At 35.3% G+C, this 72,089-nt stretch overlaps 2 protein-coding genes and 1 pseudogene across 3 annotated transcripts; 1 reads left to right on the forward strand and 2 right to left on the reverse strand.

The window, feature by feature from the left end:
* The first annotated feature begins 17,686 nt into the window (after positions 1-17,686).
* LOC141665761 (uncharacterized) lies at positions 17,687-21,786 on the forward strand. 2 transcript variants are annotated; one of them, XM_074471742.1, is made up of 4 exons: positions 17,687-18,158; positions 18,754-19,568; positions 19,698-19,796; positions 21,345-21,786. In XM_074471742.1, the coding sequence occupies exons 1-3, from the start codon at positions 18,086-18,088 to the stop codon at positions 19,788-19,790; spliced, it is 981 nt and encodes a 326-aa protein (XP_074327843.1). In that variant the 5' UTR covers positions 17,687-18,085; the 3' UTR covers positions 19,791-19,796; positions 21,345-21,786. The 2 variants fall into 2 exon arrangements, with proteins under 2 accessions (XP_074327843.1, XP_074327842.1); XM_074471741.1 differs by having other exon boundaries at positions 17,689-18,158; positions 21,389-21,786.
* Positions 21,787-21,947: 161 nt separating this feature from the next.
* Positions 21,948-23,107, reverse strand: LOC141665763 (membrane protein PM19L-like; annotated as a pseudogene).
* Positions 23,108-29,233: 6,126 nt separating this feature from the next.
* On the reverse strand, positions 29,234-30,568 carry LOC141665011 (protein FAR1-RELATED SEQUENCE 5-like). The gene is made up of 2 exons (XM_074470969.1): positions 29,616-30,568; positions 29,234-29,267 (listed from the first exon to the last, which is right to left on the reverse strand). The coding sequence occupies exons 1-2, from the start codon at positions 30,566-30,568 to the stop codon at positions 29,234-29,236; spliced, it is 987 nt and encodes a 328-aa protein (XP_074327070.1).
* Between the last annotated feature and the right edge of the window lie 41,521 nt (positions 30,569-72,089).

Here is a 72,089-nt window from a genome sequence, read left to right on the forward strand (position 1 = left end):
ACCTCTGCAGCTATAGCAGCTATGATATCAACGGGAAGACGCGGGACGCTTCCCACGCTCTTGCGCTGGGTCTGCTTGAGTCTGGCCATCTGTCCTAACTGTTGTTGTGTTATGAAGAAATAAAGCAAGAGTGAGCATTACAGCTGGCAAGATAATATAGAGTGTAGTCAATAATGCAAGTATCTAAATGGATAACTTACTGGAAATTTTTATCAAGTGTAAGATAATTACTTACTGGATATAAGCTTAAAGGGAGATGAAGTTACCAATTACTTCACTATACTTATATCATTTTAGAAAACTACTTGAACTATTATTGTTCAAAGTATAATAAGTTTTCAAAGGTTCATCAAATAAATGGGACTTCAACATAAGACTTGAATAGATTCAATCTTTGAAATTTTATTTGAATGAAATGAAGTTACGAGATACTTCATTAAGTCCCGATATATATATATATATATATATATATATATATATATATATATATATATATATATATATATATATATATATATATATATATATATATATATATATATATATCTCACACATTCCCTGAAAACCTCTGTCATGAAAAGTATAAACAGAGTTGTAATATTCAATGAATTTGGAACGAAGAGAATTTTGGCATAAACCCGATATCTTGCTGATCAGGCAAAGATACCAATAAGTAACATTTTCTACTGTAGATGGATGAATTCCTCGCCGGTCATCACCCTAGCCGCATTAGGACCTCGCGCTAGACCGTTACCCGGCCACTCACGCATGGATGGACTGTCACCCAGCCTCTTACACCTTCATAGACCGTACCCCGGTCTGTCGCTTATGCCGACTCAATTAGATGGACTTACTTCCCGAACATTGGACAAGTAATCAAATTGTTTTCTCAAAACAGTAACCTCGTTGCTAATATAAAATACACCACAGAGCCGGATCCCTCAGATTTTTGAGCGAGTATTCAAGTCCCCTTCGAAAGGAAGATCTTAAATTTGAAAATGAGTTTTGGGATCCACTCTAACTTTTAAAATCATTTTGAAGACTCGAAAACATTTTTAAAGAATGTTTAGAGTAATGATGATTTAATAAAATAAATCAGTCCCGCTATATTAGAAAATATCTGAATATTATTGTTTAAATAATATTCCCATAAAGGATAATTATTTATAAAAATAATTGAAGTAGAAGTTTTCAAACTCATACTTGAAACGAATAATAAATAACAAAAGATATACTTATACGAAAGTACGATCCTTATTTGAATAATCGAAAATAAGTTTTATTGTTATTCAAAACCATTGAATATACCTTATTTGATTACTAGTTATCGAAAACTATATATATATATATAAATATACATATATTATACTCGGGAACATCGACTCCCGGTTTAGAAAATGTTCACCTTTTGGTCCCCTATACTAAGGGTATACGCAACTACTGTTTATCTCTAGCATATGTATTATGCAGTTTATAAACAATTGAATAGATAACAAGATATCAAGATTACGAAACATGCATGCATATATATATATATATATATCAACATGCTCCACTATATCGCAAGATTTTCTAATAACAATCATGCACTTATCACAAGATAATGCATATACATATATACATCACAACAATAGTTATACGGGTAGAAAACTTGCCTGAGCGACTGGGGGTGGTAAAAGGCCTGGGACGAGTCTGATAATCTATAAACAACATATAAGTTGGAATTAAACCACGGTCGCTTAAGAAACTAGACTTTAACCAATTAGACTCTAATGTTCGCTTTTGCGCTTAACGATTCACACAAGTCGCTTGAGTACCCTCGGCTCCACCATTTTTAATAAATTAACCGTTATGAATTTTAAGGCGACTCTTTCGCGAATACTCTACCAACTGACCTATTAACCTTAAATAATTGTTTCATACTCCAAGTAGTAATTAAAGGACCTTAACCAAGATTTCAAAATAAGGCAAGGGAAAATGGTTCATTCACGAAACGTCGTTACTTAAAACAGTTGTTTCTCCTAAACCGTACATCGGATTTAAGTGAACCACATATCAAAACGAAGCTTACGATATAATCTAGCTAAACATGGAAAAGTCACATATTCAACAGTTAGATATCTGTCCCGAACACTAAGAACAAGTAGTTGTATTAAAACAGGCGTTACGACGGCTATGTTTACGCGATTACCAAGTTTTAAACCACTCCAAACAACCATAATTCAACTCACAATCAACAATACAACCAACCCTCATCCAAACCTTACTACATCAGTTCCAAATATCAAGATGTTCCAATTCATTCAACCCTAAACATGAACTACTAACTATACTTAAGTTTCATTAACTATAAACAAGATTCCAACATCCAAATCACTACAAATCCAATCCAAACTTTAAACACACAAGCATCATGCTTCTCATTTACTATAAAAATCAAAACCAAACCTAATACTCAAAGTAAAGTTAGGGTTTGGAGGTGTTATACCTTCCTTGGAGTGATTAGAGTAGCTAGGAAGCCTTAAGAAGCCTTGAGATAGCTTAGGAATGCTTAGATCTTAAAGGATAAACAAAGGAAACAAAGTTAGTAACTTGAAAACACTATTCATCATCTTCTTCCTTGATTTATTGCAAGAGATTCATGAAGAATTGGAGGCTTAAACTTCTAGGATAGCCATAACTAATCATAAGGGACCTTGGATAATTACCCTGTAATTTAACAAAGCTTGAATCTTGATTTTTGGAATTTTTCTTCTTGAAAAATGAAGAAGGCCGAGAGATTCTTCTTCTTGGGAGGGGTTTTGCTTTTCTAAATGTGTTTGTGGTGGAAAATATAAGTGAATGGGATATTTGGGTGATAAATGGGTTGATTAAAGTGAGTGGAGTGTGACTAAGCATGACATCACCTTGGTGACTTCATCATTTGCCACTTGTCATCACTTGGTGGTGGAAGCATCTTTTTATGCTAATACTTGCTTAATTGCTTGATTATCATCCTTAATCCTTGCATTAATCTCTCTTGCAATTACTTGTTGTTTAATTATTTTACGACTCGTTTATCGTTCGTTCTTACTAATCGTTTGAGGGATCATATCCGAGATCTTATTACTCTGGTTCCCTTACCCTTTCTCAATATATTATATTCCTTTTATGATCCTCTTTTATAATCCTTGAATTTAAATCCTTTTAATCATGTTACCTTATACTCAATTCTTTCGGTATCTGGTGGATTTTCGGGAAAAATCAAAGTGTTCGAATTTGGATTCTTGCGATCTTTACATATACTTATATACCATATAGAGTACTAATAAGATCTCAGAATATCAATAAAAGAACTGCTACATAGTGTGGCATGAAAAGTTTTCTTAATCAGCATAATCAGCAAAATCACTATTCATAAGGGTTACAAAAAGTCCAAAATTTTTGGGTTTATTAGAGTCTCCCCTCCTTAAAAGGATTCCGTCCCAGAATCAGATAGAAAACAAATGGGGGTACTTTTCTAGCATTACACTTTCTAGTTCCTAAGTTGACTCCTCCACATTATGATTCTGCCATAGCACTCTGACTAGCTTGATCACTTTGTTCCGAAGCACCTGCTCCTTTTTATCCATAATATTCACTGGCTTCTCCACGTAAGTCAGGTCTAGTTGCATGTCCACCTGCTCGTATTCCACTATGTGTCTGGAATCCCGATGATACTTCCTTAGCATTGACACATGGAACACATTATGAACTTGTTATAGGTTCGGGGGTAAGGCTAGCTCGTAAGCTAACTTCCCAATTCGTCTTAGTATCTCAAAAGGTCCAATGTATCTTGGGCTTAGTTTCCCTTTCTTACCGAACCTCATTAATCCTTTCCAAGGGGATACCTTTAGCAGTACTAAGTCCCCTACTTCATAATCTTTGTCTTTTCGGGCTAGGTCTGCATACTTCTTCTATCGGTCTTGGGCTGCTAAAAGCCGTCCTCTGATGAGATCCACCATGTCTTTGGTCCTTTGGACCACTTCGGGTCCGAGCATCTTTCGCTCTCCCACTTCATCCCAGTATAAGGGAGATCGACACCTTCTTCCGTACAGGGCCTCGTAAGGCGGCATTCCGATGCTGGCATGAAAGCTATTGTTATAAAAAAACTCGATCAACGGCAAGTGATCATCCCAACTTCCTTTAAAGTCTATTGCACAGACTCTCAACATATCCTCTAGTGACTGGATGGTCCTTTCACTTTGCCCGTCCGTTTGGGGATGGTAAGCGGTACTCATGTTTAATTTGGTTCCCGCACATTCTTGAAAGCTCCTCCAAAATTTGGAGTTGAATATGGGGTCTCGGTCTGAGATAATAAACGCTGGGACTCCATGTCGCGTCACTATTTCCTTAAGGTAAATGTCCACCAATCTATCGACTGTGTATCTCTCATTAATAGGAATGAAGTGAGCTGACTTTGTCAATCGGTCTATAATTACCCATATGGCATCATGATTGGCTTTCGTTCTTGGTAAGCCTACAACAAAATCCATAGCTATCTGTTCACATTTTCATTCGGGAATCTCCAGGGTTCGTAAGAGTCCACTGGGTCTCGGGTGCTCTGCCTTTACTCTTTGGCAAGTCAAACATTTGCTTACCCATTCTGCTACGTCCCTCTTCATGTTGGGCCACCAGTAATACTCCTTTAAATCCCTATACATCTTGGTGCTCCCCGGGTGAATGGAATACCTTGAATTATGGATTTCATCCAAAATCTCGTCTTTAAGCTCTTGAACATTCGGAACCCAAATCCTGTAGGAATACCTCATTATCCCCTTATCATCTCTCTCAGTATGGATCTCTTCTCCATTCATTGACTCTCTGCCTTCATTCATTACTTTTTCTTGGCAAAATATAATCTTTTCCAATAACTCTGGCTGCATCGAGATCTCAAACAGCTTTTCAGTTCCGGTTCCGGTTATCTTTACTTCTATTTCTATTTTCTCGAAATCCCTTATCAATTCCTCTGAAGTCATTATCATTTTGAGTCTTTCCTTCCTACTAAGGGTGTCAGCCACCACATTGGCTTTCCCTAGATGATAGAGAATCTCACAATCATAGTCCTTGACTAGTTCTAACCATCTTCTCTGACGCATGTTGAGCTCTTTCTGCGTGAATATGTACTTGAGGCTCTTATGGTCTGTGAAAATCTCGCAATTCTCTACATACAAGTAGTGCCTCCAAATTTTTAAGGCAAAAACTATTGCCGCGAGCTCAAGATAATGAGTAGGATATCTAATCTCGTATTCCTTCAGTTGTCTTGACGTATACGCGATCACCTTACCGTGCTGCATAAGCACGCACCCTAATCCTTTGTGCGACGCGTCACTATATATCACAAAATCTCCTTTTTCGTCTAGCAATGCCAACACAGGGGCCGTTATCAATCTTTTCTTCAATTCTTGAAAACTGTTCTCGCATTTTTCTGTCCATTCAAACTTCTCTGTCTTACGAGTAAGTCGTGTTAAAGGGGCTGCGATTTTCTTAAAATCCTGTACAAATCTACGATAGTAGCCGACCAATCCTATGAAACTCCTTACCTCAATGGGTGTGGTTGGCCTTTCCCAATTTGAGACCGCCTCTATCTTGGAGGGGTCGACCAATACTACTTCATTATTGATCTCATGTCCTAAAAAAATGTACTTCATTCCGCCAGAATTCACACTTCAAGAATTTGGCAAACAACTGTTCCTCTCTGAGTATTCCTAGAGCTATCCTTAAATGCTCTGCATGTTCTGCCTCGGTCCTTGAGTAGATTAAAATATCATCGATAAAAACTATTACACACTTGTCCAAGTACTTCTTGAATACTCTGTTCATTAAATCCATGAAAGCCGTTGGGGCGTTGGTTAATCCAAAGGACATTACCAAGAACTCATAATGCACATACCTGGTTCGGAACGCAGTCTTTGGAATATCTTCGTGTTTAATCTTTAGTTGGTGATATCCAGTTCTCAGGTCAATTTTGGAAAAGTAGACAGAATCCTTTAGCTGGTCGAATAGATCGTCTATTCTGGGTAACGGGTACCTGTTCTTTATGGTTAGCTTGTTCAACTCTCGGTAGTCGATGCACAGCCTCATGCTGCCATCTTTCTTCTTAACAAATAATACCGGTGCTCCCCACGGAGACACACGGGGTCTTATCATACCCTTATCCAAAAGTTCTTGTAACTGGGTAGCCAGTTCCTTCATTTCTAATGGGGCTAACCGGTATGGTGCCTTTGAAACCGGCGCCGTCCCTGGGGCCAACTCAATAGCAAATTCAATCACTCTATCAGGTGGTAGTCCCGAAAGGTCTTGTGGGAATACATTTTCAAATTCGTTGACTACCGGAATGTCTTGCAAGTGGGGCACCTCCTTCTGCATGTCCACCACATAGGCTAGAAAAGCCTCATTTCCTTTTCGTAGCATCTTATTGGCCTGGGCCATGGTCAAAAATTTACGCGTCTGCCTCTTCCCTCTAAATATGACTCCTTTCTTCCCTGGGATATTCAACTTAACTTTCTTTCCCTTACAGTCTATCTGAGCATCATTGCTAGATAGCCAGTCCATTCCCAAAATTACATCAAATTCCCCTACTTTAAAAGGAATTAGATCAACACTAAATGATTGTTCCCCTATGCCTAACTCACAGGCGGGGTGAATCTGGTTAACAGGAATAACTCCATGGTTGGCTATTTCTACTTGTAAGGGTTCTATCAAGGGTTCATCCTTAAGTCTTAATTTAAGCATAAAGTCCCTCGATATAAAAGATTTAGTTGCTCCCGAATCAAATAAAACATTTGCACTGATTGAATTTAGAGAAAGGGTACCTGCTATCATATCTGAGTCTTTCATAGCATCGTGAACTGTCATGTTGAAAGTCCTCGCAGTAGGTGGTTTATTAGAAGCAGCTCTGCTTGCTCCTGAGGCTGCTGGTTTGTTTCTTGGGCACTCCCTCCTCATGTGGCCTGGTCTTCCACACTGATAACAGATGGTGGTCGGGCTGACATTAGGGGGTTGCGAAGTACACTTGTTAGAATAGTGACCCTCTCGACCACACTTAAAGCAGGTTACTGGCTTTCCTTTACAGTCCCCTGAATGCATCCTTCCACAAGTGTTACAGGCTGGCAATGGGGGTCGAGACTGGTTGGAATAGGACATTCCAGACTTCTGGCCGCTTTGGCTCACATTCACACTTACGGGCCGCTTAAACCCAGTACTCCTTCCCGGTAGGGACACTGCTCCTCGATTAAATCTAGTTGGGAAGCTCCCTCCTGCAGAACCTCCGCCCATGCTCATACTTTTCCTCTTTATTCCTTTCTTCTCTCTTTCCTTCTGCATCTGTTCACTTCTGGCTTCTGCAATAGTTGCCTTTTGTACCAGAGTGGCATAATCTGTAAGCTCAAGGATTGCCACCCTATTCTGTATCCATGGTTTCAGTCCCTGCTGAAACCTCCTAGTTTTCTTTTTCTCGGTATTCACAAACTCTGGCACAAACCTTGATAACTCAGTAAATTTTTCTTCGTACTCTGCTATAGATAAGTTATTCTGCTTTAGCTCCAAGAACTTAAGCTCCATCTGGTTCTCCATAAACCTCGGGAAATATTTTCCCAAAAATAACTGACTGAACCTCTCCCAGGTTATGATAGCATATGTCCCCATGTTTTTCTTGGCCTCCCACAAGTAGTTGGCCTCTCCCTTTAGAAGGTAGGTAGCAAATACAGTCTTCGGTGTCTTATCGGTACTCAGAATCTCAAAGGATTTCTCCATTTCCTTTAGCCATGCCCTTGCCTCAACTGGGTCAGTTGATCCGTGGAACTCAGGGGGTTTAAGGGACTTGAAAGCCCTGAAAGAGTTTGCCACAGTATTGTTATTTACTTGAGGGGGTGGGTTGGGTTGACGTTCCAAGTTCTGCCTTAGTAGTTGTATGAACTGCCCCATAGGATCCATGTCTGGGTTTGGTACTTATTGCTCAACCTCAGCTTCTCCTTCTTCAGCCTCTATCTCAAATCCTTCAACATCAAATATTTCCTCCTCCTCTTCATACTGGGAGTCATCCTATTCAACATAATCTTCATCTTCCTCTTCACTGTGTTCTTGATTCCTACTATCTTGGTTATGGCTTCCCTGGTCCTCAAACCCAGGGTTCGCCCTAGTTCCAATCCTTCTTGGCGGCATGATACTGATAAATTTTGGAAAATTCAACGTTAGGTCACAATCATACATAAGATTGTGCCTTGCATAATTTCTATTATGGGGAGAACGTATCTCACAATTCTATTATATTATGACAGTTTTAATAAGAAGTGCAGTAATAATAATGATAAAGACAGTGATCTCGTCACTAAGGAACTGAATTAAAGGAAATAAATATATACATAATTCGAGAAATATATAGTTCGATCTGGTCAAAAGTACAACAGTGCTACAGTCATCTGCCCAAAAGTGAAATACATGAGTCAATCTGTCTAGTCAGAGAAAGGGATACTATATACAAGTCAACTATCCCAGAAAATTAGCTTTTACTATGGCCTCGACTAACTAGACGACTAGACTACCACATCACTTGTCCTGAATCAATCACCGGAGCGGGTCAACTCCCACACTCTCTCCATCGCACGACGGAAAATGTAATCAGCCTGCCTCCTGGATATCCTGCCATGTCTGTCTCCCTGAAGTGATCGGAGTCTCGTACGGGCCATAAGCTATCCCAATCAGCTCTCTTCTCAGAGATCGGGGTATGGTAGCTCTAGCCTCATGAGCTCGTGCACGCCTACCAACTCTTTCTACATCCAACTCTCTCCTGATCTCATCCAGCCGGGCCTTAGCAACAGTCACTCGAGTCCTCATAACATCCTGAACATAGTCGTGAGTTAACAAAGACTGCCTATGGGCAGGGTCTAGAGGTGGTGAATCCGGAGCCGCTGGAGGTGCCTCCTCGGTCTGCCTAGGCTCGGGAGTATGGGTCTCAGAGCTGTCATCATAGGGGCTCCAAGATAGTGGTGGAGGGGTAGGAGCTCTGACCACGGGGGGTGAGGGTAGAGGGGTACCAGTATACTCCACTATAGCTCCGACATGCTCTTCAGCTACTGGGACCTCATCCGGGTCCTCCTCATCTGAAATCGCAATAACCTCTGTCTCTGACTCCTCTGAGGGGTCCTCCTCATCCATATCCTCCTCCTCAGGCTCCTCCTAATCCTCGGCATCTAGCAGTGCCTCATAATGCTCACGCTCGAACATCTTTGGGTCCTTTATCTCATGCGCCTACACATTAAACGAGCTAAGTTACTATCATGATACTTATAAGGGTTCCCGTAAGGGTTTTAACTTTCAGTGCTACTTTAAGTAGTCCGACCATGAACTTGACAAGAGTTCTTATTATCTTTGTGAGTTTATTATTATATCGTCGCATCATCTCTGAGGTTTATAACGCTTAGCTCTGATACCATTTCTGTAACACCCCCAGATCCGGGGTCGGGGATCCGGGTCGTCACGGTCTTTCTTTCCATAAATATCACTTAACTTAATTAAAAATAAATAACCTCATGTTGTGACCCCATAATAACACACACCACAACCCGTTATAGTCTCAGAGATGAAATTGAAATAAGTACAAATCCTTGAATCCACAATTTAAAAGTTATTACAACCCAAAATGATTACTTAATAAGTTTATAGTTAATTGCCATTATCTGCCACAAGTTATATTTATACATAATTGATACTCAAAAGTAGAATGCCTGATCTATAGATAGATCTACCTCTGCAGCTATAGCAGCTATGATATCAACGGGAAGACACGGGACGCTTCCCACGCTCTTGCGCTGGGTCTGCTTGAGTCTGACCATCTTTCCTAACTGTTGTTGTGTTATGATGAAATGAAGCAAGAGTGAGCATTACAGCTGGCAAGACAATATAGAGTGTAGTCAATAATGCAAGTATCTAAATGGATAACTTACTGGAAATTTTTATCAAGTGTAAGATAATTACTTACTGGATATAAGCTTAAAGGGAGATGAAGTTACCAATTACTTCACTATACTTATATCATTTTAGAAAACTACTTGAACTATTATTGTTCAAAGTATAATAAGTTTTCAAAGGTTCATCACATAAATGGGACTTCAACATAAGACTTGAATAGATTCAATCTTTGAAATATTATTTGAATGAAATGAAGTTACGAGATACTTCATTAAGTCCCAATATATATATACCTATATGTATATCTCTCACACATTCCATGAAAACCTCTGTCATGAAAAGTATAAACAGAGTTGTAATATCCAATGAATTTGGAATGAAAAGAATTTTGGCATAAACCCGATATCTTGCTGATCAGGCAAAGATACCAATAAGTAACCTTTTCTAGTGTAGATGGATGAATTCCTCGCCGGTCATCACCCGGGCCGCATTAGGACCTCGCGCTAGACCGTTACCCGGCCACTCACGCGTGGATGGACTGTCACCCAGCCTCTTACACCTTCATAGACCGTACCCCGGTCTATCGCTTATGCCGACTCAATTAGATGGACTTACTTCCCGAACATTGGGCAAGTAATCAAATTATTTTCTCAAAACAGCAACCTCGTTGCTAATATAAAATACACCACAGAGCCGGATCCCTCAGATTTTTGAGCGAGTATTCAAGTCCCCTTCGATAGGAAGATCTTAAATTTGAAAATGAGTTTTAGGATCCGCTCTAACTTGTAAAATTATTTTGAAGACTCGAAAATATTTTTAAAGAATGTTTAGAGTACTGATGATTTAATAAAATAAATCAGTCCCGATATATTAGAAAATATCTTAATATTATTATTTAAATAATATTCCCATAAAGGATAATTATTTATAAAAATAATTGAAGTAGAAGTTTTCAAACTCATACTTGAAACGAATAATAAATAACAAAAGATATACTTATACGAAAGTACGATCCTTATTTGAATAATCGAAAATAAGTTTGATTATTATTCAAAACCATTGAATATACCTTATTTAATTACTAGTTATCGAAAACTATATATATAAATATACATATATTATACTCGGGAACATCGACTCCTGGTTTAGAAAATGTTCACCTTTGGGTCCCCTATACTAAGGATATACGCAACTACTGCTTATCTCTAGCATAGGTAATATGCAGTTTATAAACAATTGAATCGATAAAAGAGATAGAGATAGAAGCTGAATAGACACCATGCTACCAGATATCCACAAAAGAGATAGATGCTGAATAGACACCAATTATATTGAGACCCTATATATCTATAGAATTTGAAAACATAACGGTTTAACGCACAAGTTATCTATCATGATTATATAGGGTAAGTAAGATGGTAAAAATTATCTACGAATCATGCATATCAACTACATGAACCTATGATAGCATTGCAAGTTCTAGACCTCTAAATTCACTTTCACTTCAGTAGAGATTAACACGCTATCTTATAAGTCTGTGATGCTCATAAGATGAATAAGCACAACCAATACTAGGCTATCATAAAATCACCACAAATTAAGGCATCGAAACAATTTAACTAAAGAAATCCATAAGTAAATCCGTTAGAACCCCACGATAATGATTAGCCCATAATTGAACTCATCATCAACGTGGGTTCCAATGAAAGCATGGTATAATAAACGTAGTCTTTATACTGAATAAATAATAAAACCAAGTACGAAATAAGAGTATAGGTTCACAAATAAGAAAACTAGCATCCAAAGTTACTACTTAAAATAAAGAATCACAAGAATAAACTAGATCATCTTTTCCTTGGTTGAATTGTGCTATACGGTCTTCTTACACCTTCTCCTTAAGCTCTGGTACGTCTTGTTATCAAAAACGATCATAAGTTATGTTTATATAGCAACTCATGCATATTAGAAGTCCAACTGATCAAAATTAGAGTAGAATCAGGATTCTGTGATTCCGACCTGGTGCGGGCGTGCGCTTCACCAGCACGGGCGCGCTGCAAATCTGCATCTCGGCGCGGGCGCGCTGACCTTCTGGAAAAAACTTCTTTTTTTTATTTTCTTAGCTGGTTTGAGTTGGCGATCCACGAGCTTTTATTCAAGACACCATCCTAACACCAATTTAGCATAAAAACAATGCCAAATCACCTGAATCCCTGATATAAGCCTGAAATGCAAAAACACTACAAAACACATCAAACACACAAATAACTTGAGTACAAAATGTCAATTCAAGCCTTTATAGAGCATTCTAACTGCCACTTAATAATATCATATTAAGAAAAGTAGATGTTAATAAATTATCGACTATAATATGTGAATTAAATTTATCAGCCAACCGTACTCAGTATATACTGCATAAAGTAGTGTATGTGGAGGGTATAATGTACACAACTTTACCCTTATTCAAAAGAATGAAGAGGTTATTTTCAAAAAAGATCCTCGAATTGTGTGTGCACAGATATATGTTTTCTAGGTAAAATATAATATTAAATAATATGTAAAAGTACGTAAAAACTCAACATAAAAAAAATTAATTATATAATCTAAAAAGTAAGTGTGACAATATTTTGACCCATAATTTTCTTCATATGGGACTTACCTATGTCATGAAAAACTTCATTTATTAGATTAGTTAAGCCATTCTCGTCCGACCTGTTTATCGTTGAAGTTTTTAAACGCACATTCCATCCTTTATAGCCCCAAGACGACAATCGAAGATCCCGATAATAATCCTTGAACAGATCAATCAAGGTGGAAACATCGCTTGCTTTCTTTGTGAATCCAGGAGGTGGATACGGAACGCACCGAGATATGATTATTATTACAGTAATTATCAACCAGTTACATGATTTGATTAAAGAGGAAGATATGAGATTCAATTCTTAGGATTAGGGTTTCATAGCGGAGCAGGACCAAACATCGTCACAAATTCCTGAATTTCCAATCGATGTTTCTACCTCTTGACCTTCAGAGTTTAGTCTTTTCGAGATATCGGTGAGGCCAATGGCGTTTTGTCCTGAGCGACATCGAAAGGCTCACCGACAAATACACTATCTTCTTCATTCTCCGAGTGTTGAGGCCTCCAAACTCAATTCGCTATCGGTAACTCCACCGACTCTTCATTAATCTTCGGCGCCTTATCCTCCGTTTCGCTGATTTGTAACATGAACACTTCTTTTGTGTCTTCTCCTTCAATCTCTTCTAGGATCAAGATTGTTCGGATGCGTTGCGATCGAATTTCGGTGCGGTTCGCTACGAGGCACAACGAGACAAGGAGAAAGTGAGAGATGTGAAAAAGTAGAGAGTTGATTTTAAAAATATAAATTTACACTGAATAAGTGGGCAACTATATTCAAACAAATTTTAATTTTAAAAGTGGACATGTGGTGTGAAAAAAATTATATCAAAAAAAAATTATAATTAAATTTATGATTTTATGAATAGGGTGATGTTGATGTAATGGTTGGACCGAATAAATAAGAGTTTGACGCGATTGAGGTGGGAGGTTCCAAATCCCCAAGACAGTTGATTAATATTTTTATAAGCGCCAAAAAGGTAAATACGTTTTCATGTAATATAAGATGTCATTTTCTTGAAATTAATTTTTTTGGCCATTTTACTCGCATAAATGGTCGTCTGACTTTTCTGTTAGGAGCAGAGTATACGTGATTTAGAGCTAATCATCATAATTGACTATCCCTAATCATGTATTATACACTCATTTGTCTTCTTTCTTTCTTTTTTTTTTAAAAAGTAATCATCTTATGAGTGTATTCACAAATTTAAAATGAAAAGAAATAAGAAACAAGAAAATCATATCAAAATCTATTTCTCACGTATTTAGTAAGTACGTGACATATTCTTTGTTTTGGTATTATTTGCCCAAAATGTCATTTGACGAAACTTTTCTCAAAATGCTCATTAAATACGCATGTTAGACATGCGTAGTCAATGTGTAATTTGAGTGAACTGTCGTGTCAACTTACATTATGGGTCACTTGAAAAGTAATGTGTTTTGTGTATTCATTCTAAATACGTGATACGTGTCGTAGTTTTTTCTTATGTAAATTCATAATTTGAATTCAAAAACTCATACTAGTATCTATATTTTAATACTTCAGACTCAGATATTCCGAAACATATTTTTAGAAAGTTTGACTAAATAGTTAATATATTATTTTTAAAAATTCTTATTTTTGAATATGTATTAATTTGATATTTTAACTTTAAAAGTAACTTTTACTAATAATATAATCAAACCTTCTAATACATGTGTCAAAATTTACTGAATAGTAAACGGTGAAAGTTTTTTAGAATGATTTTGACCATGTTTGGAAGTTAGCTTTTATGGTAGAAAATTAATTTTTTGAAAAAAATTAGAGGTTTGACTAAATGAAATTTATAATATTAATATTTGGTAATTAACGAATTGAAATAGCGATTTGATTCCAAAAAAAATATTTTTAAAAAGTTTATAGGAGGTTTTCCAATTAAGTATTTGTTCATGTGTTAAGAAAAACTAGCATCTAGAGTTTTTTTATGCATCGTGCAATTATAATGTTCGTAGAGTAACTCCAACACTATCCTTATATAGACTATTGAGTCAAATTTTGAAGAAATGGGGATATTTATCTCCAACAATCTCCATGTCTCCCTATATAACATTAGGAGTTTCGAATGCTTACGAGGAGTAAATACCCCCTCATCAACTATTATTATGTTATATTTTTTTACTCGTCTATTTAACACAAATGACTTTAATGAGTAAAAAGATAGATAAAGAGTGAGTTTAAGGAGAATTGTTGAAGAAACTGTTTGATTTTTGCTTCTAAATAATTAGGAACTCATTTATTTATATTATTTGTAGTGAAAATGGAAGGAGGTTGTTGGAGTTGCTTTTAGTTGTTTTCTTATTTGTAAATGTTGTATAATGTCTAACGTGTATCAAATAAAAATTGATTGTTTATCAATGTGTATTATTTTCATACAAGATATTACCAAATTACACAACGTTTCTAATATAGCTCATTAAGCAAAATATATATATTCTTGTTTGTGTTGTATAATTTGTGTTTAATGAATGAATATAAACAAGGTAGTAAGTGTACGTTTAAAACGATGATTAAACTTAATCTGTAGAATGTCGTTAGTATGTTTACAAATAAAAAGCTCAAAATTAACATATATGTTGAATACAGAGTTGACCAAAAATTTTGAATTTTATTTAATTAAACTATATGTACTCGTCTATATTATTATTGAGTTTACTTCTAACTTACAATTAACTTACTTAATTTACAAAGATAAAAATGCATAATTGAAGTGAGAATGACTTCCAATCATAATATGCAATAATGTAAAATTTACATTATTGTTAATATTAAAATTGATTTTAATGAAATATTTTAGTTTTTGAAATTTAACGTATGTATGTATGGGAAGATATTAGTTTTTTTATTTACTCTATTGTTAACAAAGTAAGATTAAGTTATATGTATGTGTGTGTGTGTTGGCATGTAAATTATTGTATGTTACATTTATTAGTAAATTATGATGGTTTCAATTATTTATATGCTAAATATCTGATTTATATACATGTATAATCATTATTAACATCTACTGAGATAATTGATTACTTAAATAACATGCTTTTATAATTATTCAAAAATTAAGATTATATAATAAATAAATTGCTATAATTTATATATGATATTCATATTATCACTGACAAACAATCCATATTTATTTTTTACGCAACCGAGTATCAATCATGGTTGTAACATAAAAATAAATTATATATTTTTAAGACTTATTATTGATAATCATGATTTTTTTCAAGAATTCGAAGGAAAAATTGTAATTATATCGTTATTTAAACCGTTTTTAAATTTCTTTTATTACGACTCTAATATTTCTTCATATAATAATTTGATAACATTGTATACTATTCTCTTAAAATTAACAATTTTCAGTTCGATAAAGTTTTATATATATCAGTTGAACTGGTTAAATCCTTCAAATTATTGAACAAAATATATTTTTTTCCTTAAATAATATAAAATGCAATGAATCAAATGCTACAATATAGTATAGATATAACTTTTATTTGAATAATTCAAAATATTAAAATAATTCAAAATATTTGTACAATATTATCTTGATCAATGAATATTGCTTATCTAAAAGAATTCTTTTTGAAAAGCTAGTTTTTTTTAAAGTAAAAAATCATAAATAAATCGATTTAATATATAATCGTAAATTTAACAAATCTCGTGAGATCTCATATCAAATTTTGAATATTCTTAAAACCGGGATAAATCCCAAAAATAATAATGTGTTACTAGTGAAGTTAGTAATTTTTATATAAATAATCAATTGACTTGATTCTATAAACACCTTAAACACATTAATTTATATTAACATAAGATATTAAAAAAATTCACATTATTGGTAAGATATTCTCGCTGAACTTGTAATTTAAATTTACTAAACGTCGAATGTGACGATATTTTTCGGCCGGGTCATGTAGTTAAATTTTGAGTATTTTTTGAACAATGGGTCAAGTTCTAAAATGCATTGACTCATTATAATTCGAACTTACCTAAATATGTAATACTAATATAGATTATTTATATATAGGCGATTCTATTTTCAATATTTTTAAAAAAAATTATATATGTACATTTTAATTACTTTTTATGATAAAAAATATGTTAAAAATATGAGATATATTTTCAAACTAAAAAATGATTAATAAATAAGATAATAATCCATTTATGTACTATGTCTAACTTTACATATGAAATTCAATTCCTTAAAATTAACTATACAAATATTCAACTAACTATCATTTTTTTGTGGAATTCAAGTAACTATCTTTAAAATTAAATAAAATATTCATTTAGCACATTTACATATTATGTGTAGGATAAAAAATACATGTGACAATATAGTGTAGTGGTAATAGGTTGTCTAGGTGAATAAAATATCTTGAGTTCGGTTCACATAAACAACATCTTTTATATAAATACTCCCTCCATCTCATATTTGTCACATTTCCTTTTATAAAAGTCAAATTGAGCAACTTTTGACCAACGATTAAACATTACTCGTATATTATTTTAAAAAACTAAAAATTATATATTAAAGTAGATTAAATCTACTTTCCGGTGATGTAATTTTTTTATTTTGTTCAATTATAAATTATTAATAAATTTCGGTCAAACTTAAGTAAATTTGACCGGCACAAATTTAAAGAAGACACATAATATGAGATGGAGGGGTAGTTTAGTCTTTTTAATGAGATTTTTTTTTAATCTAATGAATATTATCCCCTTGTTCTCTTGAGAATACAAAAAATTAAGCTAAACATTAATTTATCGAACATTATTATTCAAAATAGTTAAATTCGATCCACTAATCAAAACAACTTACTTAATCGTCGAGTCAAAACGGCTAATTTAACCCGTTACAACTAACAATTATTCAAAATAAATGACTTAATAGATAATTAAAATGACTAATTTAATCCGTTATAACTAATAACTAACTGTTAATTGCCGAGCAATGCCGTTAAAAATTGTTTAACATCTTACCCTTTAGCTCAGATATAAAATGACTGCGACTGGGCATAGAAAAGAACATAAGAAATGGAGCAAATGAAATATAGAAATTTGTTTTAAAAATTTAAGGAATAAAATTGGAGGAGGAGGAGAAAAATAGAAAATGAAAGGCGCGGAAGGACGATGGGAGATGCTAGTGGTAGTAAAATAATGAGTTAATTACATACACTCACTCACTCTCAAGTCTCACCAGTCACCACACACCAATCTCCTGCCTCTGCCTGTCCTTGTCTCTTTCTTTTTCTAACTGTAATAAGCACCGCTCTATTACCTTCAAATTCCACCCCCCCCCTCTCTCTCAAACTCCACACCATCTCTCTCTCTCCTCTCCCTCTCTTTAAATTCCCAGAGAGAGAAAGTTGTGTCTTTCCTCGATTTGCAGACCACCCCACCATCCAACTACCCCCTTATAAATTGTCATCCTTTTTTTATTAATCTTTCAACTAATCATCAAATAATCAAGCTCCAAATAAAAAGCCATGCCTTCAGGTGCTAAAAAGAGAAAAGCTGCTAAGAAGAAAAAGGTCCAACAATCTTCTTCTCTATCTCAAGGTACCCCCCCTCCTTTACATCTTTTTTGTCACTACTAGTTTTGTAACATACATACATGATACAACACACCCAGCTCTCTTTTCATCAAGCTTCTTGGTGTTTTAGTCTTTATTTGACTTGTATCTATAATTGGTTTCATGGGTTTGCTGCCTTCAGGGTTCTTGTTTTTTTTTTTGACTTAATCTTAGTTGTAAGTTATGGGTTTATGCTATTTTTCTGTTAATTATCTGAATACGGGTTGTTATGTGAAGTGGTTGAGTTGCTATGTGTTGTTTATTAGATTTTTCAAAAAATTACTTTTACCCATCTCTATCTTAGCTGTTGTTGTTTGTGTGTATCTGTCTATTATGTTTGTGGTATATGCTATTTTTGTCTGACTCTGTGTTTGTATTTGTCAAGTGGTTGTTTGGTATGTCTTTTTTGTTTTTTAATTATTTATTTTTATAATCAGCTTGTGGATTAGTTCTGCCAAACCCATTAATTTTGTTGTTTGATTAGATGAATAGCGTGTATGTTTGGATTTCTTTGATGGGTATAAATGTTCTTTTGGTTTGATTTTGTATTGAATTCTTTTCAATGGATGAAACCGTGGTAGGAAATGACGATGGACAACATTATGATGACAAAAAGAGTGATGGTGGTTCAACTTCGTCAAAGGATCAACATAGCTCTGAGCACTCATTTCCTGAGGGAGATGGGAAAGAGGTGGAGAAAAGAGAAGGAAATTCATCTGGTCAGTCGGTTGTCGGAGGAGTTACTTCCGGAGAGAATGTGAAGACGGAAGGTGGTATTGTTCAGATTGAATGGGAGTTGAAGTCCGAGGAAGATTATGGAAGCAAGGAGGAAAGTATTAAATCTAAGGAAGTTCACACTGGAGGTTCATCAGGGAGCTCTAGCTCTAGCAGCAGTAGTAATAGTAGCCGTAGCAGTTCAGATGACGAGTCTAATGTCGAGAAGAAAACGGAAATCATTGAAGCTAGACAGCCTGTTGATTCTTCGTCTAAAGCGGCAAGTCAAGTTGTTACCGATATGCTAGCTGGGGAAAACGTCTCTGAGGTAACTCCAGGTAAGGCTTCGTTGACCGAGGAGGTAGTTCAAGTAAATGGAAGTGCTTCGAGTGGTCATCCTATGACTTCCAATGGGGGTTATAAAGGAAAAATTCAAGAAAATTCTAATGAAGGGTTACCCAGATCTGACAATACTGTAATTCCATCAGTTCCGATGGATTTGGGATCAAGCAAAAAGGAGGATAAAATAGTTTCAACATCAGAGGAAAATCCACCCCAGGATTCCGCTACTGAAGAAAAAGATGATAAACTTTTGTTGTCCTTCAATGCTCCAAGTGTCCATACGAGTAATGGTGCAGATCACATTAGAGAATCTGAAAGTCCTGAATGTTCTGATAGCCAGGTAATGACTTTTGGGTTCTTGTAAGAGAGTACTTGAATGTGTTTGATAAGATTTTTTTTTAGATTTTGAATCAAGATCTGAGAAGACAAAGATTCAGAAATCGAGTTAACTTATTTGAATATTTTGCAGCCTCTTGTAGTCTCAGCACCACAAGTTGTGCAGAAAGCGTCCTTCAAGAGTTGTTGTGGAATCTTTGACTTCTTTACAAGCTCTGACAGATGATTTCAGGTGGGCATTTTAAATGTTTATGTACATCTGTGACAGAACTTTGCACATGCATTGCTATTTGCTAGAATTTCTATTTCCAATTTTCAGAATAAATTGTTACCTGCATATAGCATCTCACCTGCTGGTTTAATATCAAGTAAAATTTGTTTACAAGATATTATATATTTCTTGAAATGGTATTTGGTTAAATATTCCTTACGATAATAAATCCAAATATCGATGAATAGTTTTAACGTGTAGTAATTCATCGCCGGAGACATGTTCTTCTAAAATTCTAGATGCTGTCATTTTCTTTTCCCTTCGCATCTCTTTTTGGTACTCCCCCTTTGTCTTCAAATAGTCGTATATATGCTATTTCAGAACTGTGGAATGCTGTTTGTAGAAATGTCTTGAAATATACAATATCAGTGTAAAAGAAAACAATTTTTTAGCTTTGATTGGTATCAATAATTTGACCATTTAAGACTAAGATATTGACCAAGTAAATGTTGAAATGTTATATATCTGATCCAGATCACTTAAATGAGTTCGAAGACGTGTGAAAGTGTTAGATGAAAAGTTTCTCTTTTCTTTTGGGATGAATGAGAAATTCTCCGTTCTATTTCTTAGTTCTTGATATGAAGAGGAATTTCTTGATAGAAAAAGGGGGGAGGGGTCTCGTTGTTCAGTGCAAGTCTTAGCGAGAGGGGGGGGGGTTCTCATTGTTCAGTTTAAGTTCTCCTAGTGCACAGTAAGAACTACAATGTGAGAAAAAGAGTATTGATATGATAGATAAGGTATTTTGTAGGTTCCTGCACTGATGTAATAAGGCCTTGTGCTATTATTTTGTCAATTTTGATACAAGCGGCGAGCTTTACAGAAGGCAGATTCTAATTGGCAACAATTATGTCGTTCGCCTGCTGAAAAGATTTAAACATAAGCAAAATATGTTGATAAACTTCTGCACTCAATGATGTTCTTGGTAGCAGCCTCATCCATGACTATCATTACTTTTGTCGAACAGTTGTGGGCATCTAGAAGTTTCCCTTATAGTCGAGGGTTCTTTTGTATGTTTTTCTCTAATCACTTTACACACAATTTTTTTTCACAGTCTGCGGTGTTGCTATTTTAAACATGCTATGCTTCTTTTGTAAGGAGGAAAAAAAGTTTGTGGCCTCCTCAAAACATAAGGCATCAGACATGACACAACCCTATCACTTAGGAGAAGTGCATCGATGCACACCATACAATAAATAACTGGTCTTATCCTTCCCTCTATATTCCTTCCTATAGAAAGAATTTGTTTTCCTCCCCCTGGTGTTTAAGTTTTTTTGTTTGGTGTTGAAGTGTTTTTGTTTTGTTTTTTGCTATCTTTACAAGTGGGGTCTTACATGCCAAAACACAAAGGTAGGGTCTTTCCCAGCTGTCTTTCTATATTATGTTTTTCTTCATATTAGAAATTATGAGAAGAATGCTCATGGATTTGTTATATTGTTTATTCATTATTGACTTTTGTCTTAATATGTTGTCTTTATTTTACATGTCATTATGAAATGTTATAATGTAAAGTTTATTAAAAGAGAAAAGCTTATAAGCCTTGGACTTTTCAAGAGAAACATTGCATAGAGGAGCTTGACCGGGGCAATGAAGCATGTGATGGAAACTAGCAGAGGATCTAGCGGTATGTGCACTTTGTTCTAGTCGTCTATATAAGTACCCTCCAAAGATTATCGGCAAGAGCCTTGCACTGATGAAACTAGTTAGGTTCTCAGTTATCGTAGTGCTATACGGGGAGGCGGTCTCAAATACCTGTTTAGTTGTACTGCTTTCTTGTTGATTTTTTCCTTGCAGTTTTTGTGTTTTCCCCCCTTCTATTTTTTCTCTTATAAACTTTGTATATGATCTTGTTGTATTTCTCTGTTGATGTTATTCGTTAGTGAGAATAGATAACTCCTGGCACATACTTCATCTAAAATATCTACAATAATGGAACTGGGTATATGTTTGCATCGATTCTTGTCAACTGTAAAGTTATCAAATTGTTATGGTTGTGGCTGATCTGATGCATAATGTCCTCGAAAGGAAGAGGAAACTGCGGAGACCTGAAAATCTCTTGGCATAGTATTTCAGTTGTGGGGATAATATTCATTTATCTTCAGGGAATGCCTGAAATGTAGTGGACATGTTAGCCCTTTGCTAAAAGCATTTCTTGCAAGGCATTGATAAATATAGGCTCATGCTTACGATGCTCTTCATATTATTCTTTGAATTACAAATTTAGCTCCTTGTGCAGAAGTAGTAAGCAATATAATCTAAATACCAAATTTTCAGGCCAGCCTAATTTATTTTTTTCCGAGTATAGGCAAGCCTGATTTGTTCAACCATACAAAATTCCAAACCCACCGAAACCATTGCCATAATAAAAATGAAGTGTTGTATTGTGTTTTCTAGTCTATTTTCTTACACCGTGAATGGCAAATATGTATATAGATTGAGTGGTCGAAAGGATAATGATGAATGCTTCCATTGTTCTCTACAAATAGTAGTCAATTTGTAAGTTTTAAGACTCAAATATAGATCACCTATTGGGTTGATAAATGAATGAAGAGCAAGTTTGTACTCACCAGTCTACCATTCTTGATATGCAATTCAATTTCTTTGGTTGCAAAGCTACACACATACATACATAGCATTCACCCAAAGTATATCAAATATCGTGAGTACATGTATAAGTCTAGTTTATAAAAAAGATAAATAGGTATAGGCGAGGTGGCGAGGAGTTATAATATTACCCCATGGCGAGAATGGTGAGAGCCCAGGCAGTGGTGGCAGCAGAAGCAGCTGCTGGCAACGTATCGTTACTCCATAAGCAAACATGGTTGAAATCAGAGAACAGTGATGCAACACCAACGCCACCAGCTATTAAAGCAAATACTACAAAGAATCCAGTTGAGGCATTTCCCATCGGAAAATATATAGGCGTCGAATATTGAGAAGGAAGCTCAAATTCTTGACCTGTGTGTCAGAGCCATTCCAACCAAACATCGGTATTAATAAGCATAATCAAAATGTGTATGTGTATGTGTTTGTGTTACTTGAACAAAAACAGAAGAAGACGTACATACCGATGACGAATCCCTGACTGATAGATTTATTCATCTCCCAGCAAACCAATTCCAATGATTGTAACATACATGAAGAAGTTCAGGACTAGAAGAAGTGATGCAACCAGTTTCATTTTTATGAAACAAAGATTGTAGATAGTGTGTGATGTGGGGGGTCTCTTAAAAGGGTCAGTCCACATGATCTTCTTGGTTCTTTTCTTGCCAGGGATTTTTGGTTCAGCTCTGCAAGACCATTCCATAGGCTAGCTTTTAAACTTCAAGAGGGGATTTTATCACGTTAAAACAAATAAAATCCATTGTTTTCTTACCACATTACACTTGAATGTCCAATTCGGAACCAACTATTCTGACACATCTATTATGGCCCCTATCCACGACCATAGTTGATAGGAACCTCTTACAACCAACAAATCAGGACCGAAGCGGTAAACGAAAGGTTGGGATCCGCTACTGCCGCTATGTTTCATTGCGGTCCGCTACTGCCGCTATGTTTCATTGCGGAGGCCGCAATGAAACATTGCGGCAGTGACCCACATACACAATTTCCCTTTTTACCCTTTTTTTTATATTAATTCATTTATCAATGCTTTTTTTATCTGCATAAATATTAATTTAATAAGATATTATTCTTAATATTTCTGATTAAAGATTGTATATTAAAAAATACTATAAAATATTTTTATAATATTATTAAATAATTAAATATTATATTTAATATTTAATATTTAATATTTTAAAAGTATTGAAACATTAAAATGAAATTAATATATTCAAATATTTAATAATAAATATTAAAATAATAAATGAAAATATTTTGATATTTAAATATTTTAATTATTCAATATTTTTAATAATAAATAAAAATATTTGAATATTTGAAAATATTAATAATGTTAAATATTAATAAAAATGAATATACCACCGTAATGTTTCATTGCGGCATCCGCACATTACGGTAGTCGTTTTCCTTTACCTAGAAAACAACCTAAAACTCAAAAACACATATATACAAACGATTTGAGGCGATTTCAGACGATTGAGACGATTTCAATCAGCGATATTGAGGCGGTTTGAGACGATTTCAATCACAACCACTCCACTGATCTTCTTGTCCATCAGGTATACAGACGATTTATAGCTATACACACACTTATACACACGATTACACCAACACACACAATTATACAATGGGTTTGAGTTTGAGTGCGATTATACACACGATTACAACACTTCATCCGGTTTTATTTTGAACGCACTGGATTTTGTGCGATTTTGTTGGATTACTATTCGAATTTTTAATATGAACGTGATATTTGTTCGAAATTGTGTTGATTATGTGATAATTAGGGTTCAAATTAGGGGTAAATTAGTTAATAATTAGGTTAAATTAGGGTAATATTTGTTTCGACACCTGTTCTTTGTTTGTTGGTTGTTTCGAGGGGAATAAGTTAATTGGTGGGAGTAGTGGTAGTAGTGGTCATTTCGAGGGCTTGGGAATGCAACAGTGGAAAAACACAATTGGCATGGTTATACGTATGAAATATTTAGTTGGTTTTTCTGCAGTTTATCCTGATCTGACCACTAGTGCCAGTGAGTGGGCTAAGATTTCCCATTTTAACCATAGCGTTGGCAAAGTCGGTCAAGAAGGTGGCTTGGTTTGTACTGTAAGCTCTAACCTAAGCATCAAGGGAAACAGACGTTGCTGAGGGCTCAACCGCAGCAGTAGTGAACAGTGATAACTACTGCCAAACAAAACCTAGTTAAAATCCCTTGGATTCATACAACTAAATCTTTTAAAAAACTTTTAAAAAGTAACAAAATACGACACCGATCATTAATTCCCCTGTGAATTATCATTAATTCCCTAAAACTACTTGTAAATGGATTAAAAATGAAAATAAGGACTTATTTAGGTTAATTTCCTGTGAATTATCATTAATTCCCTATAACTACTTGTAAATAGATTAAAAATAAAAACAAGGGCTCATTTAGGTTAATTTCCCGTGAATTATCATTAATACCCTATAACTACTTGTAAATTGATTAAAAATGAAAATAAGGACTTATTTAGGTTAATTTCCCGTGAATTATCATTAATTCCCTATAACTACTTGTAAATGGATTAAAAATAAAAATAAGGATTTATTTAGGTTAATTTTCTGTGAATTATCATCAATTCCCTATAACTACTTGTAAATGGATTAAAATGAAAATAAGGACTTATTTAGGTTAATTTCCCGTGAATTATCATTAATTCCCTATAACTACTTGTAAATGGATTAAAAATGAAAATAAAGACTTATTTAGGTTAATTTCCCGTGAATTATCATTAATTCCCTATAACTACTAGTAAATGGATTAAAAATGAAAATAATGACTTATTTAGGTTAATTTCCCGTGAGTTATCATTAATTCCCTATAACTACTTGTAAATGGATTAAAAATGAAAATATTCATTTATTTAGGTTAATTTCCCGTGAATTATCATCAATTCCCTATAACTACTTGTAAATGGATTAAAAATGAAAATAAGGACTTATTTAGGTTAATTTCCCCTAAATTATCATTAATTCCCTATAACTACTTGTAAAATAGATTAAAAATAAAAATAAGGACTTATTTTGGTTAATTTCTCGTGAATTATCATCAATTCCCTATAAGTACTTGTAAATGAATTAAAAATGAAAATAAGGACTTATTTAGGTTAATTTCCCGTGAATTATCATTAATTCCCTATAACTACTTGTAAATGGATTAAAAACGAAAATATTCATTTATTTAGGTTAATTTCCCGTGAATTATCATCAATTCCCTATAACTACTTGTAAATGGATTAAAAATGAAAATAAGGACTTATTTAGGTTAATTTCCCCTGAATTATCATTAATTCCCTATAACTACTTGTAAAATGGATTAAAAATAAAAATAAGGACTTACTTTGGTTAATTTCCTGTGAATTATCATCAATTCCCTATAAGTACTTGTAAATAGATTAAAAATGAAAATAAGGACATATTTAGGTTAATTTCCCCTGAATTATCATTAATTCCCTATAACTACTTGTAAAATGGATAAAAAATGAAAATAAGGACTTATTTACAGTTTTTACTTGTTTATTTATTTGTAGTTAGAGAGTGCTATGAAGATGACATACATGATCCACATGCGCGGCCCTCCTAGCGGGTTCTATGATGTCATTCCCGATTTTCTCGCATATTATGATTGGGTAATGACTGAGTAAAAGGGTCTTGGATACAGTAGGCCCGCTTTCATCAGACCGAAAGATATTCAGCAGCCTCCTGTTGAGCGTCAACCTCCTGTTGGAGATGCACGTGAGGTAGACATTCATGATAGAGCTCCTAGTACCTCGCAACAAACAGCGCCCCCTATCTCTTAGAAGTGTCCTCGTGAGGTACTAATAACTACCATTCACGAACTTGTGATCTTTTAAATTTCGTCTATTGAATATGTAAATGACCTGTGTGTCTTTAATTTACATTAATGGCAGGATGAGACTGGTGGTCCTGAGGAGGATACCGCACTACTTGTCCCCCTAAACGTCCACGTGAGGTATAAATTTCTAACAAAAGCTTTCATTTCATGCATCGTAGAACTTCAATTAATATGTCTGTGTCGGCTGTAATTGCAGGAGGTTCAGTCTACTGGTGATGTTCCAGCCACCCATGCTCCTACACATGTATCTATTCCCCCTCAGGTACAAATATTTTATAAATATTATCCTCCTGTGCACTTACACATTTTCAGCTTCCTGTGTTGAATAATGTTTATGTATTGGCTTGTAATTGCAGGTTGAGGTTCAGTCTACTGGTGATGTTCCACCCGCCACTTCTCCTACGCCTGTATCCATTGCCTCTCAGGTACAAATCTTTGACAAATATTGTCCTCTTATGCACTTATACATTTTTAGCTTTGTGTGTTGAATATGTTTATGTATCGGCTTCTAATTGCAGGTTGAGGTTCAGTCTCCTGCTGATGTTCCAGCCACCACTGCTCGGACACCTGTATCCATTCCCCCTCAGGTACAAATCTTTAACAAATATTGTCATTCTATGCACCTACACATTTTTAGCTTCATGTGTTGAATATGTTTATGTATCGGCTTCTAATTGTAGGTTGAGGTTCAGTCTGTTGATGTTGTTCCAGCCACCCCTACTCCCACAGCTGTATCCATTCCCCTCAGGTATAAATCTTTAACAAATATTGTCATTCTATGCACCTAGACATTTTTAGCTTCGTGTGTTGAATATTGTTTATGTATCGGCTTCTAATTACAGGTTGAGGTTCAGTCTGCTGATGCTGTTCCAGCCACCCCTGCACCCACAGCTATATCCATTCCCCCTCAGGTACAAATCTTTAACAAATATTGTCATTCTATGCACCTAAAATATTTTAGCTTCGTGTGTTGAATATATTTATGTATCGGCTTCCAATTGCAGGTTAATTATACTACTCCAGTACCGTTCCACAGATCTATGACATTTCAACCTATTCCACTAAAGGTATTATTTGTTCCCTACTATGTCAACTAGATGGTATTAAAATGGATTAATTCCCTACAACTAGTTATAAATGGATTAAAAGTGAAAATAATGACATTTTTAGGCTAATTTCCTGTGAAATATCATCAATTTCATACAACTAGTTTTAAAATGGACTAATAATGAAAATAATGACTTATTTAGGTTCATTTCCCGTGAATTATCATATAATTCCCTACAACTAGTTATAAATGGATTAAAAGTGAAAATAATGACATTTTTAGGTTAATTTCCCATGAAATATCATCAATTTCATACAACTAGTTTTAAAATGGACTAATAATGAAAATAATAACTTATTTAGGTTCATTTCCCGTGAATTATCATATAATTCCCTACAACTAGTTATAAATGGATTAAAAGTGAAAATAATGACATTTTTAGGTTAATTTCTCGTGAAATATCATCAATTTCATACAACTAGTTTTAAAATGGACTAATAATTAAAATAATGACTTATTTAGGTCCATTTTCCGTGAACTATCATATAATTCCCTACAACTAGTTATAAATGGATTAAACTAAGTGTTAAATGTGTACATAATTTATTATTTAATTGCAGATGCCTATTACTCCAGAATCTTTAGAGATCTCTTCCTCCCTTGTCACTCCATTTGTACATTTGGGCATGGGGGAGTCTTCTGTTCCTAGTGAGCTACAGGAATGTTTGATGTAATAACTCTTAACTCTTTTTTAAAGTAAATGGCCTTAGATTAACTAGTTCCAAATGTGCTAATTGTGTTTTTATTTATTTTGTAGATGGACTCAGTTGAAGATTTTGCGGAGGATGCGGCGAAATGAGGTGGTCCTGAGCGGCGTGGTGATATGACAGGGCCACTAAAAAATTGGAAAGTGAGGTGGTTGTATCGGCATTTCTGGAGTTTAGAGGTTGATTACATTTGGCGTGATCACAGTGAGCGGGGCGTTACTTATCCTCTTACACATAGCCAGGTAAAAACTTTGTGACCAGAGTATTGGGTGGATGATGATGTTCTCAATGCCTATGGTGAGCTCTTGAGACTTAGAGAGGATAAACTCTGGGAAAAATGGAGAAAAATTCCCATAACTGAAAGTTTCAAGCCCAGGCAGTATTTCATTGCTCCTAGCATTTCATGGCGATGGCACTTGAGCATTGTCCTAACTTGAAGGTACTCTATAAACAAATACCAATGCTCCTACCTACTTTTCTATAAACATATATCAATTCTGCTGTATAAATGTTAACCTATTTTTGACTTGTAATTGTAGGCTTCTCCGAGTACCCTAAAAGATGATGCCAAGAAGTCAATGGAGAAGTTCTTTAGAGATTATGCTGACAAGGGGGGTAGCTTGCCTCTTCAGTTTTGTGACTTTGCATTTTTCCCCACGTGTGATAACTCTCATTGGTTCTTGTTTGTTATTAATCTCAACAAAATGAGAGTGCTAAACATTGATCCTATTAGGGACGACAAAGACACATCAGGGAACATCGCTCACCCCTTCCAGTATTACATTATGATAATTATATCATTCTTTAATTCCCTACCACTAGTTTTAAATAGATTAATAATGAAATAATGACTTGTTAGGTTCATTTCCCGTTATTTTTATCTAAATATGTGTAAAATTTTGCAGGAAAACTTGATCCCATATATTCTCAATTATTTACATCCATCTCGATTTCCATTGAAATATATGGGGGTTCATGGTCTTGATGCTCGACCCAAGCAAGATGGTGGCATTGATTGTGGTGTATATGTCTCTAAGTACATGGACGCTATGCTCAACGGGATTATTAATAATGCCAACAAGTACTAACATTAACAACACTGAACATATTGAATTAAAATTTATTAATATTTCAAAGTACATGATAAGAAATTATAATCATTTTTTTTCCTTTTTTTCCTAATAATCTCGAGGGACAATTTCTTCTATCATGGCCTTCTTCCCTCGCCCCACAAAAACTGTACTTTCGAAATTGTTTATTTGAACTTGACGTCTCGATACCACTTTTGAATCTACCCGCTTTTGGACGTCCTTTTGTTTGTGACCTTGGGGGATCTAATAACGGATCATCTTCTTCATCATCTTCTTCATCTTCACTTTCATAGTCCTCATTTATTTTTTTTTTCTCTCTCTCTCTCTCTTCTCCCGGAAAAGACTTAATCACATACTCCTTTTCTCTCTCGATCACGCTCATCAAGTAATTGTACCGCGGAACGGAGCAACTACTAACAACGGACAAACCTTGAAAAGCTTTACACAATCCACTATATCTTGCCGTTTGAGATTCTACAACATTACCAAGCATCAGAGGGGTACACGGTAGAGGTCTCGCAAATTTATTTCCGTTTATTGTCCACCTCATTGTGACAAGATCTGGCGGTATCATCGCCTTTTGTTTCTTGTTAAGGTAACGGATCATGTGTCTACAAATCATCCCGGAATGTTCAAATTTTTTACATGTACAAGAATAACTCCCGTCGATGGAAACCTTCAAGAAAAAATTCCTTCTATAAATCTCCGGCAAGTTGGACTTTTCTACCAAATACATCTTTGAAAGATAATCTCCATAACCTTTCATGCTTTTCACAACAAAAGATTGACTTTTTTGAAGCTCTTTTTGAAATCGCTTAAACATCTCTTTTGTGTATATCTTTGAGGCATGTATCTCCATTGACGAGTTAGACAATAGTCTCATTTCCTTGTACTCGGTGTCAAAATCGGCTTGAACCTCCCGTAAATATTGTGACTCCAAAGCTTTTTGTAAATTCTCAATGAATTCTTTCAAACCGGTCAACGCTTTCACATACTCATCAAAAAATGAATTCATAGACTCGCTCCTTGAGGTGGTAGTCATACCGACGACAAAATGTTGTTTCGTGTAAGCAAAAACCCATTGTCGTCTAATTGCATACATATCATTTAGCCAATTGTGATTTTCAAGATCATATTTCTCTTTCAAATCCTCCCACCTACCTTCAAATTTCGTTGGTGACAATGACTTGTAGATACATGCATTAAAATCCGTCTTGAACTCCGAGTATTGAGTATACAAAGTAGATAGTTTCTCGGGAAACTTGCTACTAATATGCCACGTACAATATGTATGGTTGGTGTTAGGCATAACCTCGACAATGGCATTACTTAAAGCGATGTCTTGATCCGTAATAATGGTAATAGGTGGCTTTTTATCGACGGCTTCCAACCAAGTCTTCAAAATCCATCTATAAGAAGTCTCTTTCTCGTCCCTTATTTTGCAAATCCAAACAAAATATTTTGGTAATGGTGATTCACTCCCGTAATTGGAATAAAAGGCATGTCATACCTATTAGTCCGATATGATGAGTCAAAAGTTACCACATCTCCAAAATTCTTGTACGCGTTAAGCGAACAAGGATCAACCCACACCAAACCCCTAACCCGATTCTCCTCATCTACATCCACTCGGTAGAAAAAATTTCCATCACTTTATTTTTGCAAGTCTCGTAACAAAACCAATCCACACTCCGCATCACCGGAATCAAAAACCCGTCTTCGAATGTCACGTATTACATTTCGTACGTCTTGAGCGGAAAAACCAACTTTTTCAATACCACCACACGTCTCACTAAGTAAATTCATCACTTCCAGGGTCTCGATACCCGATTTGTTGAATAACTCAATCAAAGATCGGGTAAACGGATCTATGTTGCGTGATCTTTGCATGAATTTTACCTTATCCGATGTAACCATAACATGACTGTGCTCTAGGTTAACCTTGGTTACTTCTCATTTGTTTGAGCTTACTTTGTGAGCAACACGCATACGAGCACGACGACAAGTTCGAGGAATGACATCTCGAGGTTATTTCCCTTTAACCCTATCTTCAACTTCCAAGGGTTTTGGGCCCAATCTTCCACCCTTTCGACATATATAAAAATGTGACGATATACCACTATTTCTTGAATGCCTATGACTATTTCAAATAATTATCTCGAACCCTATACTTCGACCATAACCTCGATAAAAACTTTCCGCTTCATCCAACGAATCAAATATCATACCAACACAACATTCATATTTCCAATAAAATTTTCATCATTAATTTTATCATCATTATCGCCATTAAAAGTATCATTACTATCATCGGAATCACCGTGAACATCGTGATTCTTCCAACCGAAACCATCATCATCATCACTATGCGTTTTTCCCTTCCCCAGATCATTAACTTTATCTTCAATACTATCAACATCTCATTAAAGATTTTACGATAAATCCTCTTTTTTGTGGGGGGTAACATAATTAAAATCGTTATGATCACTAGATGAACTTGAATAATCAAATAAATAAGAATTCATAAATTTTGAATGATAATCTTGATTTTCAGAAGAATAAATTTGAGCAGAATGTTAAGCAGCAGCATAAGATCAAAGGTACAGACAAATTAAGGTAGGTGTGTGCATTTAATGCACGGCCGCAATATTTCATTGCGGCACATTTAATGCACGGCCGCAATGTTTCATTGCGGCAGCTGCAATGAAACATTGCGGCACTGTAAAAGCCCACAAAGCAACAGCTGTAAGTATTTACAGTTTTTTAAAAACTGTACAACACACCCCCGCAATGTTTCATTGCGGTGGATACTACCACCCGCAATGAATCATTGCGTTTGGGTTGTTTATTTTTGTTCTTTTCTTTAAAATTAGAAAATTAATCAAAAAAATATTAAAAAATAGTTTCTAGACTTATTATATTTCATTTAATATGTTAAATTTTAATTTCAAAATATTAATGTTTATAAGAGTAACTTAATTATAATATGCAACTATTTTACATAGTTTTGTGAATATTTGACACAATAGTTGTGTCAGATGATATTTCTTGACATATAAGTTATAAAATATTAATTTCAAATATCCAATTATACGGATGTTAAAATATAATTATATATTTAATATGTTAAATTTTATTTTTAAAATATAAATATTTATAAGAGTAACTTAATTATAATATGCAACTATTTTACATAGTTTTGTTAATATTTGGCATAATAGTTGTGTTAGATGATATTTCTTGACATATAAGTTATAAATTATTAATTTCAAATATCGAATTATACGGATGTTAAAATATAATTATATATTTAATATGTTAAATTTTATTTTCAAAATATAAATGTTTATAAGAGTAACTTAATTATAATATGCAACTATTTTACATAGTTTTGTTAATATTTGGCACAATAGTTGTGTCAGATGATATTTCTTGACATATAAGTTATAAAATACAAATTTTGACGATCCAACTGTACGGATGTTAAAATATAATGATTATAATCATATCAAAAAATTATGATAATAATACATATTAAAGACACCGCTCTTAAAATATATAAATAATATTAAAGTTTTATTAATATATGTTAGTATTAAATTATTAATATTAATAACTATTTAATAATTTAAATATTTTTTTCATTTTTTTCCTACAACATTGTTTCATTGCACCTTCTGCAATGAAACAATGAAGCAGTGATTTAATTTCTTAAATAACAAAAAATCATATGTTAATGAATTAATTTATTTCCGATAATAACGTAGTTAAAAAGTATATAATTATTTTTTTATAGGTAACGAAAATTCGATAAAATTTCATTTTTTTAGTTTTTCACATTTTCAAATTTTAGCATTATATTTGTTTATTAAAATTTAAAATTGATAAAATAAATTGGACAAGTACAAGAAAAATAAAATATTAAATAATTTATTTCATTCAAATATAAATGGAGTACATTCAAATATTTTTTTTAAATAAAATACATAATAACTTCAATATTTTATTCCGACGAGAATGATCAAGCTTTAACGGTGTTGGAAGAACCGCTTTTATCACTCTTATCGTCGTCTTTCTTTTTCTTCAACTTTTCCGCCTACATTTTCGCCTCATTTTCCTTTTTTCGCTCAAGCGCCATTTGAATACGGCGGAGAGCTATTGTCATGTCTTCTTCTCCTTCGGGCCCGTCGTAAGCCACATCATCGATAATTACCTTGTTATTGTCCAAATCATAGTAGAAAACCATTTTTCAGAAAATAGAGAAGAGAATGTTGAGGAGAAAATGTAGAATGAAAATAAAGAGGAGAATGTTGAAAAGAAATGAGATTACAAGAGCTATTTATAGGCTGAAAATCTGAATTTTATAATCCAAAAATTAAATTTAGGCACAGAAAAAAATATTGCGGAAGCTGAGGGAAGGACTGTTGAATAAATTACCGCAATGAAACATTGCGGCAGGAACAACTGCCGCAATGAAACAATGCGGTGGGTCGGTCAACCTTCTCAACTTTTGACCAGTCAATTCTTATTAATATTGGCACATAAATTGGGAGAAACCAGTCAATTCTCAACTTTTGCACAAAAAATAAGTTTGAATTCACAAAAAAATATAAAATTAATAATATTATTTTTTAAACTAAATTAACTCATAGGATAATTTAAAGAAAAATTACAGAAAAAATAAAATTGATAAATTTTATTATTAAAATTGATAATATTTTAAAATATTACTTTTACTTATATTTAATGTTAACATATTTTAAAAAATTAATTACTGTTGAATATTAATATTATTTTTATACTTTTAATAAATAAGTGGAATATTAATATTAGTTATATAAATAGGAAATTATATTTAATTAAAAAAAATGACATATAATGCTAAAGGGCATTAAAAGCTAAAGAGAGAGGTAGTTGGGGCATTAATGTGACGGCCTCAACCCCGGGGTCAGGAGTTGACGACACCAAACACAATAACCAAAATATAAACAACAAGATAATTATTAAAATATAGTAACTTGACCCCAAACCAAGATCCGATCCAGGTTCAAGTATAATTCAGATTCACACTATTACAGCCCATTTATTTAACATCTAACACACTCTAACTTTATTCAGCAACTCATCAGACCTCATGGCCTGATACACACTACCTCAAAGGAGCCGGGTCCAGTAGGGGCAGGAACATGGGTCTGTCTGACTGGTCTTCTAGGCATCTGCGAGATATACATAACAGTTTGCAAGGGTGAGCGTAATCGCTAAGCAGCACCAACATATGAATAACAGATTAAAAACAGTAACGTAACAATAATAGGAACAAAGCTGTAATCATGATATCAACATTTTATAATGAAAATCAGAGATAACTGGATATCATTAACTAGCATGCTTTATCAAAACAACATAGTAGTGTGTTGTGTAAATACCAGAGTCCAATTTTAGCATGCTAATCACTTTTATGAAACCGTTGTATCAACTACTCATGCTCTTATGTAAATCACAAATCCCAATCAGATACATAGCGGATATGTGAAGACAGCTGATCAGGCTATCAATACCAAACGGCTCTAACTGCCATCTCATTAACCTGTTCCAGAACTCAGAGACTAGCTAGGTCTCTGACCTGCTGGACTAATCGGTTTAAGAGTGCGCGCAACCGAATTAGCCTCTTACGCCACCTCAATAGGCCTACTCTTGCCCCAATGTATCCCATATCTGACCATTTTATCCAGTTTTCGAAACACTTGTACCTATCTCATTTTCAAAATTATTTATTTAACCAGCACACATATAAAATCCAGTTCGCAAATCATTTCATTCGAGATAGGTACCTTTCGAAGTTACTTCTCCCCAAAACAATTTGAAAACAATGATTTATAACTATGGGGATACGCAACTTAAAACGTTTCTGTTCCATTACGAAAGTAAAACAATTAGCTATTCATATGCACTGAACCATAAAAGAATGGTCAGGGGTACTTGCCTTGCAACGCTTTACAAAATCCTAAGTAGCTTTCACGCTGACTTTGATCCTGGAAAAACTCGACTAGGATCTACAATACAGAGTACCCTAATTAGTTATACCGACATGCTTGATATCCTCAAATCCTAATTACTCAATCCGATAACCCGACTCGTATAATCATTATACACATAATCACATAATCACGTAGTCAGAACACTATAAGGGGTAACACGTAGAACATAATTATGTACATTTATAATATATTTTTAGAAAATTTTGGCAGCATCTTATTTGTTTATAAGACTACCCGTCGATTACAGTCGACGTCAATAATCCACAACAATCCACAATATCACTTCATTATTTTATAAAACATGCATCCCAACATTATTCGAAATTAATTATTTAGGTCCGAAAATACTTTACGTAATTACTTTATTTATCTATAGAATTTAGGACTCAGAACATCGTTATCACCGTCCACCGTCGACTCACCAAAGTTCATCGTCAACGGCGGCACAATTTATTGGCGCCCGGTATAATACGGGTTCCCAAATAAATTATACCGATTAATATTATTTCCCGCAACGAAAGTTTTAATTTCACGAATAATAATCATTTATTTTTCTGCAGAAAAAGAGAATAGGAATTAAAATTATAACAGTTAGCCCACTGCAAAGCCCAGCCCAACAGTCAACCCAACTGTAAGGCCCAACAAAGAAACCCAACAACAGAACCAAGCCCAACAACCATGAACACAGCTGCACACACTGCACAACCATCTTCCACCGCACACACGGCCTCACGGCTATCACAAGACACACACACAACACAATTACACACACACACCATTACACAGGGCACACACATATATACCAATATATATATACATGCATAAACCAACTGAGCAACAGAGTCACCAAGCTCACCGGAATAAAAGCACGGCGGCGGTGAAACCGGGGTAACAGGGGAAGCCGGAGAAGAATGCCGGAAAATAGAGAAAGAACGGGGAAAAAGAAACAGGAAGGGAGAGATACAGAGGGAGAGAGATAACGAGAGATAAGAGAAGAGAGATTAGAGATTTCGAGAGAGAGAGAGAGACAACAGGCCGAGTAACACAGTGAAAGGGGAAACCCCCTTTAATTTTTTTTATTATTTTTTCCTTTCTCCTGCTTACAACACGTGGCAATGCAAATACTGAGAAGCTGACACGTTGTTTTTGTGATAATTATAAAGATTTAAAGACCTGCTTTGCCCCGGGATTCAAAATTAACGGGTTGAGGTGCACGAAAAACAATTCCCGAAAATTACAAAAATAATATCAAAATATCATAAATAACCCGAAGTTTACAAAGACATAATTTTTAAAACACTTTTTAAGGTGCTCTTCGTATCCGCTTTTAAACAAATAAAGAAATGACGCGCGGTGAAACGATTCCCGAAAATTTCCAAAATAATTTTAAAATTCTCAGAATAATGCAAACTTAATAAAATATAAGTTCCATGATTTTTAAGGAATTCCTGAATTAAATATGGATTTTACAAGTAAACACACTCAGAAAATCATTTAAAAGTAAATAATTAATAAAATATTGATTTCTAAATTTTATAAAGTCCTAAAAATAATTATTGAAATAATAAAATTATAAAACCAATTTTAGAAATAACCCAAGTATTTATGGAATTACAATTACAATAAAATTACTTTTACAAGCGAAATAAAATCATATAACTCACTAATAAATCACACAATTCAATCTCACATAACAACAAATCATAAATAATTAAATAACAATCAGTAACCGCTGCCAAAATCAATACACACATTTTATTTAATTATTCAAATCTTTATTACACTTTTAAATATTAAAGTAAAAAGAAAAATACACGAGTCGTTATATCATTTCCCCCTTAAAAAGATTCTGTCATCAGAATCTGACTTAACTAAACAGATGAGGATATTTATCAAGCATGTCTGACTCTAATTCCCAAGTAGAATCTTCTACTCGAGGATATCTCCATAAAACCTTCACTATAGGAATCGACTTATTCTTAAGGACTCGTTCCTTTCGGTCTAGGATTTGAATCGGTTGTTCCATATAGGACAAATCTGGTTGAAGCTCAATCGATTCATATTCTATGACTTGATTTGAATTAGGGATATAGGGGTTTAACATAGATACGTGGAACACATTATGAATGTGCTGCCACTGCGGTGGTCGCGCTATCTTATAAGCAACCTTTCCTACTTTCTTCAAAACTTCAAAGGGTCCTATAAATCTAGGGCTAAGTTTACCCTTCTAACCAAATCGTATTAACCCTCTCCAAGGTGATACTTTTAGTAACACCAGAGCTCCTATCTCGAAGTCCATATCTATCCTATACAAATCCGCATACTTCCTTTGTCTATCTTGGGCTGCTTTCAACCTTTTCTGAATCAACACTATGGCATCTCTAGTTTGCTGAACCAATTCAGGACCTAACACTTTCTTTTCTCCTACCTCATCCCAATACAACGGTGATCTACACTTACGTCCATACAAAGCTTCGTAGGGTGGCATCCCGATACTGGCATGATAACTATTATTATACGAGAACTCAATCAAAGGTAGATGCTCATCCCAATTACCTTTAAAATCCAAAACACAGACCCTCAACATATTCTCTATGGTCTGAATCGTTCTTTCACTTTGGCCTTCCGTCTGAGGATGATAAGCGGTGCTCATATTCAACTTCGTTCCTAGGCATTCTTGAAATTTAGTCCAGAACCTGGAATTAAATCTCGGGTCTCGATCTGACACTATAGAAACAGGCACTCCATATTTGGTAACTATCTCATTCAAGTATAACTTAACTAACTTTTCCAACGAATACCTTTCATTGACCGGAAGGAAATGCGCCGACTTAGTCAACCTATCAATGATTACCCAAATAACATCATGATTCGTTCTCGTCCTTGGCAATCCTACTATAAAATCCATAGCAATCTCTTCCCATTTCCACTGGGGAATCTCCAAAGGTTGTAACAATCCACTCAGTCGTTGATGCTCTGTTTTCACCGTTTGACATACATGACACTTACTTACCCAACTGGCAATATCCTTCTTCATTCCTGGCCACCAAAAGTTTCTCTTCAAGTCTTGATACATCTTAGTACTACCAGGGTGGATAGAAAACCTAGAGTTATGCGTTTCCTGCAATACCTCGTTCTTCAATTCCGTTACATTAGGAATCCAAACTCTGGATGAAAATCTATACATCCCTTGGCTATCTTTTTGAGTACACAACTCTTCTCCTGTCAAAGTATCTGACTCATGTTCCATAACTCCTTCTTGACACCTTTTGATCTTTTCCATCAATGCCGGTTGGAAAGTAACTTCATATAGTTGCTCCTGACTTTTGCTAGGTACTCGGACCTCAATCTCCATTCTTTCCAAGTCTTGTGCTAATTCTTCCGCAATCTTAACCATATTCAGCCTTTCCTTTCTGCTCAAGGCATCAGCCACCACATTGGCCTTACCTGGGTGATAGTTAATCGAACAATCGTAGTCCTTAATCAATTCCAACCACCTTCTCTGCCTCATGCTCAAATCCTTTTGCGTGAATATGTACTTCGGGCTCTTATGATCTGTATAAATACCGCATTTTTCTCCATACAAGTAATGACACCATAACTTCAAAGCAAATACTATCGCTGCCAACTCAAGGTCATGAACTGGATATTTCTGCTCGTGAGGCTTTAACTGTCTGGAGGCATAAGCAATCACTTTGTCATGCTGTATTAACACACAACCTAATCCTTTCAAAGAAGCATCACTATAGATTACAAAGTTTCCCGTCTCATCTGGTAACACTGAAGCCGTCACTAATCTCCGTTTTAATTCCTGGAAACTTTCTTCACACTTTTCCGTCCAAACGAACTTCTCATTCTTCCTGGTCAACTTGGTCAATGGGGACGCAATCTTCGAGAAATCCTTCACAAACCTTCAATAATATCCTGCTAATCCAAGAAAACTCCTTATTTTCGTTGGTGTCTTCGGTTGCTCCCATTTTGATACGGCTTCAATCTTTACTGGGTCTACTTTGATACCTTCCTTACTTATTACATGACCAAGAAACTGTACTTCCGTCAGCCAAAACTCACACTTAGAAAACTTCGCATACAATTGCTTTTCTCTTAACTTCTGAAGGGCAATCTGTAGATGCATTGCTTGATCTTCCGAATTCTTCGAGTATATGAGGATGTCATCAATAAATACAATAACAAACTTATCCAGATACTCCTTATATACCCTATTCATCAAATCCATGAATGCTGCTGGCGCATTCGTCAATCCAAACGACATCACTAGAAACTCGTAATGGCCATACCTTGTTCTGAATGCAGTCTTGGGGATATCTTCAGGCTTTATCTTCAGTTGGTGGTAGCCAGATCTTAAGTCAATCTTTGAGAAGTAACATGCTCCCTTAAGCTGATCAAACAAATCGTCAATTCGTTGCAAATGATACTTATTCTTTATCGTCAACTTGTTCAGCTCTCCGTAGTCAATACATAATCTCATACTTCCATCCTTTTTCTTCACAAACAGCACTAGAGCACCCCACGGGGAAACACTAGGTCGAATAACTCCCTTATCCTATAATTCCTGAAATTGCTTAGCCAATTCTTTCATTTCCATTGGGGTCATCCGGTATGGAGCCTTAGAAACTGGTTCAACTCCAGGAATCAAATCAATAGAAAAACTCTATCTCTCGATCAGGTGGAAATCCTGGTAACTCTTCTGGGAAAATGTCAGGGAATTCTCTTACTATAGGAATCTCATTCAAAATAGGGGTCTCTTTCTTTTATATCCACCACATGAGCCAAATACGCCTCACATCCTTGCCGCAACAATCTCTTTGCTTGCATCAATAAAAGGAACTTCCTATCTTGTCTCTGCCCTTGGTAACTGATTCTTTTATTATCTGGGGTGTACATAACAACTCTCTTTTTCTTACAGTCTATATTCGCCTTATGTAAAGACAACCAATCCATGCCTAAAATAACATCAAAGTCTCCCAACTCGAAAGGTATTAAGTCAACAAGGAACATATACCTGAAATATCTAGGGAACAACTAGGACAAAATTGTTTTACAGGTACTTTATCTTTATTAGCCACTTCTATGGTCATAGGTTCGTCTAGGTCTTCTAACATCAATTGCATTTTATTCACACAATTCACAAATATAAAAGATTTGGACGCTCCTGAATCAAACAAAACGTTAACAGGTACGGAATTAAGAGTAAGCGTACATGCAACCACATCGGAATCATGAACTGGAGACTTCTGGGTCATCTTGAAAGTCCTAGCTCTAACAGTACTAGTTGCTGGTCCTTGGGACACACTCCTTCCAACATTACCTTGGGTCACTGACTTGCAATTCCTAGCTATGTGTCCCACTTTGCCGCAACTAAAGCAAGTAACTCCTTGAATCTCAGACTTACATTTCGTGGAATAGTGACCATTTTGTCCACACTTAAAACAATTGATATTCTCTCGACACTGTCCACTATGTTTCCTCCCACACGTCTTATAGTCAACCACTGGCTTACTCATTCTCGTCGGGGCAGAGTTAACTGAAGTAGTACCGGGTTTAGCCTGGGGAAAATTCTGCCTTTTGAACCTCTTATTCTTATTCTTGCCAGACCAATGCTGGAACTTCCGACTTGCTATTCCTGATTCTGACCTAGCGGGTCCACTTTCAAATTTCCTCTTCTTCTCACCCTGCTCCTTTGCCGCTAACTTCTGATCACTCTCTATCACTAGGGCAGCCTGAACTACCCAAGTATAGGTCTTGAGTTGTAAGGCTACAACTCCACTCCTTATTTCTGGCTTCAACCCTTGTTGAAACCGCTTCGCTCATTGAGCTTCCGAACTCAAATATTCCAGTGCTATACGGGCCAACTCCGTAAACTTCGCTTCATATTCCGTAACACTCCTATCTCCTTGTTTCAATTCCAAAAATTCCATCTCCATTTGACTCCGGAGACAGTCTGAGAAGTATTTCTCCAAAAACAACTCTGTAAATCTGGCCCAGGGAACTGGACCTTCTCCTTCTAGGGCTCGCGTAGACTCCCATCAATAATTCAAATCATTCCTTAGAAAATAACTAGCATAGTCAGTCTTTAAGTCCTCACTCACCTTGGTGAGCGCAAACGCCTTTTCCATCTCCTTTAACCATATCCTGGCAGCAACAGGATCTACTTCTCCTTTAAACTCTGGGGGCTTCACTGCTTGAAAAGACTTAAAACTAACACCCTGATTTTCCCCTCTCATCTCATGCTGCTGTTGGATCTGTAGTTGTTGCTGTTGGATTTGCTGTTGTTGTTGTTGTATGAGCTGTTGTTGTTGTTGTTGTTGTTGTTGTTGCAATTGTTGTTGCTGCTGCTGGAATTGTTATTGCTGTTGGGCCAGCTGTACAGTCTGCTGACGCAACAAGTTCATCAATTCACTCATGGAAGGATCCCCAGCAGATCCATTATTGGGCTGAGAATTTCTCTTTGGTGGCATCTCCTGAAACATAACAGTCATATATAAGAAAATGGATTGCTCCAGCAGTTTATATTTATGCATCAGGAGAGCGTTGCCACTAAGACAATATTCTCATCCCTAGTTTAATTGGATCCATCCTGAGTGAATGATTATAATCTAAAAATGCCAGCAACAGAAACAATAATAATAATAACAACAATAATAGCAACGCACAATATATATAAAAACTGTGCAATAGAATAAAGCAGCTGAAATACAATAACCAACAGAATCCAACTAGTACAACTGAAAATCCAACTGAAAGGAACCATCCGAATACACACCAAAATTGGATGTCATAGCAGCCTCACCTACTACAAACTATCACAACATAATGTACATATACAAAGTAAACAACTACAGAACTCCTAGAAGTCAACTCTGAGCTCTGTATCCCTCTGTTGCAACCCTGTCTAACCACTACCACTGCCACCAATGGAACCTAGCTCAAACACTAACCAGATCACTAGGTCCTGATACTGCACAGCTCAGAACTCTAAGCTAATAAAACAGTCAACAGATCTAGCCCTCTCTACAGCCATCTGGGTCAATGCTCTCACACGGGCTCGCACCTCAGGGGAAGGGGCAGAAATTCCCCGGAAAGGTGCAATAGGTACCTAATCAAACTGAGCAGCAAACTCTGGACTCTGATCTCTGATCAAAGAAGTGTTCACCGCTCGGTGAACATGGTAAGGGATCGGTAAAAAAGTACCACTAGGGGCCACAGGAGGTACTGGAGGTCTCATCATAGAAGAACTGGGACCGCAGCCAGGAGGGAAATTCCTGACAGCAGACACAGACCTACGTACCCAACGGGGATGAGGACCAGATCCAGGGATGTCTCTCGGCACAAAGGAAGGAACTGGTGGAGGTGGCATATGGGTCTCCTTAGTAATAACATCCGGGGGCCTCTCAGAATCTGAACTATCCGAATCAGAGGGATTCTCCTGAGATGGAGAACTCTAAATCGCAATAGGCCACTGTCAACATAATAAATATACAGGCAAGACACAACCAGGTCAAGGCAATTCTATCAAAACATTTAATAGATTCCAGGGTAACGTCGTCGGAACCCTCGACTGACTCTAAAGGCTCACGTTATCACATACTCGACACAATCCCTAACCCGAATCAGGGACTTAAACCTGTAGCTCTGATACCAACTGTGACGGCCTCAACCCCGGGGTCAGGAGTTGACGTCACCAAACACAATAACCAAAATATAAACAACAGGATAATTATTAAAATATAGTAACTTGACCCCAAACCAAGATCCGATCCAGGTTCAAGTATAATTCAGATTCACACTATTACAACCCATTTATTTAACATCTAACACACTCTAACTTTATTCAGCAACTCATCAGACTACATGGCCTGATACACACTACCTCAGAGGAGCCGGGTCCAGTAGGGGCGGGAACATGGGTCTGTCTGACTGGTCTTCTAGGCATCTGCGAGATATACATAACAGTTTGCAAGGGTGAGCGCAATCGCTCAGCAGCACCAACATATGAATAACAGATTAAAAACAGGTATGTAACAATAATAGGAACAGAGTTGTAATCATGATATCAACATTTTATAATAAAAATCAGAGATAACTGGATATCACTAACTAGCATGTTTTATCAAAACAACATAGTAGTGTGCTGTGTAAATACCAGAGTCCAATTTTAGCATGCTAATCACTTTTATAAAACCGCTGTATCAACTACTCATGCTCTTATATAAATCACAAATCCCAATCAGATACGTAGCGGATATGTGAAGACAGTTGATCAGGCTAACAACACCAGACGGCTCTAATTGCCATCTCATTTACCTGTTCCGGAACTCAGAGACTAGCTAGGTCTCTGACCTGCTGGACTAATCGGTTTAAGAGTGCGCGCAACCGAATTAGCCTCTTACGCCACCTCAATAGGCCTACTCTGGCCCCAATGTATCCCATATCTGACCGTTTTATCCAGTTTTCGAAACACTTGTACCTATCTCATTTTCAAAATCATTTATTTAACCAGCACACATATAAAATCAAGTTCGCAAATCATTTCATTCGAGATAGGTACCTTTCGAAGTTACTTCTCCCCAAAACAATTTGAAAACAGTGATTTATAACTATGGGGATACGCAACTTAAAACGTCTATGTTCCATTACGAAAGTAAAACATTTAGCTATTCATATGCACTGAACCATAAAAGAATGGTCAGGGGTACTTGCCTTGCAACGCTTTACAAAACCCTAAGTAACTTTCACGCTGACTTTGATCCTGGGAAAACTCGACTGGGATCTACAATACAAAGTACCCTAATTAGTTATACCGACATGTTTGATATCCTAAAATCCTAATTACCCAATCCGATAACCCGACTCGTATAATCATTATACACATAATCACATAATCACATAGTCATAACACTATTAGGGGTAACACGTAGAACATAATTATGTACATTTACAATATATTTTTAGAAAATTTTGGCAGCATCTTATTTGTTTATAAGACTACCCGTCGATTACAGTCGACATCAATAATCCACAATAATCCACAATATCACTTCATTATTTTATAAAACATGCATCCCAACATTATTCGAAATTAATTATTTAGGTCCGAAAATACTTTACGTAATTACTTTATTTATTTATAGAATTTAGGACTCAGAACATCGTAATCACCGTCCACCGTCGACTCACCAAAGTTCATCGTCAACGGCGGCACAATTTATTGGCGCCCGATATAATACGGGTTCCCAAATAAATTATACCGATTAATATTATTTCCCGCAACGAAAGTTTTAATTCACGAATACTAATCATTTATTTTTCCTGCAGAAAAAGAGAATAGGAATTAAAATTATAACAGTTAGCCCACTGCAAAGCCCAGCCCAACAGTCAACCCAACTGTAAGGCCCAACAAAGAAACCCGACAACAGAACCAAGCCCAACAACCATGAACACAGCTGCACACAATGCACAACCATCTTCCACCGCACACACGGCCTCACGGCCATCACAACACACACACACAACACAATTACACACACACCATTACACAGGGCACACACATATATACCAATATATATATATATACATGCATAAACCAACTGAGCAACAGAGTCACCAAGCTCACCGGAACAAAAGCACGGCGGCGGCGAAACCGGGGTAACAGGGGAAGCCGGAGAAGAACGCCGGAAAACAGAGAAAGAAGGGGAAAAAGAAACGGGAAGGGAGAGATACAGAGGGAGGGAGATAACGAGAGATGAGAGAAGAGAGATTAGAGATTGAGAGAGAGAGAGACAACATGCCGAGTAACACAGTGAAAGGGGAAACCCCCCTTTACTTTTTATTATTTTTTTTCCTTTCTCCTGCTTACAACACGTGGCAATGTAAATACTGAGAAGCTGACACGTTGTTTTTGTGATGATTATAAAGATTTAAAGGCCTGCTTTGCCCCGGGATTCAAAATTAACGGATTGAGGTGCACGAAAAACAATTCCCGAAAATTACAAAAATAATATCAAAATGTCATAAATAACCCGAAGTTTACAAAGACATAATTTTTAAAACACTTTTTAAGGTGCTCTTCGTATACGCTTTTAAACAAATAAAGAAATGACGCGCGGTGAAACGTTTCCCGAAAATTTTCAAAATAATTTTAAAATTCTCAGACTAATGCAAACTTAATAAAATATAAGTTCCATGATTTTTAAAAAATTCCTGAATTAAATATGGATTTTACAAGTAAACACACTCAGAAAATCATTTAAAAATAAATAATTAATAAAATATTGATTTCTCAATTTTATAAAGTCCTAAAAATAATTATTGAAATAATAAAATTATAAAACCAATTTTAGAAATAACCCAAGTATAACTTATGGAATTACAATTACATTAAAATCACTTTTACAAGCGAAATAAAATCGTATAACTCACTAATAAATCACACAATTCAATCCCACATAACAACAAATCATAAATAATTAAATAACAATCAGTAACCGCTGCCAAAATCAATACACACATTTTATTTAATTATTCAAATCTTTATTACACTTTTAAATATTAAAGTAAAAAGAAAAATACATGAGTCGTTATAATTAAAAACTGTGGGTCGGCCCAATAATGAAAATTGCGGAGGCCTGTGCATGGCCACCTGCCGCAATGAATCATTGCGGAGGTCAAGGCCCGCATTGGAACATTGTACCCTCCCGCAATGAAACATTGCGGTGGGTTGGCTGCCCTTCCTTCCCAACCCACGTTGGCTCCTAATTGGACCTAATCTATTATTATATATATAATACTGCAACATTACTTTTGTGGGAAATATTTAATTCAAAATTACTATTTTACCCTCGTACTTGAATAAATATGGTAAAATATTGTTGGGATGGAGATATGACTTCAACCAGTTGAGCTAGAGGCTCATTTGTTTATATTTTGATAACATTAACTATTTAGTTAAGAACGAGTAATTAGCTTATTACAATATAATAATTTTATATTCATGTGTAATATCGGGATTATAATTATTTTTTTTAAATTAATACATTAAATAAATTATTTTTTTAATTGATACATTAAATAAATAACTTCTTACTTTCGTGGGAAAATATTTAATTTGAAATTATTATTTTGCTCTCATATTTGAATGAATATCAAAAAATAATTATTTTTTTAAATTGATACATTAAATAATTTTTTTTAATTGATACAGTATATAAATAACTTCTTGCTTTTGTGGGAAAATATTTAATTCGAAATTATTATTTTGCTCTCGTATTTAAATGAATATGAAAAAATATTTTTGATACATTAAATAATTTTTTTTTTAAATTGATACAATAAATAAATAACTTCTTGCTTTTGTGGGGAAACATTTAATTCGAAATTATTATTTTGCTCTCATATTTTAATAAATATGAAAAATAATTATTTTTTTTTAAATTGATACATTAAATAAATTATTTTTTTTAATTGATACATTAAATAAATAACTTCTTGCTTTTGTGGGGAAATATTTAATTCGAAATTATTATTTTGCTCTCGTATTTGAATAAATAGGAAAAATATTGTTAGCATAGAGAATTGAACCCATGACACACTTATAACAAACATATGACTTCAACCAACCAACTCAGCTAGATGCTCATTTGATTATATTTTGATAACATCAACAATTGAGTTACATACTTTTTTTTTATTTTGGGTGACTAACCCTATATAATTCAATATTTATACATGATAAAATTATTTCAAGACTCGGGTAATTAGTTGATTACAATATAATAACTTTATACTCATGTGCTACAATGGGATTATAATTATTTTTTTTTAATTTATAAATCAAATAAAATAATTTCTTGTTAATAATATATTATCATATTAACTTGTTGATAAATCTTATCGTATAATATAATAATAATTTATTAATTATCGAGACTCTGGTAATTAACTCGCTTTGAGATACTAACTTTATACTCGTGTAACAACCAAGGATATAATCAACATGAGTCGAGTCAAAAACTGTTAGGTTCGAACTCGATTAAAAATGTTCGGGTTCAAAAATTAACTCGAGTTCAACCGAACCTTAAATTTCAAACTCGAATCTCGGGTCATAAAAAGTTAGATAAGCTCAAATTTTTTAGGAGAAACATATAATTCGAAATTACTATTTTGGGCCCGTATTTGAAAAAATATGAAAAAATATTTTTGGCTTGTAGAATTGAACTTGTGACACATATGTCCAAACATGTGCCTTCAATCAATTGAGGTAGTAGATTAATATTGATATAAAATAAAATTATTCTAAGACTTGCGTAATTAGCTCACTACAATATACTAACTTTACAATGAGATTATAATTTTTTTTATTTATAAAGATTTTACAACCATTAAATAAATAACTTGTTGATATTATATTACCATATTAACAAATTGATAATATATTACTATATAATAATAATTTATTAATTATCGAGACTTGTGTAATTAACTCACTTTAAAATAATAACTTTATAGTTGTGTACAACAACTAAGGCTATAATTAAGCTGAGCCGAGTCGAAAACTTTCAGACTCGAACTCGATTAAAAATGTTCGGGCTCGAGCACGAGCTCGGTTTCAACCGAATCTTAAATTAAGCTTGAAACTCGGGTCGTAAATAGTCCGGTTGCCTCAAGTTCCGCACGAAATCTTGAATCAATTTCACCAAATATTGACAAAAACTCAAAATATGATAGGTTATGCTCGAAATTATTTCTATTAAATATATAAAATATAAATGAAATATTAAATATTTACATACAAATATATTTATATTAAACAAATAGTATCGGTTTGATAAAACTCGTGAGTTTTATGAGCCGAGTAATTTGAAGTTCGAACTCGACCGTGTAAAAAATTTACTTTTTTGCCCCCATATTTTGATTAATATGATACATAAATATTATAGTATTTTTGGTATCTCCAATTGAAAAAATCATTGATACTTGATAGAAAACCATTATTTTTAATGGTAAGAGTGCATTTTAAACTTTATATTCGCGGTATAATATAAATTTAGGGATATTTGTCGTTACATTAGTCCTTGTAACATGAACCACACAATATTATATGAAATAACACAAATATCGTAAAAGTATATTAAAAAATAGCAATATTTTTTTTATAAATAAAGCTACCCCGTGCTTTGCACGGGTAATAACGCTAGTTTTTTTAATGCCGCAACCAATTACTATATTAGTCAAACAGACCCACCAAACATAAATTTAAATATTTTGATTCTTATTGCTCATAAAAAAACACTTTCTTATATCCTCGTCCTAGACTTTGTTCCCGCTAAAACTTGTTTTTAGCCAAATCAATTTACTCTTTATAATTTGAACAAAATTTGCAAATCAGATTATTCAAAAAAAAGTGCAAATCAGATCACCAATTTAAATTGCCTCTCTCATGATTAAAACTTTTTTCTTTTTAACTAAATTATATTATTCTATTTTTCAAGTATTTAACAAGTATTAAAAAATGAAAAAGTCCTCAAATATCACTTATTTTAGATAAATAACCTTTAATGTCACTTTCTGACAATCCCAAATGTCACCCAATAACTTAGTTTCAGATCATGTTTTTGTTAAACAGAAAAAATGGACTTGCGTTCCACGTTTTCAACTTTTTCTTCTTTTTCTTCTTTAATTTATTACGTCACTTTAAGTCGCGTTTGGAGATCCTATATAATACTTGATGTTACGTTTTTAACAATAAAACACAACTTAAAAATACGTTTTCATTCATTTTTAATTAATATTTATATTTTTATATCTTTTGATTGGTTTCAAAAATATCATTTTTAAAAATCAAGTGTGGTTATAGTTCAATATTTTTTAATTTTTTAGACTCAATAACCCCCTTTTAGTTTTTAAAAATATTAAAAAAAATAAAAACATATTTAATTTAACAATTTTTAACATTTTAAAGTTCACCAATCCACTTTTAGGTTTTATAAATATTATAAAATAAATTAATATAAGGTATATCGGTTTAGGGTTTATGAGCTCAAACCCTAATTTAATTTAGGATTTAGATACCAAACACTAATATTAATTGTTGTTAATATTTTAGACTTTACCGATTCTCAATTTCGATTTTAAAAATATTAAAATATTTATAGATATGAATACGAGCAAAAACAACCATTAGAATAACATTTTAAACTTGAAAACATAACATTATCTAGTATTTTTGGTAAAAATATAAAACAAAAAACAAAAAATACATTCTGAAAGGCATATGTCATAGCCTATTTGTTTATTCGAGGATTTAACTCAACTCAAATAAGGATGTAACAAGTAAATAGTGATTCTATCGTCAGAGAGATCTCTCAAAGTAACATATGTCAAAGAATTAAGTAACATTGTTTGTCTACAGACTTGAGAACTTAATTCACTGGAAGAAGCTCAAGAAATTGATCAAGCCTCAGTGATATAAATCAAGATTGTGGATTTAATCAAGTGATAGAGATCTCGTCAGGGTATCAATTAATTACAAGGATTTAGTCTGAAGAAAATCAAGAGTATCAAAGTCAAGGCATGAAGAAACGTCACGGAAGTTAGTCACTCATGAACCAGACAGTACATCGAGTGTCAACATTGAAGTGGTGGAATTGATTCATAATTGACAGTGATTTTCAGAAGATTTTCAGAAGAATGGTTGTTGCTCAAGATTAATATTAATTCTCTATTAATTAATTAAGTCATATAATTTAATTAAGAGAATAAATTAAATCTGCAAAGATTAATTTATTGATTAATTGAATTAATTGATTAATTAATTCAGAATTATTATTTGATTAAAATATGTTTTAATCCAGCAAGACTATCTTTTGTATTAGCAAGACAATCGGTATGACAATCAATAGTCATACCGAAAGTCATGCTAGTTCATTTAGATTGTCTTGCCGAAAGTTCTATCAGTTCAATGGATAGTCCTATCGAAGAACACAGAACAAAAGAAAACTGCAGAGAACTTATTGCAAATTCTCAAATCATTTATTTCTAGTATTTATTGTTAAATCTAATCCACTAGAAATCCTTTTCTTGTTCTTGTGTAACTATCTAGCGGATCAAAATCCCTAGAACTTAATCTCAAATTGCATTTAGCATTTGATCCTTTTAATTATAAAAATAGAAAAAGTTCATGTCGAATTTATTCTAGATTTGGAATAATTTATTTGAGATTAATCTCTTGTAAACGATACCGTTGTTGTAATACCTTTCAAGTTTAATAATAGTTTTATTTAACTTGAATTTTGTTTCACTTCTTTATTCCGCATTTTATTCAATTAAACGGTATTGTTTGTATTCAACCCCCCTTCTACAAACATATTAAGACCTAACAATTGGTATCAGAGCCTTCTGATTAACGAAAAAATCAAGATCCTAGACTTTTGTGATTCTTTCACTCCTTGAATTTTTATTTACTCAAAAAATTCATAATGACTACACAAAAAGTTGGAACCGTTAAAATTCCACTATTCGATAAAGAAAATTATGTTATGTGGAAGAAGAAGATTTAATTGTTTTTACAAGTTGCAAATCCCAAATATCTGGAAGTGTTAAAGAAGGGTCCAAAAATTCCGATGGTTATTGAACCAGAGATAATAGAAGATGATGTGGTGATTACCAAAGCTAGAACTTATGTAAAGAATCCTGAGGATTTTTCTCCTGCTGAAAAAGAAGAAGCCTACCTGGATGCTAGCCTTCAATTAATTTTAGTAGATTCCCTTGATCCCTTGATGAATAGACATGTGATGAACTGTAAAGATTCCAAACACATATGGGAAACTATTGAGGTGATTAATGAAGGCACAGAGGAAGTTAGGGAGAACAAGTTAGAAATCCTAACCTCTGAGTATGAATACTTTAAATCCAATCCAGGAGAAGGAATCACTGAAGTGTTTGAGAGGTACACTGCATTGATCAACAACCTGAATATTAATGGTAAATACTATTCAATCAGGGAGGTCAACAAAAAGTTCCTTTTAACACTGCCAACTCATCTTGAACATAGAATCACTGTCATAAGAGAAGCAAGAGATCTGAGTGAGATTTCTTTGGAAAGGCTCTATGGTGTGTTAAAAACCTATGAGTTGGAGCATATTCAGCAGAAGGAAGTCTACGGGAAAGGAAGAGTGGTCAGCACGTCTACTGCTCTAGTAGCTGAAGAACAACAACAACAACCACAATATCAACAACAATCTCAACAGTCAGAAAGAATGGTACAGTCTTCCAAGGTTGAAGAAAATGTGATAGTAGCAGAATTTGATCCTCCTACTACAAATCAATCAGGAGATGATTTTTATTCCTTGGAAGAACTGGAGCAATTGGAAGATGAGTCAATGGCCCTGATTGTCAAGAGATTCTCCAATGTCAGATTCAAGAGGAATCCCAAGTTCAAGTACAAGTCCAACTACAACAGATTCCAGAAAGGTGGATCTTCATCCTCTAACACCATCTGTGGTGGGTACAAAACAGGGATGGTTGATCGAAGCACCATTCGATGCTTCAACTGCAATGAGTTGGACACTTTGCCACAGAATGCAGGAAGCCAAAACAAGTTAGGAAGAACTCTTATGATTCTAATCAGAAGAGTAAATCTGAAAGGGCTTACCTGGCAAAGGGAAGAAGTTGGGATGATACTGACAGTGAAGATGAAGAAGTTGGGAATCTTGCTCTCATGACTAGTGATGCAAACACCTCATCGTCAAGAAAAGAGGTAAAATTTACTGATGCTGAATTAGTTTATCATCTAGGAGGTTCCTTAGATTGTGCTCGTCGTGATAATGAAATGTTAAATCAACAAATCAAAGACCTTGAAAAAGAGGTCAATGAATTAAGACTTGTGCACATTAATCAAGATAAATTAAAAGAACAAGTATCTTTTCTAGAGAATAGAGCTGACTGTTATAGACAACTCGAAACTATTCTCAAAGACAAGATCACCGGTCTTGAGGCTAAGGTTAAAGCTTACTTTAATTCTTGTTCAAAGTCCAAAGAGTTTTACAATAAGCAAGATGTTAATCAAACATCTGGAATAGGTTATGATTATAATGTTGCTATTGGAAAATTAGGCATAAACTCCCCTCCTCATGTCTGTGCTAAAGGTAGGGAAGTACCACATGTGCTTAAGGGTGTCGATGAACCCCTCTATAAAGAATCAATTGCTGAACCATTTGATGAAACCTCACTTATTATTCAAGAAGAAATCCGTGCTGAAGATCTTGCTAATGAGAAAGCTGTTTCCAAGTCAAGTGTGTCAAAGGTTCCGGTCAAAGTTGTGAAAGCAACTGAGACTAACTCAGACACACATGAGTTGGATAACACAAATGATATGTCTACCATGCATAAGTTGCCTATTGTTAATCCCTCTCATAAAGTATGTGGTGTTCCTGATTGTATGTCTTGTGCTTTTAATTTGATGTATGCTTATTTTAATGATAAGCATGTTTCTAATGATAAGACTACTCCTCGTCAGCATGTGAATAATAGGAAGCATGATAGGTCTAAGACTGCTAGTCCTCCTAAAGCTAGAAAGGAGATATTTGTGCCTAAGCCTAAACAGAAATTTGTCAAGGTTGTTTACAAGGTCAAATGTCCAGTCATTGAGAAAGTTGAGAACATTAAAGCTAAGAATGTTATTCTGACTGATAAAGGCCAATTTTACAAGTATGCCGGACCCAACCAAGCTTGGGTTCCGAAGAAGGTCTAATCCATTTGTATTGCAGGGCATTAAACAGGTACAACCGGTAGTGTGGATTCTTGACAGCGGATCGTCAAGACATATGACCGGAGATAGAGCCCTGCTATCAAATGTGGTTGAGAAAGCTGGCCCAGTGGTTACCTTTGGAGATAACAACAAAGGTTTAACTGAGGGATATGGTTGTTTGCTAGTTGGAAATGTTATCATTGAAAATGTGTATGTTGTGCAAGGATTTGAACACAATCTGCTTAGCAGTAGTCAGTTCTGTGACAACGGCTATAATGTTTTATTCGACAAGCTGAAGTGTCAGATTCTACACAAGAAAAACAAAAAACCCTCCTTGATGGGAATCCGAAAAGGAAATCTATTCGTAGCTGACATGAACTCTGGAAGCAATCCTGAAGTCAATTGTTTCTATGCAAAGGCATCGTCAGATGAGAGTTGGCTATGGCACAAGAGACTTTCTCATCTCAATTTCAAAACAATGAATTCTCTTGTCAAAAGAGAATTGGTCAGAGGTCTGCCTCGGCTGGAATTCTCCCCAAAAGGACTGTGTGAGGCTTGCCAAAAAGGAAAGTCAAAGAAAGCAAGTCACAGAGGCACTGACACATCCTCCATAACTGGTGTTCTGCAATTATTGCACATGGATTTATTTGGACCAGTTAATGTTCTTTCGATGTCAAAGAAGTGTTACTGTCTTGTGATAGTTGATGAATATTCCAAGTATACGTGGGTTTTATTCCTTCACTCTAAGGATGAAACACCACAAGTTGTGATTGATCATATCAAGTTGATCGAGTTAGATTCTAATGTCCCTGTTAGAGCAATAAGGTCAGATAATGGAACAGAATTCAAGAATTCACTTCTCAATGGATTCTGTACATACAAAGGGATTACCAGAAAATTTTCAGCTCCTAGAACCCCTCAGCAAAATGGAATGGTAGAAAGGAAGAATCGTACATTGATTGAAGCTGCAAGAACGATGTTAAGTGAATCAGGTCTTCCAATGTACTTGTGGGCTGAAGCTGTCAATACTGCATGTTATACTCAGAATCGAACTCTAATCAACAAAGACTTCATGAAAACTCCTTATGAGATTATGAATGAACAGAAACCTTCTATCAAATACTTTCATGTATTTGGTGCCAGATGCTTCGTACTCAAGGATGGAGATGATCGTCGTGGTAAATTCAAGGCAAAGGCATATGAGGGTATTTTTGTTGGATATGGAAGAAGATCATACAGGGTGTATATCATTGATCAACACAAAGTAACTGAAAGTGTCAATGTTACATTTGATGACACTAAACTCCCTAGTATCCAAACTGAAGATCCTTTTGAGAAACTGAAGTTTGATGATATGTCAGATTTAGAATCAGAACATGATCAAGAACCTGAGGTTGTTGCTGGTGAAGAACCTGTTAATCATGATGATACTCAAAGTAATGGTGATGGAAACTTTGGCAACAATGGAGATACCACTGCTACTGACGGAGAATCTTCAAGTCAACATGGCAACAACTCAGGGGGGGGATGCTGAAGGATCAACTAGTAGGACACAACATCCCAATGAATTTCAAGGCGAATCATCAAGATCAAATCTTCCAAGACAGACTATCTAGAATAAAGCTCATCCTTTTGAGTTGATTATTGGTGATCTAGATGTTGGAGTCAGAACTAGACGTGCTACTCAAAATGAGTGTCTGTTCTCAGGATTTCTTTCTGAGATGGAACCTAAGAAGATTGAGGAAGCACTGACTGATCCAGATTGGGTGATTGCTATGCAAGATGAACTCAATCAATTTGAACATCAATAAGTCTGGAAACTGGTACCTAGACCTACACACAAGAAAGCTGTTGGTACTCGGTGGGTATTCAGGAATAAACTAGATGAAGATGGTGTGGTTACAAGAAATAAAGCAAGACTGGTAGCTAAAGGATATTCTCAAGCTGAAGGCATTGATTATGATGAAACCTATGCTCCAGTGGCTAGACTAGAGGCCATCAGGATATTTTTGGCATTTGCAGCATTCTCTAACTTTAAAGTTTATCAAATGGATATCAAGAGTGCCTTTCTGAATGGAAAGCTGGATGAAGAGGTATATGTAGAGCAACCTCCTGGTTTTGAAGATCCCGATCATTTGGATTTTGTCTACTTTCTTTTCAAGGCTATCTATGGACTCAAACAGTCTCCGAGAAAATGGTATGACACTTTCTCTGAATTTCTTATTGAAAATAGCTTTATTAGAGGTGTCATAGACAAAACTCTCTTTTCTAAAAAGCATAAGAATGATACTATATTAGTCCAAGTCTATGTGGATGATATAATATTTGGGTCTACTAATGATAATCTCTGTAAGAGATTTGCTAAGTTAATGTACAGCAAATTTGAAATGAGCATGATGGGAGAGCTAAAGTTCTTTCTTGAATTACAAGTAAATCAAAGGTTAGATGGAACTTTTATTTGTCAATCCAAGTATCTAAAGGAACTCCTCAAAAAGTACAATCTAGAGGATTCTGCATCAGCAAGGACTCCGTCAACTACAGCTGTCAAGCTTGGACCATGTGAAAACTCCATTAAGGTAGATGTCACAAGCTACAGAGGTATGATTGGCTCGTTACTCTTTCTTACTGCAAGTAGACCAGATATTATGTATGCTACATCCTTATGTGCAAGGTTCCAAGCGGATCCTAGAGATATTCATCTCGTTGTTGTTAAACAAATCTTGAGATATCTTAAGGGAACACCAAATCTAGGTATTTGGTACCCTAAAGAATCTGGTTTTAACCTTGTTGGATATACAGATTCAGATTACGCAGGAAGTGTTGTTGATAGAAAAAGCACCTCAGGGAGTTGTCAATTCCTAGGTAGCAGACTAGTCTCATGGTACAGCAAGAAACAGCAAACAGTTTCCAATTCAATGGTCGAGGCTGAATATATTGCTGCTGGAAGCTGCTGTGCTCAGATCTGGTGGATTAAGAATCAGCTACGGGACTATGGCTCTGTATTGAACAAAATACCTATTCTATGTGACAATACAAGTGCAATAGCCATCACCAACAACCCTGTGCAGCATACAAGGACCAAGCACATTGACATCAGGTATCATTTTATTAGAGAGCACGTCATGAATGGTACTGTTGAACTATTTTTTGTTCCAACAGAAGAACAAATAGCAGATATTTTCACTAAACCTCTTGATGAATCCACATTTACCAGATTAGTTGGTAAATTGGGTATGTTGAATAGCTTTAGTGATTAAACTTGTTAATATCTGAAATCTGTTCTTGAATGAATTTACAAATGAATTTTTCATAAATAAAAAAATCATTTGCAAATTTATTTTATCATATTTTCCATAATACTTGCTTATTTCTATGTAAGTTTTATTATCTTATTTATTTATTTATTCTACTTGTTAATTTTAATATCTCAGAATATTTTATTTTCTCTAAAAATATTTTTCTATGAATTTTATTTGCTAAAATTTAACAGAAATCTATTTTTTGAATAAAATATAATTATTTCTGAAATATTGCTTTTGTTTTTGTAAATTTATTCTGATACTGTAAGTATTAATTCTGTGTATAAGTTTATTTTATACTAGAATGACAATCGGCAAGACAATTGAAATTGTCTTGCTGAAAGTCATTCCAGTACATATATGTGTTTAATTTTAATTCAATTTAATTTTATAACTGGCAAGACAATCAGTATGACTATTGATTGTCATGTCAGTAATAAAATTTATATCAGATAATATTTGTTTTTATTTTGTACTGGTATGACAATCGGTATGACTATCAGATTGTCATACCAGTTATATTATTAGTATTTTTGTTTTCTCAATTGCCTGGTATGACAATCGGGAAGACAATCGGTATGACTTTCCTCGATTGTCATGCCAGTTGTTCTACTTAACGATTTCTTGTTTTGTTTTGTAAAATCATTCAGTTCAGTTTTCAAAATTCCAACAGTTCTTTTTCTCTCTTTTGTTTCTCTCTCTCAATTCGATCTCAAACCTCCATTGATACTTCTTGCTCGAGATTTTACTCAGCAAACAAAACTTCACTCCTGTTATATATACATACACGTATATACATACAGAAGTGCTACCCAATTTTTATTTTTAAATTTCACTTCGTTTTTGTTCCCTTCAAAATCAGTGTTTGTTTGTTTTTGGGTATTTTTAGTTAATTTTTATTTTGTGTCTTGTGCGTTTTTCAGATCTGTTATTGTGAGTTAAGAACATTAACGAGATACATTACTTTCTAAATTTTTCGGATATAATTGATTTAATTCGAATTATTAAATTAATTTAATTAATTCAAATTTTCTTAATATTACTCTTAAAATTCTGAAAGTGTGTGTTTTATTATATTTTTTAATGGCTCTCAATTTCCAAATTGTCTTGCATAATCTTGTTGGTTATTTTAATCCAGATAAATGTGATGTGGAAAAATTTAAGCCGTGGATTAGATTTTTAAATGATCATTCGATTGTTAGCTCTCCTATTAAATCAAATGTGATTTTAAATGTCGATCTGCTCAGACTGATTTGCACAACCTCTACTGTGGCCGAGGATTTTAAATCTTTTTCATTCACCGTGGCAAACACACAGTATGTAGTTGATGAAACAGTCGTCAATCGAGCGTTAAATTTTCCATTGGACAATTTCTGTAATTTGCCATCTGAAAATGATATTTCAAACTTTTTTCATGCTATTCACTATCAGGGGGTGATTAACTTAACCAAGTTGTCTAAATCCAATTTGGTTTCTGAATGGGACATTTTCTTTGATACACTTTCTAAAGTATTTTCCAACTGCACTAAATCCAACTTTCACAACATCACTTCCACTCTGCAGTATATTGGTCTTGCGGTTGTTTTCAATCAAAGGATCAATTTTGGCAAACTACTTTTACCCATTTTTCTGAGACGTCTCACTACTGCTTTACGTGATCATTCTACAAATTGTAGGGTTTCGTGCTACTACGCTCGTTTTCTCATGCTCATAGCAGAACATCTTCTCTCACCTGAGCATAAAGCTCTTTTTGCTAACTCTTCAGTAACCGAACCCCCTTTAGTAAGCAAAAATATTTACACACGCCAAGACACAACCTTCAAATTCATGCAAGTTCCAGTACTTGTATCTGTTTTCATGGCCACTTACATTCCTTTACCTATCTTCAATCTTCCCGGTCATGAACAGCAACCTCAACCTCCAGTGGTTCAAACCACCCAGGCTCAAACATCAGATACTCTTCCTCTGCAGGTAATAATTCCTCAAACTCAAACTATTCCTCCTTTTGTTGAAAGACCCCCAGTGATTGATAGGACTGACCATGAAGTTGTAGAACCACAGCTTCAATCCCATGTCATAGAGCCAAACACAGAGTCATAACCTATCTCAACCTCTCCCCCACTATCTAAAATGTTGCCTAGAAGGTTAGTAGGAAGTAGTATGTTGGTGGATGTGAATGAACCCTCAGCTCTGCCTCCTCCCAAGAAAAGAAGAACATTTACTGAGGCATCTGAAAGCCCATCCTTATCCTCCCAACAGGACATGGACTTTGATATGGCCAGTGAACAGTTACTAGAGACATTCTATCAACATGATGAATCTATTGAAATTCGCCATAGGGCCATGGCATCCTGTACTGAGTCAAGCACACTTCCATTACTCACAATGGAAGCATACAGGCCAATAGATGATACTCAGGACACGGAGCGAGGAGTGCACATTGAGTCGGTTACAGTGCCTGCCATAATTACGGCAGAAGAGCAGTCACATGCTTCTGAGGGAAAATCTGACTCTCAGCCACCTTTAATAGAGTCATTTTCTCCCCTCCCAGATCCAACACCTCTGGCTCCCTCACGGGATTCTCCACTCGCAGATTTATCTGGAGAAAGTGGAGGGCAACTCGGTCAATCTATCCCTGAAGCAATTCAGACATTGTTATTCCTAGTGGACTAACAATGAGATTTACAGAAGGGGGGTTGAATGTAAATCTCAAAACTTTTTCAAGTTTTGAGCAATTTTAAAGGCTTTGTGTTCAAGATAAACAAGTGTGTGAATTGCTTTAAGCTAATACAGACAGATATATATTCAAGCACTAATGTAAAGAACACAACAGACCTTAAAAACTTTTCTGGTGGATTGTTGTTCCACCAGAGATGGTATTTCAGAAAATCTGTGATTCAAGATGTTGATCACAGCTGCATCCTAGTACAAACTAGATAATTTTTCTCTCAAGATTTTTCTAAACAGCACTGGAAAAATTCTTGTCTAATTACAGTTAAACCTCTTTAAAGTAATAGGGTCGGGACCAAGAAAAAATATTACTTTAGCGAGTTTATTACTTTACCGGGAGTAAAAATACACTGTGTCCATTATGTTGGGACCGGAGAAAAATATTATTTTAGCGAGGTTATTACTTAATCGATTATTACTTCATCGAGGTGTAACTGTAGCTGCTACTTGGTTTATATATCACCAAGTGTACAAGTGAAGACAAAGATAAAAATACAATAATAAAATAAGTTCTCCACTTGTTTCTTCTCCATATCACTCAAGTACTTTGTTGACTATTGCCTCTTTGTACTAGAGTAGAACGGCTGCTTTTTCTGATGTTCCTGAAATTAGGCTTCCACATTTCAGTTATCTCTGTCAACCCATGTGCCTATGTCTGCTGTTACAACTACCACTTATCAACTGCTATTTAACAGAACATCCGTTGAAGCCTTCATCCGTTGATGGCTTTATCCGTTGATGTGTTAGCAGTTGAAGCTCTATCCGTTGAAGCTTTAGAGACATCCGTTGAAGCTTTGTTTCTCATCCGTTGAAGGTCCTTAAGATATCCGTTGATACCACTTCATTTATACAAAATTACAAGGCATTAAATATTTACAATTGGCCTTCCTATTTGCATATCTTCTAGTAGTCAACATGACTTATATTTTCTTTCAACTTCTAAGAATTATATCTTAAATACAGAGACTGAAATGTGCTACAACACTAGACTTATTTCTAAGTAAAGCTGCACCATCAACGGATAGCCAAAGTGGTCTTATCCGTTGAGGCTACAAACACCAAACTTCTACTTAAGTGTTTTGTTAAACATATCATCAAACTAATGCATATATATTCCTAACATTCTCCCCCTATTTATGTTTATAAGAATTGTAGACATAAATTCAAGGTTAACTTGATGATAACAAAACGCTTAACAAATATATGAATTGAAACTAAGTAGAAATTTAAAAGTGCTGCAAAAGTGTATGTACTAGGAGGTAATTGAAGATTTACAGAATTTCCAAGGGTGCTCCTCTAGTCTGAGCAAATCATCTTTTTCTTCTTTGTTCCCTTATTTTCTTTCCTAGCCCTTTGTCATTTTCCTCAATTTGGAGTTGGAGTTGTCTGTAGAATTCAGCTTCATCTTCATCACTGATATCCAACTTAGATTGCATTTCCTTGAGAGTTTCATTGCTGGCAATCTTGAGTTGGTCTTCAAGTCTGAAAAATCTTCTGACTCCTTTATCATCTCTAAATTCCATCAACCAATGAGGTGATTTATGGATTGTAATTCCCCTTTCTTGAATGAGTAAAGTTCTGGGCAAAGCATTGGGCTCCCTCCAAGTTTTCCTTATATTGGCAATCTTGTTGAGAATTTCAGTCTTGGCAGTCCTGGTAAATCCAGAATCCTTTTGTATGGCTGAAAAGACTCTGATCAAGGTAGAGTAGCCTTCATTCAGAATCTTGTAGAGAGGCCATGTTCTTTCCCCAGCTCCTTTGTATCTGAACACCAATCTCTCTGGTAGCTGTCTGTAGGCAGCTATTCCCCTTACATCCTCCAGCTCATCCAGATAGAGTTCAATGTCTGAAATTTCTTTTATGTCACAGATGTGAACATAATCATCTTTAGAAATGGGTGGCTTAGGCTTAGGTTTTTGTTTTTGAGTGAATTTCTTAGAGGTTAGGGGAGGTATAGATTTGGATTTTCTTTTCTGTTTCTTTGGTAGTGGAAGAGTGGTTAAAAAGGTAGGCAATTTGATGGTGTCCCAATTAATAGGTTCCTCTTTTGGGATGATTAGTTCACCATGGATGTTTATAGTGGGATCAGCAACACAAGGTTCAGGTATGGAAGGTAGTGGTTTAGATATTGATTTAGTTTCTTCAGTGTTATCTTCACTCCTTCTATGTGCCTTGGCCTTTCTTCTGTTTCCCTTCTGCCATTCCTCTCTTTCCTCCATACTCTCACCAAATATACTCCCAAAAACCTCATCTAGGTTTGCAATCTTGTCTTCACCCCTGACTTCAATTCCTTTCTCTCCTTCAACTTGACTTGACTTTAGCTGTTGTTCAAGCTTTGCTTGTGCTCTTTTGTCAGCCTTGAGTTTTTCAGCTTCTTTCTTTAACCTTTTGGTTTCTTCCCTCTTGGCCTTTGGAAATTTGGGATGTCCTTGCATCACACAGATACTCTTTCCCTCTCTAAAGATAATGGCCATTTTCATTCTTTCAACTATGTTCTTGGTCTCCTTGTACTTTATGATGTTAGCACCCAAAACTTTGTCTTCATCAGGCTTTGGAAGAGGAAAGCCCACTTCTTTCATCTGAGCAAAGTCTAGGGGGTTCTTTGTGGAGTCCTTGCTGGATCTAGTATTGGGCTTGAGAACCATAGGTTTTAGATTCTTGAAAGAAGTCTCTCCAACCTTATTCCTCCTTTCTGGCTTGTGCTCCATAATGATTGGTTCAACCTTTGTGCTATGTTTCACAGATATTGATTTATCTTGTGTTGAGCCAAACATTTGTTGCACCCTTTCATCAATTCTCCTCCTTTGCTCTTTCACTTGAATTTCAGCTGCTGCTAGCTGGATTAGGTCAATTCCATCAGGCTTTCCTTTGATTTGCATAATTGGAGAAGTAGTGATGGCAGGAACTAGCACTTTAGATATCTGGATTTTTGTAGATGGCTCTCCTTCCCCTTCCCTTTTTCTCTCCCCCTTTTTGTTATCATCAAGGAGAGGGGTCAAGCCTTGTGCCTTTTCCAGCTGCATAAGTAGACTTGTTTGAGATTGTTGGTTGTGAAGAATGTTGGCCACAGAATTTTCAATAACTTGGACTCTATCTTCTAACTTAGCCAGCCTCTTTTCAGTATTTGAATCCTTTTTCAATCTCAACAATAAGTCCTTCATTGTACCATAGGGCATGACTGAATCCAATTTTTCAGAATTGTAGGATTTCAAGTCAGCAATATCCTTCTTGAGTTCATCCACACTCTGATTCTGGCTTACTTGCTGCAACTTCATGAGATGCAGTGAGTCCAGGTGAGCTGTAAGGATTGCCTTGGTACCAGCATGTGAAGTTTTCTGAATGGCCTGTTGGATAGTACTGATTTGTTTGACTTAAGGAGACATTGAATTGCCCTAGTGTAGACTCCTTTGTCAAGGCCCATTCAGGTAAATTTGGAATAGAACTAGGGCTTTCATCTCCCCCTAAGTTCATGCTTCCATCAAAAGAAACAGAGTCATCATCATCAGAATTTATTCCAAATTCCTCAGATGACTCACCAGCTATAGAAGGCATCTTGTTAATAGCAGCTTTATCCCTTTGAAGAGATTCTGTTGTATGTACTAGATGTAGTGTCTTTTCTGCCTCCTCATTGCCCTAAGCAGCCAACAGCTGATAGGCTGACACAGGATGAGTAAAAGTGTTAGCATCCAAGGAAATGTTATCAATTACAGCTTTGTAATGTTGCTGAAATTGTCTTTCCTTTTCAGCATCATCCACAATCATTGACTCATTAGCAATGGCTGGATCCACCCTTATATCTGCTGTACCTGCCTTTCTCTCTTTTTCTCTATATTCTTGCATCAGGGGCTCCCCCTGGCTCACACTCCTCACTTTTTCACCTTCACCTACTAAGGTGGTACTCCTTTCACTTACTTTTGTCATGCTGGAAGAAATAGCATGCATATTTGAGCTCTCAATCTCTCCTTTTTCCTGGGTGCAACCCAGTCTCTCACTCAAATTGTCACTCCCTTCCCTCAGTCCTAAAAGTGATTGTACAATAATCATGTCTTCTACACTTGGAATTGTTTCAGTTGTGTGTGTAGAGACTATCAACGGATATGAAATAGCCGTTGAAGGTGACACTGATGGTATCAACGGATAACTGCTGTTAAGCTTATCCGTTGAAGAACAACCACTTGTCAACGGATGAGTGATATCCGTTGAAGAAGGAAAAGAAGTAGAAATTGAAAGTGATATAACTGTTGAATCTGTGTGGATTGATTTGAGTTTTGGTGACACAGATCCTTCAATTACATCTAAAAGAATTTGCGGGTGATCCAACAAATCATCTAAAAGATGATGATCACCTGTATTTGAGTGGGGCTCCTCCCTGAGTTGTAAAGAGGGAGAATCAGGAATTGATGGGAATAACATATCCACATCCAGAGATGGTGATGAAGTGTGTGTTGATTGATGTGTGTTAATTGTGAGAGAATGGGGCTGTGACTCCACATTTGTTGGAGCCACATCAAACTGAGTTTGAGAAGGCATAGATACAGATGGATGTATCTGTGCAGTGTGTGCACCCTGTGTAGAAGATTGGGTTCTAGCCCTCTTTCTTCTAATAAAAGCTTTTGTTGGTGAGTGTTTGGCTTCTGTGTCCCTCCCTCATTTGTTCTGTGTTCCTGGTTGGGAACTATTTTCAATAGTTGCATCCTTTTGGGAGAATACAGCTAGGGATGTGCTAGTAACCTTTTCAACCACCACAGCTTTTTGAGAAACTGTGGCTTGGCTAGCTTGGGAAACACTTATCTCTCCTTCCTTATCCTGGGGGTTTCTTTGATGTTCACCCCTCCCCTAACCACTCACACCCTGTTCACTCCCCTCAGGGTTAAGGGTAGGTGTTACAACTGTTGTCTTTTGAGAAACAACAGAGGTGGTTTTCTTTGTCTTTGATTTTGAAATTTTAGTTTTGGTGACCTTGGTAGGAATCTGTTGGGGCATTGTCACAGATTCCATGGGCACACTAGAAGATAAAGAAATAGAGGGGTTGGAAGAAGTAGGAGTTGTAGAAACAATTACCTCACTTACCTGAGGTGCATCCATGATTGGTAAATATATCAATGGTACACTGCTGTTGAGATCCATTCTCAATAAATCTGCAAGAACTCTTTTCTCTTGTGCCCAGCACTTGAGTTTGTTATTCTCATTGGTTATGACCAAACCTTCAGCAACATGGTTAGCCAATAACATAAAGAATCTAGCATAATAGATGTTATTAGGTCTATTAGCTTTGTTACCTAATCTAGTACCCAATTCTAGCATAACGTAATTGCTAAAGTTAAAATACCTATCAGAAACAAGCATATAGAGCATATTAACAAGAGATGAAGTTACGGCATCAAAATTACTAATTTTCCCAGAGAAAACCTTGATAAAGGCATCCCCAAGAAAACTCCATTCTTTCCTAAGGCCTTTTCTTTTAATACTCCCTAAACTAGCAGAGTTAAGAGAATAACCTATGGAATCTAACATGCTGGATACATCATTATCAGTGTGTGGTGTCATGGCATTGTTCTCAGGCAATTTAAAACATGCTAGTAAATCATCACAGTTAACACAGTGATTTTTACCTTTGAGAGTGAAAGAGATGGTCATATCTATGGAGTTGAACTCAGCAGTTGTCCAAATCTCCTCAACTACTTCACAGTAAATCGTTGGAGCTTCCAGCATTGCATAGCTAAGTTTACAGTTTTTGATGAAGTCCATCATTTTGTGATAATCTGAGTGGGCTTCATTCTTTGCTACCAAAGCTATGAAATTGTTCTTCTCATAGATGAACCCAGATTGAGACATAATTTTTACTACAGGTGCCATTGTTGAAAGTAGAAGTTGCAGAGAATAACTTGAAGGATTTGCAGAGAGAAAATGGTAAAAGCTTTGAAATTTCAAGAAAGCGTAAAGTAAAAATGAAAAATCAGAAGGGCTTATATACTTTCTCAAATTAAAAAGCATAAATAAAAGATTAAACAATAAATATATGTAAGTGAGTTTCAGTCGTTTAAGAATAAACTATAAGTATTCTAAAAACTACCTTTAAAACAAATACATACAGTTGTATGTATGAGTATCAACGGTTAAGAAAATAGAATCAACGGCTGTAAGAAACCTGAATCGACTGATGTGACATTTCAACGGATAAAGTAAATTGTCATCCGTTGAAAAGTACTACAGTTTTATCCGTTGACGGATAAAAATTCCAGAAATGTATATGTCTTTCAACGGATAATGAACATCCGTTGACAGAACAATTTTGACTTTCAACGGATAGGAAATATCCGTTGATGGAATAATCTTTGTTAAGAAGTCAAATTTGTTCTAGCAATTAATATATTTCAGGCTTCAATTCAAATTGCAATAAGGACATAAATTTTATGAGTAATTAAGCATACCTAGCTCACTTACCAATCTTGTGAATGTTGATTCATCAAGTGGCTTGGTAAATATGTCTGCAATTTGTTGTTCACTTGGAACAAAATGTAGTTCCACTGTACCATTCATGACATGCTCCCTGATGAAGTGGTACTTGATATCAATGTGCTTGGTCCTTGAGTGCTGCACAGGATTCTCTGTTATGGCTCTGGCACTTGTGTTGTCACAAAAGATAGGAATTTTGTCAACATGAAGTCCATAATCAAGGAGTTGATTCCTCATCCATAACACTTGAGAGCAGCAACTTCCAGCAGCAATGTATTCAGCCTCAGCTGTAGAAGTAGAGACTGAATTTTGCTTTTTGCTAAACCATGATACAAGCTTGTTTTCCAGGAATTGGCAGGACCCTGTTGTACTTTTCCTGTCTATTTTACAACCTGCATAGTCTGCATCTGAATAACCAATTAGATCAAAGCCAGATTCTCTAGGATACCAAATACCTAAATTTGGTGTACCCTTGAGATATCTGAAAATCCTCTTGATAGCAATTAAGTGAGACTCCCTAGGATCAGCTTGAAATCTAGCACACAGATATGTAGCAAACATTATATCTGGTCTGCTAGCAGTTAAATATAAAAGAGAACCAACCATGCCTCTATAACTTGTAATGTCCACAGACCTTTCAGTCTTATTTAATTCAAGTTTGGTGACAGTGGTCATGGGAGTTTTTGCAGATGAACATTCCATTAAGTCAAACTTCTTTAAAAGATCATGAATATATTTAGTTTGACTAATGAAAATTCCATCACTAACTTGTTTAACTTGTAAACCAAGAAAATAGGTTAGTTCTCCCATCAGGCTCATTTCATACTTACTTTGCATTAGCTTAGCAAACTTTTTGCAAAGTTTATTATCTTTAGAACCAAATATTATGTCATCTACATAAATTTGAACAAGTATACTAGAGCCATTAATATTCCTAAAGAAGAGAGTTTTATCAACAGTACCTCTAGTGAAGTGATTCTCCAAAAGGAATTTTGATAAGGTTTCATACCAGGCTCTAGGTGCTTGCTTCAGTCCATAGAGTGCTTTCAACAGATAATACACATAGTCTGGAAAATTTGGATCTTCAAATCCTGGAGGTTGACTTACATAGACTTCTTCCTCTAATTTCCCATTTAGAAATGCACTCTTGACATCCATTTGATAGACTTTGAAATTGGCATGGGCTGCATAGGCTAGAAAAATTCTGTTGGCTTCAAGTCTTGCAACACGAGCATATGTTTCATCAAAATCTATTACCTCTTGCTGAGAATAGCCTTTAGCAACCAATCTGGCTTTATTCCTTATGACAATGCCATTTTCATCCATCTTGTTTCTGAATACCCATTTTGTGTCAATAGGACTCTTGTTCTTTGGTTTGGGTACCAGCTTCCAAACTTTGTTTCTCTCAAATTGGTTCGGCTCTTCCTGCATAGCTAATATCCAATCTGGATCCAATAAAGCTTTTTCCACTTTCTTAGGTTCCTCCTGAGATAGAAAACTACTATACAGACATTCATCTTGAGTAGCTTTTCTTGTTTGCACTTTAGATGATGCATCACCAATGATCAGTTCAAAGGGATGATTCTTGGTCCATTTCCTTTGAGGTGGAAGATGTGCTCTAGATGAGGTGGCCTCAGTATTGTCATGATGTGAGACAGAGTGTTGATTAGTTGAAACTCCCCCTGAGTTGTTGGTTCTTTGCAGGGAATTTGGAGTTCTATCAACTGATGATGTAAATCGATTATCTGTTGATGAACTATGATCAACGGATGCTTCATTTTGTACTTCAACGGATGATGCACTGTGTCTTTCAACGGATACTGCATTGCCTCTATCAACGGGTGCAGAATTTTGTGCATTATCCAAGGGCATATTTTGAATCCCTTTTGAAGTGTCATCTCCATCAATCTCCTCTTCACTATCATCACAATATATCTCAATGTTGTCAAATTTGAGTCTCTCATTGTGTCCCTCATCTGTTAGTCCATCAATCTTTTTATCATCAAACACAACATGCACAGATTCCATAACAATGTTGGTTCTTAGATTGTAGACCCTATAAGATTTTCCAGCTGAGTAACCAACAAATATCCCTTCATCAGCCTTTGCATCAAACTTCCCTTTATGGTCAGATTGATTCCTCAGTATAAAGCATTTACATCCAAAGACATGAAGAAAGTTTAGAGTTGGTTTTCTTCTATTGAACAACTGATAAGGAGTCATGCCTTTAGCTTGATTGATCAAAGAAATATTCTGAGTGTAGCAGGCACAATTAACAGCTTCAGCCCAGAAATATGTTGGTAACTTTGATTCTTCAAGCATTGTTCTGGCAGCCTCAATCAAAGATCTGTTCTTTCTTTCAACTACCCCATTTTGCTGAGGTGTTCTTGGAGCTGAGAACTCATGCATGATTCCATTTTCTTCACAGAACAGCCTTATTGACAAATTCTTGAACTCAGTTCCATTGTCACTCCTGATATTCTTAACCTTCAAGTCAGGATGATTATTGACTTGCCTGATGTGATTGATAATGATTTCACTTGCTTCATCCTTTGATCCAAGAAAATAGACCCATGAAAACTTTGAGAAATCATCTACAATCACTAAGCAATATCTTTTTCTTGCAATTGACAATACATTGACTGGTCCAAACAAATCCATATGCAGCAGCTGTAATGGTTCCTCAATTGTTATTTCAAGCTTCTTTTTGAATGATGCTTTCCTTTGTTTGCCTTTCTGACAAGCATCACACAAACCATCCCTTGAGAATTCAACTAGAGGAATTCCTCTTACTAAGTCCTTTTTGACTAGATCATTCATTGTCTTGAAATTCAAATGGGATAGCTTCTTGTGCCATAGCCAACTTTCAAATGAACTTGCTTTGCTGCAGAGACAAGTAATAGATTCTGCATCTGTAGAGTTGAAGTCAGCTAAGTACACATTCCCTTTTCTAACTCCAGTTAGAACCACTTTGTTGTCTTTCTTGCTGGTGACAACACAGGCTTCTGAATTGAAGGAAATTGTATTCCCTCTATCACATAGTTGACTGATACTCAGTAAGTTGTGCTTGAGACCATCAACTAATGCAACTTCATCAATGATGACATTCCTTGTTGAAATCAAGCCATATCCCATAGTAAACCCTTTGTTGTCATCTCCAAAGGTTATGCTAGGGCCAGCTCTCTCCTTGAACTCAGTGAGCAGGGAGAAATCTCCTGTCATGTGTCTTGAACAGCCACTGTCCAAGTACCATAGATTTCTTCTTTTTCCCTGCACACCATAAAATCAATCAAGTTGATTTTGGTACCCAAGTTTCCTTGGGTCCATTCCTGTTAGCCTTTCTCCTAGACTTCATGTAACACCCCAAATCCGGGGTCAAGATTTGGTGTCACTAAATAATTCTTACATATAATAAAGAAATAAATAAATAACCCCTTGAATCCGGATCGAAAAAGTCAAAACACGGAAAATGTTCGGAATTACCAGATTAGGTTAGGAAGGAGTTTTCGGAAGAGTTTGGGGTTGTAAAAACGTAAAAACGATTGAAGTCGGACGATTCCCGGCTTTATAAAATAATTTTTATAATTAATCAGAAAATAATTAATAATTCATAAATCATTATAAAATCATCTAACATTCCAAAAATTTCCAGAAAAATACCTTAATTATCTATGTTTTATTCTGGACATATTAAAATTAACATACTCGCATCTTATTACATACAAACATCCAAATATTATTATCAAACACCAAATAATTCACCAAAATTCATATAATATTCACATAATAATCATATATTGATATAAATAATTATACGATATTTCCCGGATGTTACACTTCATTCCTCCTGCATCTTTAGACTTAGGTAACTTTGAGTCAACCTTGATCTTAGATGTAGTTGGTTGAGGTGTAGGGTTAGTCACAGAATCATTTAGCACATTTGGAATTTGATAAGGCATGGATTGTGCAAGCATGTTATTCCACATTGGCATATTGTATGGCATTTGAGGCATACTAAATGCAGCTAGATAAGGATTGTTAAAATATGGCATGTTTGCAAAATGTGCATAAGGATTCTGTTGAGACATAACAGGCATAGCATGCAGAGGTGATGCAGACATATTAGGCATGGAAGAGGGCACAGGTATGGGAGTTTTCTTAATAGATTTGCAATTAGCAGATAGATGATTAACACTACTACAATGCACACAGCTTTTTCTAGGAGCATACTTATCAGGTGTGTAATTGTTATGTTTGTTAACCCCTACCTTCCCATTTCTATTAGATTTCCTTTTAGTTTCCTTTTTATCCTCAACCACTTTGAGCCTATTCTTTAACTGTTCTAAGGTCATGTGTCATATATTCACCTTACTGAAATCTTTGGATGTGCTTGCTTCTTCTTTGACAAAGTTCTTGGAAGTTGAACCAAACTTTTTGTTGAGTTTCTTTAGATTTTCACTTTTAGAAACATCTACCTGTTTTAATTGAGGAACCTTCAACGGATGCTCCTTTTCTTCCTTCAACGGATAACTTTCATCATCCGTTGATTCCACATCCGTTGACAGCCCATCAATTAATTCCAGTTTCTTTTTGTTTTTATCCCAGGCAGTCTCACAGAATGATTCAATTCCTTGGACCTTGGAAATTTGAGCACTAACATCCCTAGATGTCTTCCAGGCTTTAATCACCTCTTGCTCTCTCTCTAATTGATTGGAAAGTATTTCTACTTTCTTGACAGATTCAGCTAGTTCATTTTCAACAGATATACAATGTAGCTTAGTTTTCTCTAGGTCAATCAACTTATCTTCTAACACAGCATTTCTATTACTTAAAAACAGATTGTTCTCTTTAATCCTACTATTTTCTTTAGCAAGTGATTTAAGAGATACACGCAAATGATACAATTCAGTAGACATGTCATTAAAAGCATCATTGCACTCTTCTTTAGTAAGCTGTGTTAAATCAGTAGTGATTACCTGGTTGCTTGATGAACTAACTTCATTTTCCTCAGAATCAGCCATGAGAGCCAAGTTGACATATTCCACATCTTCATCCTCTTCTTCTCCATCAGCTGCCCAGTCTTTTTCTTGAGTAATGAAAGCCCTCTCCTTTTGCTTGAGCAGATCAAAATATTTCTTTTTATAATCTACTTGGTCAAATTTCTTCTTTTCAGAAGTTGGCTTTCTGCACTCACTTGCAAAGTGTCCACTTATACCACAATTGAAACACTTGAACTTGGATTTGTCCACCATGTTCTTATGAGGTTTAGTGGCTCTAGTGTTTTTCCTAAATTTCATCTTTGCAAATCTCCTGGACAGAAATGCAAGATGCTCATCAATATCATTAGAGTCATCTTGGCTGGAGTTGTCTTCATTCTCAGCAACTTGCTCCTTACCCTTGCTTGATTCTGATTTGCTTGTGCCATCTTTAGAGTTTGATGTTGATCTCACAGTTTCTTGTCTGCATTCTTTCTCATTTTCAGCTACCAAGGCAACTGAACCTCCTTTCTTTCTTCCCTTCTCCAATACCTCATCCTGTTCCAGCTCTAGTTCATAAGTCTTCAAGATTCCATATAATCTTTCAAGAGTGAAGTCCTTATAATCTTGAGAGTTTCTCAAGGAGACAGTCATGGGTTTCCATTCCTTTGGCAAGGATCTTAAAAATTTAAGATTTGAATCCTTCACCTGGTACACTCTACCATACAGCTTCAGTCCATTCAACAGCTTTTGGAATCTATTGAATGTGTCATTTAAAGATTCATTTTCTTCAAAATGAAAATACTCATACTGTTGAATGAGAAGCTGCATTTTGTTTTCTTTTACTTGTTCTGTACCTTCACACAGTAGTTGAACTGTGTCCCAAACCTCTTTGGCAGTTGTGCAATTTATCACATTATCAAACATATCCTTGTCAAGACCATTAAACAAAATGTTCATAGCCTTCTTATCCTTGTGGACTTCTTCTGTGTCTTCCATTATCCATTCTGCTTTAGGTTTTGGAATGGATTGACCAACAGCAATTGTGGGCGTAGCAACTGTGGCTACTTTGTGGGGAATGTGAGGACCATTCTCAATGCAGTTTACATAACCTTCATCTTGGGAGAGTAGATGAAGGTGCATTTTCACCTTCCAATGGTGATAACTGTCTTTGTCAAGAACTGGGATTTTTACTCCAATATCCTTCTTACTCATCTTTGTTAGTTTCCAAGATATTTAAACTCTTTGTGTGTCAAGAGCTGGCTCTGATACCAATTGTTATTCCTAGTGGACTAACAATGAGATTTACAGAAGGGGGGTTGAATGTAAATCTCAAAACTTTTTCAAGTTTTGAGCAATTTTAAAGGCTTTGTGTTCAAGATAAACAAGTGTGTGAATTGCTTTAAGCTAATACAGACAGATATATATTCAAGCACTAATGTAAAGAACATAACAGACCTTAAAAACTTTTCTGGTGGATTGTTGTTCCACCAGAGATGGTATTTCAGAAAATCTGTGATTCAAGATGTTGATCACAGCTGCATCCTAGTACAAACTAGATAATTTT

The sequence above is a fragment of the Apium graveolens genome, chromosome 6, assembly GCF_009905375.1.
Source record: "Apium graveolens cultivar Ventura chromosome 6, ASM990537v1, whole genome shotgun sequence".
In the NCBI taxonomy this organism is placed as follows: domain Eukaryota; kingdom Viridiplantae; phylum Streptophyta; class Magnoliopsida; order Apiales; family Apiaceae; genus Apium; species Apium graveolens.

Excerpts from the sequence above, each read along its gene's own strand:
- LOC141665761 (XM_074471742.1), top strand. The coding sequence starts at position 18,086 with ATGCCTTCAGGTGCTAAAAAGAGAAAAGCTGCTAAGAAGAAAAAGGTC. Across the intron at positions 18,159-18,753 it reads ATCTTCTTCTCTATCTCAAG|GAAATGACGATGGACAACAT; the intron begins GTACCCCCCCTC and ends AAACCGTGGTAG. Across the intron at positions 19,569-19,697 it reads CTGAATGTTCTGATAGCCAG|CCTCTTGTAGTCTCAGCACC; the intron begins GTAATGACTTTT and ends AATATTTTGCAG.
- LOC141665011 (XM_074470969.1), bottom strand. The coding sequence starts at position 30,568 with ATGCCTAACACCAACCATACATATTGTACGTGGCATATTAGTAGCAAG. Across the intron at positions 29,268-29,615 it reads GTGATCGAGAGAGAAAAGGA|TGTTGTTAATGTTAGTACTT; the intron begins GTATGTGATTAA and ends CAATATGTTCAG.